This window comes from Nicotiana tomentosiformis, chromosome 3 (assembly GCF_000390325.3).
Source record: "Nicotiana tomentosiformis chromosome 3, ASM39032v3, whole genome shotgun sequence".
NCBI lineage: Eukaryota > Viridiplantae > Streptophyta > Magnoliopsida > Solanales > Solanaceae > Nicotiana > Nicotiana tomentosiformis.
In genome coordinates, this window is record NC_090814.1 from 132,843,875 (window position 1) to 132,915,166 (window position 71,292).

The 71,292-nt window shown below is 38.0% G+C and overlaps 4 protein-coding genes across 9 annotated transcripts; 3 read left to right on the forward strand and 1 right to left on the reverse strand.

Moving 5' to 3' along the window:
* Positions 1–964: 964 nt before the first annotated feature.
* On the forward strand, positions 965–1,594 carry LOC138908526 (uncharacterized). The gene is made up of 2 exons (XM_070199198.1): positions 965–1,050; positions 1,102–1,594. Exons 1-2 carry the CDS (start codon positions 965–967, stop codon positions 1,592–1,594), a joined length of 579 nt encoding a protein of 192 aa, XP_070055299.1.
* Positions 1,595–26,680: 25,086 nt separating this feature from the next.
* On the forward strand, positions 26,681–36,610 carry LOC104104854 (protein TOPLESS-like). 2 transcript variants are annotated; one of them, XM_009613041.4, is made up of 26 exons: positions 26,681–26,833; positions 27,485–27,622; positions 27,735–27,914; positions 28,001–28,114; positions 28,223–28,381; positions 28,695–28,872; positions 28,952–29,075; positions 29,762–29,871; positions 29,965–30,130; positions 30,238–30,347; positions 30,439–30,508; positions 30,606–30,679; positions 30,765–30,860; positions 30,958–31,053; positions 31,181–31,308; positions 31,473–31,707; positions 31,789–31,947; positions 32,043–32,120; positions 32,354–32,500; positions 33,475–33,585; positions 33,663–33,842; positions 33,923–34,051; positions 34,166–34,261; positions 34,916–35,098; positions 35,179–35,345; positions 35,945–36,610. In XM_009613041.4, the coding sequence occupies exons 2-26, from the start codon at positions 27,543–27,545 to the stop codon at positions 36,156–36,158; spliced, it is 3,384 nt and encodes a 1,127-aa protein (XP_009611336.1). In that variant the 5' UTR covers positions 26,681–26,833; positions 27,485–27,542; the 3' UTR covers positions 36,159–36,610. The 2 variants fall into 2 exon arrangements, with proteins under 2 accessions (XP_009611336.1, XP_009611337.1); XM_009613042.4 differs by lacking the exon at positions 26,681–26,833 and adding an exon at positions 27,072–27,214.
* Positions 36,611–37,309: 699 nt separating this feature from the next.
* Positions 37,310–50,271, reverse strand: LOC104104855 (uncharacterized). Of its 4 annotated transcripts, none has more exons than XM_009613044.4 (17): positions 50,105–50,218; positions 48,917–48,989; positions 47,920–48,250; positions 47,733–47,823; positions 47,403–47,610; positions 46,711–46,857; positions 45,912–45,986; positions 44,738–44,809; positions 43,773–43,844; positions 43,468–43,539; positions 43,249–43,320; positions 42,730–42,801; positions 42,299–42,370; positions 41,273–41,416; positions 38,870–38,941; positions 38,261–38,407; positions 37,310–37,908 (listed from the first exon to the last, which is right to left on the reverse strand). In XM_009613044.4, exons 3-17 carry the CDS (start codon positions 48,189–48,191, stop codon positions 37,724–37,726), a joined length of 1,773 nt encoding a protein of 590 aa, XP_009611339.1. In that variant the 5' UTR covers positions 48,192–48,250; positions 48,917–48,989; positions 50,105–50,218; the 3' UTR covers positions 37,310–37,723. The 4 variants fall into 4 exon arrangements, with proteins under 4 accessions (XP_009611339.1, XP_018629195.1, XP_009611340.1 ...); XM_018773679.3 differs by having other exon boundaries at positions 47,733–47,861; positions 47,950–48,250; positions 50,105–50,214; XM_009613045.4 differs by lacking the exon at positions 48,917–48,989 and having other exon boundaries at positions 47,733–47,861; positions 47,950–48,250; positions 50,105–50,271.
* An 11,922-nt stretch (positions 50,272–62,193) lies between these two features.
* On the forward strand, positions 62,194–67,502 carry LOC104104859 (uncharacterized). Of its 2 annotated transcripts, XM_070197647.1 has the most exons (11): positions 62,194–62,635; positions 62,826–62,891; positions 63,124–63,304; positions 63,521–63,717; positions 64,132–64,182; positions 64,271–64,362; positions 65,439–65,554; positions 66,555–66,649; positions 66,786–66,890; positions 67,127–67,295; positions 67,354–67,502. In XM_070197647.1, exons 1-10 carry the CDS (start codon positions 62,306–62,308, stop codon positions 67,262–67,264), a joined length of 1,371 nt encoding a protein of 456 aa, XP_070053748.1. In that variant the 5' UTR covers positions 62,194–62,305; the 3' UTR covers positions 67,265–67,295; positions 67,354–67,502. The 2 variants fall into 2 exon arrangements, with proteins under 2 accessions (XP_070053748.1, XP_070053747.1); XM_070197646.1 differs by having other exon boundaries at positions 67,127–67,502.
* The last annotated feature ends 3,790 nt before the right edge of the window (positions 67,503–71,292 follow it).

Consider the following 71,292-nt stretch of genomic DNA (forward strand, 5'->3'; position numbering starts at 1 on the left):
ATGCTAGAATTTCATCCCGAAGAATAGCCATGTGCCCAGGAGAGAAGTACTTTGAAATAAATTTCTCCGCAAGTTCATCCCAAGTATGCATGGAATGATTTGGCAAACGTTTCAACTAATCTAAAGCTTTTCTACGTAGATATAAAGGAAAAATCCTTAGCCTCAAAGCATCCTCGAAGATATTTGTTTGTTTGCTTCCCCAACACGTATCAAGGAACCCCTTCAAATTTTTATATGCATTTCGACCCCGTGCACCCTTAATGTTGCGCCCTGAATCAATCAAAAAGCTTATTGATTTGATTCATCCCATTTCATTTATTTGGGCCGGTTCGAATCCCTCTCTTTTCGTTGATGACTTGATTTTGTTTTTTTTTTAAATTTTGAAATCCCTTGTTCTTATTCTTAGTTAAATGTGTGGAATAGACCAAATCATAAGAAAATTTTAAAATTAAGCAAGGAAAACCCCTTTTTATTTTATTCTTCACGTCCAGGATTACATCCGGGATCATTTGATAGGAATCCAAAGATGAAGAGAGAAAAGAAAAAATATCACTATTGTGTAAACGAATAGTTTGAGAGTCAGCATTACACAATCTCCAAGATGATTTTTTTGAAAAATAAAAAAGAATAGATCATCCATTTTTCTACCGCGACCTTGGATTGCTGTTGCATATTCAGCTCCTGTTGCAGCTGCTACCGCAGTTTTCTTGATCTACCCACTCGGTCAAGGAAGTTTTTCTGATGGTATGCCTCTAGGAATCTCTGGTACTTTCAATTTCATGATTGTATTCCAGCGAGTTCGGGGGGGGGGGGGGCAAGTTTTAGCTTTCGAGCGAGATAACTCATCAACGATTGGTGAAGGATTGACCACTCAGCTATCCAAGTTACGTAAAAGACACATTTTGAAGCTTTTCCCTGCCACATGAGGGCACACTTTGAGTCCCAAACTTTCTGTCTAAAGCAAATGCTGGAAGTCCAAGATGGTATCGTTAGCTCATATACGCCACAAGCGGGCTTGGATGAGGAGGTTAAAAGGCGCTTCTGGGAGGGGTTGGATGAGATAGTGCTTAGTATTCTGCCTGCATAGAGGTTATTTATCAGAGTGGATTTCAATGATCATATTGGGTCGACTACTGGTGGCTATGGTGAGGTGCATGGAGGCTTCGACTTTGGGGATAGGAACGGAGGAGGTACTTCGTTGTTGGATTTTGCTAAGGTATTTGAGATGGTGATTGCGAACTCTAGCTTCTCGAAGAGGGAGGAGTATTTGGTCACTTTCCAAAGTGCGGTGGCGAAGACTCAGATTGATTATCTTCTTCTCAGGAGGTATGATAGAGGGTTGTGCAAGGATTGCAAGGTTATCCCGGGTGAGTCACTCGCGACGCAACATAGGCTCTTGGTGATGGACGTTAGTATCATGATTAAGAGTAATAAGAGGTCTGTACGAGGACGACCGAGGATTAGGTGGGGAGCCTTGACTATAGATAAAGCTCAGGAGTTGGAGGGGAGGTTATCGGTTATTGGAGCCTGGAGGAGTGGCGGGGACGCAAGAGCTATGTGGACGATGACGGCGAGGCAGCGAGAGAGGTGTTAGGGGTCTTGAAGGGTTTCTTTGGCGGGCATAAAGGTGACTGGTAGTGGAATGAAGTGGTTCAAGAAAAAGTGTAAGCGAAAAAGGCGGTGTACCTAAAGTTAGTAGTAGCACATGCGAGGAGGAAATGGGAGCGAACATGGAGAGGTATAATGTAGCTAGGAAGGAGGCAAAGCTGGCAGTCACAGAGGCTAAGACTGCAGCGTTTGGTCATCTATACGAGGAACTGGGGAACAAAGGCAGAGAAAAGAAGTTATTCCGGCTGGCCAAGGCTAGAGAGAGGATGACTCAAGATCTGGACCAAGTGAGGCGCATCAAAGACGAGGATGGTAGAGTTTTGATGGAAGAGGCTCAGATTAAGCGGATATGGCAGACATACTTTCATAAACTTCTGAATGAATAGGGGGACCAGGATATTACGCTAGGTGAATTGGGGCATTCTGAGGGTCACCGAGACTTTGGGTACTGTAGGCACATTAAGGTTGAGGAGGTAGTGGGGGCTATGCGTAAGATGAGTAAGGGAAGAGCTACCGTGCCAGACAAAATTCCGGTAGAATTCTGGAAGTATATGGGTAGAGCAAGCTTGGAGTGGCTGACGGGGCTATTTAGTATTATTTTTAGGACGAAGAAGATGCCGGATGAGTGAAGGTGGAGTACGGTGGTACCATTGTACAAGAACAAATGTGATATCCAGAGTTGCAACAACTAGGGGTATCAAGTTACTAAGCCATACTATGAAAATGTGGGAGAGGGTGGTGGAAGTGATGGTGAGGAAAACGGTGTCTATATCCGACAACCAATTCGGGTTCATGCCGGTTCGTTCGACTACGGAAGCGATCCACCTTATTAGGAGGTTTGTTGAACAGTATAGGGACAAAAAGAAGGATCTGCACATGGTATTTATTGACCTAGAGAAAGCATATGACAAGGTCCCTAATGAGGTTCTTCGGATATGCCTGGAGGCAAAAGGTGTGTCGGTTGCCTACGTTAGGAGCTAAGACTCGGGTTAGGAATGTGGGAGGCGACTCGAAGCACTTCCCGGTTATTATGGGTTTACACCAAGGATCTATGCTCAGCCGGTTCTTATTTGCTCTGGTAATGGACGCACTGACACGACAAATCCAAGGGGAGGTGCCATGGTGTATATTGTTTGTTGATGATATAGTTATGATTGATGAGATGCGACGCGGCATTCACGGGAGGCTGGAGGTTTGGAGACAGGCCCTTGAGCCTAAGGGTTTCAAGTTGAGCAGGACTAAGACAGAATACCTGGAGTGCAAATTCGGTATTGAGTCGAGAGAAGCAGGCTTGGACGTTGATGTCGCCCAAACTCACACCACAAATATAGGTAGTGAGGCGGTCGAAGCAATAATAAAACCCAACGCAAGTCGGGGTCGAATCCGCATGGAGATAGAAATGGGATTAGGTATATATTTAGTGTAATTGTACAATATGCCTTAGATTACACTTCCACATTCTTGTTTGTTGTTTCTACTTCTACTTTAAACTATTGATTGCAATTATAAAACTAGAAGACACTATTTTTTTATTTTAGTTGTTTTCCAAATGATAAAAGATCTAGGATCGTGACTTCCACCTAGGTGGTTACCTAATGGGTTGAATACTCTAGGACAAGCCTGTTTGGTCGGGGTTGTGATATAGCAATCACACGCAATCACCCACTCTATATCTCTCAGTAGTTTGAGTGGTTTTGCCGAATTTGGCTTTCTTAAGCCCCAAGTGGGTATTGCACAAAACAAGTGATAAATGCTCAAGTCGGGTCTTACTATCTCTAGATTCAATCCTTTAATTGGGGCTATCAATTTCTTGAGTTCACCCCAATTTTTTGTTAGCTAAGTTTTTCTAGACCTAGTCTCTCTTTCTCAAGTAGAGACCAAGTCAATTTGGCATGAATCAATGTTTGCAACCATTAATTCTTAAATTCAAGCAAGAACTAGGATAAATATCACTAACCCAATCACAAACAAGTCCTAAAACAAACACCCATAAAGTACCCACACTAGGGTTGGACCACAACCCTAGCTAGAAATTTAGCTACTCATGAAAAATGAAGAAATACAAGAAGAAATTAAGATAGAATGCATAATAATTGATTGGGGGAAAAAATCTAATGTTTAGAAGCTAATCTAGTACAATATTACTCAGAGCAGTAAAGAAAAATGGCTCAGGTGCTCTCCCAAAATAAAACTTACCCTAAAAATGACAAAACGTTCTATTTATACTAAGCTGACAATATCTGACAAAAATGCTCCTGCGGAGGTTGTGCGGCCGCATAATTATGTGTGCGTTCCGCACAACAAGACTTGGCTTGACAGGTTCCAGTTCTGCGGCTGCAGAATTCTGGATTACGGCTGCACTCCTTCAACTACTGTGAACCGCACATTTGTGAGTGCGGCCACACTCTTGATTCTGACACTCCTTGATCTTAGGCTCTGCATGTGTGAGACTTCTGCGGATAACATAAAAATGAGTGCGACCGCGCTCTTAATTATGCGGCCGCATAAAAATGGTGCGGTCTGTATTTCTTTTTTAACTTGAAATCCCATCTCTCTGATCTTTGTCTTCTGCGAACCACACAATATTGAGTGCAGCCACACATAACATTCTGCGGGCGTACAATTATGGTGCGGTCCGCACTCCTTCAACTTGCCCAAAACCAACTCTCTGAATCTCCTCTTATGGAGCCGCACAATATTTGTGCAGTCCGCATACTATGAAGAAGAATTGACATGGCTCTTTCCTTGTTTTGCAGTCGTACACAGTATTGTGCGGTCCGCACTATGGGCCTTTTGCCTTGTTTTGGTTCTTATCCACTTTTGATTCCTTTATAAGTTGATTTTGACTCATTTGGCTCGTTTCCCAATGTTCCTGTACAAAAGCACATTTCATTAGTTTTCGGGATTACCTTTAAGCATTTTTGAGCTAAAATGCAAGTAAAAGAGAGCAAATAAGCGGTCAAAATCCCTACTTATCAACTCCCCCAAACTTAAGCTTTTGCTTGTCCTCAAGCAATTAAGGCAATTCTCACCTCTACTAAAAAAAGGGATATTTCAGCTGGCTTAAGACGAATCAATCACACATCAATTGGGACCAACAATTACCCATAACACATATGAATTATCAACAACACAATGATTTGACTTTTTGAGTACCATAGTTCTAATGCGACACTAGAGTATCAAGAGTTGACTCGATTCATCAAGGAAGCTCGCTCTTTCACGTATGTCATTTTGGATCCCAAACTCCTCCTCCTCCACTCTCTATTAGCAAATCTCACTTCAGGGATTGTAAAAAATGCGTTCATGTCTCTCAAAAGAATGTCACAAGTCCGGCTCTAAGTACCATAAGCTTGTCCCTCACGTAAATCACCACTAATGTAAGCTCACTCAACCTGAAATCATGAAAGGCTTTTGTGGGATGTAATGAAGGCTTTTGGACCAAGGTAGGACTTGTTTGAATATAATGGTTTCATCTTTCCTCAAGCACTCCATTTTCTCTTTTCGGCTCATACTTTTTCGACTCTTTGAGTCATTTTATTTTTCCTCGAGGGAACTAGAGAGACGTAACGTCACTCTTTCTTGATCATGACATTCATTTTTCTCCTTTTCTGTTTACTCCATGCCTTTCATCCTTGCTTTTCTTTGAATCCCTTCAACTATTTACTCTATTCACTTTCTTTTTGGCATTTTTTTTTATTCTTTCTTTCTTTTCTTTGCCTTCCCTTTTCTTCCTTTCTTTCTCTTCTTTATACCTTTTTTTTATCACTTTCAAACTCCTCGTCTCTCCCCCAAACTTATGTTTTTGCCAATTGTTTCTCAAGAATGCTAAGGAAAGATTGGGTGCCAAGAGAGGGTCATTACAAAACGGATAAAGGCATGTAACATGGTTATTGAAAGAAAGAAGGCTTAGGCTCAAATAGGTTGACCAGGGATATCACATCAGTAGGCTATGGAAGATTTCAAACTTCAAATCCGATCAAGGAGAGCCTACAATCATTTCTCAAGCCAAGCTACACTTAGAATTTCGCCTAGAAAAATATTCGGGGCAAGTTCTAGACTATTAGCACGGGTACTTGGACCTGCAATTCAATACCTCCCCTTTCATGCTGCTGGATTGATAAAGAGACCGAAGTCGAGGGCCCACAATAACCCTAGTTAAGATTGAGAATCACAAATGGCTCGACTGAACCACTTGATGACTGTTTAAGTCAACACAATTGTCAAAAGATCAAAATTAGAGCTATTTTACGCCAGCAACTTTATTTTTAACCATAAAGTTGGAGGTAAATATGTTGGTACCAAGTGAAGCATGCTTGAGACCCTTTTATTCATTACTACTATATTTACCTAAACATAAAAGAAAACGGACTCAATCCCTTAAGAAGGTTGTCATGCCATCCATCGTTGGGAAGAGCCACCCGGTTCACACAAAATCCACCTTTGGAAAGAACCGTGGCATTAAGAAAACCAAAGGCTTATTGTTCACTCAAACGTAAAACGTTATACTAAAATAAAAAAAAATTACTAAAATAAATAAGAAGTTATACTACTAAGAAAAATAAACTAAAGAAGCTAAACTACGGAAAGTAAGGCAAACGAATATACAAATCGAGGGGAAAATGAATATAAACATCAAGGGAAAGGGGAGAATATATACATAACAAAAGAGAAAATAAAGATAAAATAAAAATAGTATAAGAGTTATTACAGACCAAATGTCAATGTCAAATTAATCATAATAGACCACTCCCCCCTACCCCCCGAATAAAAATGAGAATTGTCCCCAATGCTTATCAAAAATAAGAACAAGAAGGGGTAGAGAGTTAAGAGAACTCCTTATGTGGTCTAAGTTTGCATGGCATCCTCAGCACCCTCGGTCTCCTCTAGATGTATCTCATTATCACCTGGCTGAGGGACAACAGGGTTGCTGAGCATCTGGATCATCTCCTCATAGGTGTGGGCAGTCGCAACCGACTCCTCAGACTGGCCGACTGCTATATGTGATGCCTCTGGTACTGCTGGTGCTGAAGGTGCTCCCTCTATAAGTAGGTCCAGTGGTAGATCTCCGGCTGATGCAAGCTTGGTAACTGATGTTGTCAACTTATCCACCGACTTCTTCGAAGATCGAGACTTCCGCATTTTCTTTACCTGCTTGCCCAAATCCTCAATGAAATCCCCATGTGCCACCAGAGTCTCCATAATGGTCTTCTGGTTTTCCAGAATCTTCTTCAATGTCTCCTCCACTGACGGAGGTACCTGTGGTGCAGCCTGGGCAGAAAACTATGCTGCAACAGCACTGGATATGTCAGACAGCTTTGAAGTAGCTGCCTGCATCCAGTTGTTGAGACTCGCCAATCTATGGGAGACTCGCAGCGCAGTCAGTAGATAAGTAGATGAAGCTGGCACTGATAATGTAGCTGATGGTCTAGAAGAAGAAGATGGTGGCATGTCTGCTGTCTCAGTGGAAGGTCCGGCTGCTGTGGAAGGCATAGCATCTGCGGAAAGCTCAGCAGCTGAATCAGTAACTACTACCGTTGGCTCCTCAGACTGGCTAGCGGAGGTAGTTGCCTTACCCTTGAACTTCGGGTTGTCAGAATCCTTTAGGTGGTACCATGAGAAAGGCTTCTTGGCCTTTACTTTAGTATCATACTGCCTCAGCTCCACCTTTTGATCATTGAAGTACTCTGTGAGGAAGTTCGGGTAGGGGTAGGATCACTCATCCTTCTTGACAGCCAAAGTGATGTTGGTTGACATTATAGCACCCACATTGATCGGGTACCCAGCCATAATTGAAGCCACCATGACTGCTCGGGGGGGTGGGGGGTGGGAGGTTGTTCTCATTCAAGCACAGGTCAATGCGGCTGCACACGAAAGTATGCCACCCTTTAGCTTCAAAGTTTAGGGTGGCCCGGACTATGGGAACCCCTGCTGTGAGCCACGAAGGTGTTGATCCTCGAATAGCCAAAATCTCAGCTAGCCACGGTGCATCACCCATAGCCAGCTTTTCCACGTATTGGGCCGCCTCCACTTCTTCAAATCCCTCTTAAGAGTTCAAAGCACAGCTGTCGAATCGGATTTTCAGATTCCGCACTTTTGTCACCTTGGTACCCTTCTTAATGTGAGCCACATTGGCATAAAATCCTTTAACCAAGTGCTCATTTGCATCGAGGGCGCTTTGGGTGAACCATTTCCATCTTTTTCTCTCCTGGAACTGTCTGAGGACATTTGGGTTGTGCTTGTCCAAATCCTTCATCAGGAATTATTGCTCAAGAGTGAGCGATCTATGGGGCCACTACTCTCTAAATCTATTGAAGGCAGTCAAGCTGACAAATCTGTCTTCCCACATCTCCCTTTTCTTTGTCCTATCAAGACCACCCACTTGAGTGTCTCCCCTTCTACCGTCATCCGATACGTCATCATCATCATCAACATTGATTGGTGCAGCCGGGGCATGTGAGGAAGAGGGCTTAGAATCATGGATACCCTCTTCCGAACCATTAGAAGAACTAGCAATGTAAGATGATTCATCAACTAAGTGGAATCTACCCGGGACTAGTTGAGGTTGGGTGTTAGGTGGGGCTTGGTCAGAGTTTCCCTCAGAAACTTCCCTAGACGGGAGATACTCACTGGTGTCTAATGATTGAGGGGCTCTGTTGGCCGTAGCCTTCTTGCTTAACACTCTCTGGATGACTAGTGTTAGGTTACTCTTGCTTCATCCTCGGCATCGGCCTCAGGAGGGTTCTGCCCTCCCTTTTGATGTATCTCCTCCACCACGTGTTCTAACCATCGTTTGCAATTCATAACAATAAGAATCAGTTAGAGTTCAACTACATAGGACACAGATATATGCATGATTTGCAGGTCAGTTGTGAAAAAAAACAAGAAGAGGTAGTGCGAACCGCACAAAAGTGAGTGTGGCCGCATATTGCTAAGTGCGGACCGCACAATTTTGAGTGCGGCCGCACAATTTTGAGTGCGGCCGCACAATCAAAAGTGCAGACCGCACAATTTTGAGTGCGGCCGCACAATCAAAAGTGCAGACCGCACAATTTTGAGTGCGGCCGCATAACCCCAGGTTCAAACTACTGGGTCTCTGATCATTTTACGGTGCAGACCGCACAATTTTGATTGTGGACCGCACAATTTCACTGCGGACCGCATATTTTTGAGTGCGGTACGCATATTCAAACATACAAATGCCTTAACTTAGAGACTGCGGGCCGTACGAAAGAGTGTGCGGCTGCATAATTTGGATTAACACGGCACTACTTTACGATTCATACAAGTTTTGCAAGAATTAGACACGGCCCTAACAACTAAGCATGATTAGCTATTTACCCAAGCCTCAATTAACAATTATGAAGCTACCCACATGATTTTGAGAAAAGATGACTAAATATTGACATTTTTAGTCATGAAATTAACCCTACACAAAAGAACAAAACTAAAAGAAGATGAAAAATCTAAAGATGAAATGAACATACCAGTGATGGAGGATGCAGGTGAGAATCTAAGAGATGAAATGCTTGACGTTTGAGAATTAGTGGGGGGATGCACTGTGTTTGTTTAGGGCTTGAAGGTTCAGAGAATGTAAAGTGTAAAAAATTGAGAAAATCCCTATTTATACTTTGACCCATCGAGACTAGACCTACCTGAGTGTGGCCGCACAATTTTGAGATCGGTCCGCATTCATTACATGTTCCTTTGAAGACATTCTGCGGACCACACAAAAGTGAGTGTGGCCGCAGAATTTTTGTGGACCGCACAATTTTGTGTGCGGCCGCACTTTGTTAAGGATTTTTGACAGGCCAAACTTCAGAGAGCATGCAATTTTGATCTTCCAGTTGTGTGACCTCACACAGAATTGTGCGGCCGCAGAGTGATTGTGCGGTCCGCATAATTTTGGTGCGGTCCGCACTTTTGTGACACTTAGCCAATTTTATTCTTGCACAGTCCCTGCAATGCACACCCATTCCTGCATACACTTCAAAACTAGTTAGCACACAACAAAGCTAAATAACAAAGAAGAAAAAAAGAAAAAGAAAAAGACACATGGGTTGCCTCCCAAGAAGCGCCTGATTTAACGTCGTAGCACGACACAGATTATCAATCATTTGAAATGAAGTAACGCCACAATGTGGCCATCATCAACCTTGCCAAGATAATGTTTAACGCGGTGCCCATTGATTCTAAATACCTCGTCATTCTTATTTTTCAAATCTTGAGCACCAAAAGGAGGTTACATTCACCACTTCAAAGGGACCACTCTATTTTGACTTCAACTTGCCCGGAAACATCCGTAACCGGGAATTGAATAATAGCACAAATTACCCTCTTTAAATTCCTTGTTGTGGATGTACTTGTCATGGAGGTACTTCATCTTCTCCTTGTAAAGGGACGAGCTTGTGTAGGCATGATACCGGAATTCATCAAGCTCATTCAATTGTGAGACCCTTAGATTTTCCGCGACATCCCATTCAAGGTTCAACTTCTTCAAATCCCACATGGCCTTATGCTTAAGTTCTACCGGAAGATGGCATGCCTTCCCGAACACTAACCGGTATGGAAATATCCCGATCGGTATTTTGTAGGTCCGTTCTATAAGCCCAAAGAGCATCATCAAGTTTTCTTGACCAAATCATCCGGTTGGCATTGACTATCTTTGACAAAATACTCTTTATCTCCCGGTTGGAAACTTCAACTTGTCCGCTTGCTTGAGGATGGTAGGGGGTTGATACTTTGTGAGTGACACCATACTTTGTGAGTAAGGTATCAAAAGCCTTGTTGTAAAAATGCGAACCCCCATCACTAATAATGGCTCTTGGGGTACCAAACCTTGTGAAGATGTTCCTTTTCAAGAATGACACCACACTCCTTGATCTATTGTTGGGCAAATCAACGGACTCAACCCATTTAGATACATAATCCACTACAACTAGAATGTAGGTGTTCCCACAAGAGCTAACAAATGGACCCATAAAATAATTACCCCACACATCGAAAATATCTATCTCCAAAATGGTGGTGAGAGGCATTTCATTCCTCTTTGAGATCTCACTGGCCCTTTGGCATTCATCACACCGCTTGACAAGCTCACTAGCATTCTTGTAGAGAGTAGGCCAATATAATCCACAACTCAAAACCTTTGCCGCCGTTCTTGCTCCACCATGGTGACCACCATACGGTGAAGAGTGGAAAGCCTCAAGTATACCCATTTGTTCTTCCTCCGGCACACATCGTCGGATCATACCATCAGTACATATTCGGAAAAGATATGGCTCATCCCAATAATAGTCAAGGCAATCCCGTTTGAGCTTCTTCCTTTGGTTTGAAGAGAACTCATTTGGTAAAATTCCACTCACAAAATAATTGGCAAAGTCGGCGAACCATGACATCCCGGTCATAGAAATGGCTAGGAGTTGCTCGTCGGGAAATGAATCATTTATCTCAAGGCCATCATGTGGCCTCCCCTCCTCCTCCAATAGGGACAAGTGGTCCACCACTTGATTTTCACTACACTTGCGGTCTTGAATCTCTAGATCAAACTCTTGCAATATAAGCACCCACCACATCAACCTTGCCTTAGAATCCTTCTTGCTGATCAAATACCGAAGCGCCACATGGTCGGTGTGAACAATCACCTTTTTACCCATCAAGTACGGGCGGAACTTCTCCATAGCAAAGACAATAGCAAGGAGCTCTTTTTCTGTCACTGTGTAGTTGACTTGGGCATCATTCATGGTCTTGCTTGCATAATAGATCGGATGAAAGATTTTGTTGATACATTGCCCCAACACTGCTCCAACCGCCACATCACTTGCGTCGCATATGAGCTCAAATGTCAAGCTCCAATCCGGTGCGGTAATAATAGGAGTATTAGTCAACTTTAACTTAAGCAACTCGAATGCCTTCATGCAATCTTCATTGAAATAGAACTTGGCATCCTTCTCCAAAAGTTTACACAAAGGGTTAACCACCTTAGAAAAATCCTTGATGAATCGGCGATAGAACCCCGCATGACCCAAAAATCTCCCCACTCCCTTAACGGATGTAGGGGAAGGGAACTTGGAGATCACTTCAACTTTGGCCTTATCAACCTCAATACCATATTTTGAAATCTTGTGACTGAGGATAATTCTTTCGTCGACCATGAAGTGACATTTCTCATAATTCAAAACCAAGTTAGTTTCCTTACATATTGCCAATACCTTGTCCACGTTGTTCAAGCAATCATCAAAAGAAGTCCCAACGACGGAGAAATAGTCCATGAAGACCTCAAGAATATCTTCCACCATATCGATGAAAATAGCCACCATACACCGTTGAAAAGTCGCCGGTGCATTACATAACCCAAATGGCATCCTCGAGAATGCAAAGGTACCATATGGACAAGTGAAAGTGGTCTTCTCTTGGTCTTCAGGAGCAATAAGAATCTGATTATAGCTGGAGTATCCATCCAGGAAGCAATAAAAAGCACGTCCGGCCAACCTATCCAACATTTGATCAAGAAATAGAAGAGGAAAATGATCTTTGCGAGTGACTTTGTTTCATCTCCACTTGTTCCATTTCTCGTAGTCACGGCCATAGCATGTCCCGTATTATTCCCCCACTGGGTTCACCACCATATCACTTGGAAGTGCCCCCTTAGGACGAATGTTCAATGCTTGTGAGATTTGGCCAAGTTGAACCTCCAAATTACGGATTGGAGTATTGTGGGAGGCTAATTGAGCATCGGAGTCGTCATTTTTCTCCATCATTTGTTTGAACATACTTTCAATCCGTCTCATCTCATTGTTATAAGAGCTCGGGCCTTGAGAAGGATATGGGTGGATTGCTTGATTGTTGGAACATCGGGGGCCTTTGAAAACCCGACCCCCGGTTGTTGTTGTTCCACCCTCCTTGATTACCTCCCCAATTACTTTGAATGTTGCTACCCCAATTGCCTTGGTTTCCTTGATTATTCCAATTGTTTTGATTGTTTTTGCCACCACTCCAATTGCCTTGGTGGCCTTGGTTGTTCCAATTTCCTTGATTTCCTTGTGATCTCCATTGTTGTTGATTTTAAGCATTGTTTCTTTGACCTTGATAATTGTTGACGTATTGCATTTCTTCTTCTAGATCATTATACGAATCACCTTGGTCATACCCACTATCATCTTGCATGAATTGTTCCGAACAACTTTGCCCTTGTTGACCTTTTTGTCGCCTCTTGTTCATCATCATATTTACACTTCCATCGCACTCACTTGTTTCGGCCCTTGAATTTGTTGCAGCTGAGCTTTGGCCAATTGGTTCATTGTGGTTATTAACTCTGTAATAGCTTGCCCATGATCATGAAGTTCTTTGTGTAGGTGAATGACATTGGGGTCACCTTGCTGAACATTGGCCCTACTTTTCCATGACGATGAGGTATCCGCCATCTCATCCAAAATTTCACAAATTTCGGCATAAGGTGTGTTCATGAAGTTCCCGCCGGCGAGTTGATTTACCACACATTGATTTATTGTGTTGATCCTCCTGTGGAAGGTTTATTGGATCATGGACTCGGTCATATCATTATTTGGGCACTCTTTAACCATGATACGATATCATTCCCAAATCTTATGCAATGGCTCATTGGGCTCTTGCTTGAACGCTAGAATTTCATCCCGTAGTGCAGCCATGTGCCCCGGAGAGAAGCATTTGACAATGAATTTTTCATCCAACTCATCACATGTATGGATGGAATGATTGGGAAATCTCTCTAGACAGTCCAATGTTGTTCCCCGTAAAGAGAAAGGAAATAGCCTCAACCTCAGCGCGTCCTCAGAAACATTGGTTTGCTTGCTCCCCCAACAAGTATCGACAAACCCCTTGAGATGCTTGTAAGAATTTTGATTTGGAGCCCCAGTGAAAAATTCTCATTGCTCAAGTAGTGTAAGCATCACGTTGGTGATTTGGAAGTTGCCCGCCCTAATGTGGGGAGGGACTATAGCACTTGCATAACCCTCGTTCGGCAACACCCGATGCATTGCCGCTCTTGGTGGAGGCGGGGGAGGGACAGGAACATTATTATTAGGTGGTCGACCTCGCCTATTTTCTTGAGGTTCGGGAAGAACCTCATCTCCTTGACCATCATCCACATCCTTCACCAATGGCAAATTACCAATGGGCTCGTTGTTGAGAGCCATTATCGTACCTATAAGCAATTCAAAAACAAAATTAGTGACTCGGAAGGAAAAGAATACAAATCACACAAAAACCTAGATATATAGCTAAATCTGTTTAACTCCCCGGCAACGGCGCCAAAAATTGATGTCGTCCAAACTCACACCACAAATATAGGTAGTGAGGTGGTCAAAGCAATAATAAAACTCAACGCAAGTCGGGGTCGAATCCTCAGGGAGTTAGAATTGGGATTAGGTATATATTTAGTGTAATTGTACAATATGCCTTAGATTACACTTCCACATTCTTGTTTGTTATTTCTACTTCTACTTTAAACTATTGATTGTAATTATAAAACTAGAAGACAATATTTTTTGTGTTGGTTGTTTTTTAAATGATAAAATATCTAGGATCGTGACTTCCACCTAGGTGGTTACCTAATGGGTTGAATACTCTAGGACAAGCCTGATTAGTCGGGGTTGTGATATAGCAATCGCACGCAATCACCCACTCTATACCTCTCGGTAGTTTGAGTGATTTTGCTCAATTTGGCTTTCTCAAGCCCAAGTGGGTATTGCACAAAATAAGTGATAAATGCTCAAGTCAGGTTTTACTATCTCTAGATTCAACCCTTTAATTGGGGCTATCAATTTCTTGAGTTCACCCCAATTTCTTGTTAGCCAAGTTTTCCTAAACTTAGTCTCTCTTTCTCAAGTAGATATTAAGTCAATTAGGCATGAATGAATATTTGCAACCATTAATTCTTAAATTCAAGCAAGAACTAGGCTAAATATCACTAACTCAATCACAAACAAGTCCTAAATCAAACACCCATAAAGTACCCACACTAGGGTTGGGCCACAACCCTAGCTAGAAATTTAGCTACTCATGAAAAATGAAGAAATACAAGAAGAAATTAAGATAGAATGCATAATAATTGATTAGGGAAAGAAAATCTAATGTTTAGAAGCTAATCTAATACAAAATTACTCAAAGCAGTAAAGAAAATGGCTCAGGTGCTCTCCCAAAACAAAACTTACCCTAAAAATGACAAAAAGTTCTATTTATACAAAGCTGAAAATATCTGACAAAAATGCCCCTGCGGAGGTTGTGCAGCCGCATAATTATGTGTGTGGTCCGCACAACGAGACTTGGCTTGACAGGTTCTAGTTCTGTGGCCGCACTCCTTCAACTACTGCGGACAGCACATTTGTGAGTGCGGCCGCACAATTATAGTGCGGTCCGCACTTCTTGATCTTAGGCTCTAACTGTGTGAGACTTCTGCGAACCACATAAAAATATGTGCGGCCACGCTTTTAATTATGCGGCCGCATAAAAATGGTGCGGTCCTCATTTCTTTTTGAACTTGAAATTCCATCTCTCTGATCTTTGTCTTCTGCGGACCGCATAATATTGAGTGCGGCCGCACAATTATGGTGCGGTCCGCACTCCTTCAGCTTTCCCAAAACCAGCTCTCTGAATATCTTCTTTTGCGGCTGCACAATATTTGTGCGGTGCGCATACTCAAAGGTAAGTTTTATAGAGCGGTGGTTAGACCGGTCATGTTGTATGGGACAGAGTGTTGGCCAGTTAATAACTTACCTATCTAGAAGATGAAAGTAGCAGAGATGAGGATGTTGAGGTGGATGTGCGAGCACACCAGGATGGATAAGATTAGGAATGAAGATATTCGGGAGAAGATGGGTGTGGCCCCTATGGATGACAATATGTGGGAAGTGAGGCTTAGATGGTTCAGGCAAGTGCGTAGGAGAAGCCCAAATGCCCCGGTCAGGAGGTGTGAGCGGTTGGTCTTGGCGGGTTCGAGAAGAGGGAGAGGGTGGCCTAAGAAGTATTAGGGAGAAGTGATCAGGCGGGACATGGCGTGGCTTCAGATTTTCGAGGAGATGACCCTTGATAGGAAGGTGTGGAGGTCGAGCATTAGGGTGTTAGGATAGGAGTTAGCTGATAAAGTTCATCCGTGGGGGAGGCTGGTCTGATAAGGTTGGGTCCTAGGCTGCTACCGATTATTGTTGTGTCTACACTATTCTTTTGTTTTTAATAGTATCGGGCTTTATTCATTGGTTTTTGTTATTATTTCTCATATGTTTTCTTGTTCTTATGCTGTTGTTATTGCTCATATGGTTCTGTTGATGGTAGTAACATTCTGTCTCTCTCTTGTCTCTCTTGTCTCTTTTCATTTTCTTGAGCCGAGGGTCTTTCGGAAATAACCTCTCTACCCTCCGGGATAAGGGTAAGATTTGCGTACACTCTACCCTCCCCAGACCCCACTTGTGGGAACTCACTGGGTTGTTGTTGTTGTTGTTGCACCGGTGAAGAACCCCCGTTGCTCGAGCAAAGTGAGCATTATGTTGGTTATTTGAAAGTTGTCAGCCCTAATATGGGGTGGGACTATAGCACTTGCATACCCTTTATTCTGCAATACCCGTTGTGGAGCCGCTCGTGGAGGAGGTGGGGGTGGAACAGAAACATTATCGTGAGGCGGTTGGCCTCATCTAGTGGCTTGAGGTTAAGAGGGACCTCATCCATTGCATCATTATCAATGTCCACATCCCCCACGGCTATGTTTCCGAGCTCATTGTTTGCCATGATTGCACCTACAATACTTACACGTTAGTAACAAGGAAGGAAAAGAAGATATTCCAAAAATATTCCTAAATATATAGCTAACACCGACTTTTAACTCCCCGCAACGGTGCCAAAAATTGATCTCGTCCAATTTCACTCCTCTATTTTAGGATATGAAAACGGTTGATGCAATAATAATACCCAACAGAGTCGGGGTCGAATTTCACTGAGAGTTATGCGAATGGGTGCTAGTAGTATATATCTTAGTGCGTGAAATTGTATATCTTGATTTGCACTTCCGGAATATTGGGTTTTGTTTGCAAATCCAACTTAAACTACTATTGCGATTTTAAGAACGAAACTAGTAAATTATTTTTGGTTATTTTTCAAATGATAAAAGGCCTAGGGCTATGACCTTCATCTAGGTGTTCGCTTAATGGGTTGTAAGTCTTAAAGCTTGTTTTATTGGATGGAGTGTATTATAGCTATCAACACTCAAGTACCCACTCAAGTACCCACTCAATACCTCTCGATCAAAGAGTGATTTTGCCCAATTTGGCTTTCTCAAATCCAAATGGGTATTAAATAAAGAAGTTGATAATAAGCTCAAGTCGGGTTTTACTATCTCTAGGTTCAACCCTTTAATTAGGCTTATCAATCTCTCGATTGACCCAATTTCTTGGTAGCCAAGTTTTCCTAGACTAAGTCTCTCTTTCTCAAGTAGAGACCAAGTCAAATAGGCATGAAATAATATTTGCAACCATTAAGTCTTCAAATAAAAGCAAGAACAAGGCTAGATAATCAACACCCAACCATAAACAAGCAATAAATCAAACACTCATTAAGTTTACACACTAGGGTTGGATCACAACCCTAGTGAAAATCTAGCTACTCATGCTTAAATTAGAAGAAAAAAGAAGAAAAAGCGATAATTAAACCCATAATAATAATAATAATTAAGATGATAAAAGTAATATTAAAAAATCTCAAAATAACAAAAACTACTAAAAGAAGCAAAGTAAAACGTCTAGAGTGGCTGCTGATGTCAAAAATTAACCTAAAAAGTGAATCTCTTCTATTTATACAGTGCTGGAATTTTCAGACAAAAATGCCTTTGCGGAGGTTAAGCTTCATGTTATGCTTCCTTAGGATGTCAAAAGTTTCTTGCAAATGCTTAAGATGATCACCTGCGTTCAAAGACTTAACAAGCATATCGTCTATATAAACTTCCATGGTTTTCCCTATTTGTTTTTCAAACATCTTGTTTTACGAGTCGTTGATAAATGGCTACGGTGTTCTTTAGCCCAAAGGGCATCGCATTATAGCAATATGTGCTGAAATTCGTTATGAACGAAGTCTTTTCCTGATCCTCTGGGTTCATCTTAATTTGGTTGTACCCGGAATAAGCATCGAATAAATTCATTAACTCGTGCTCGGCCGTCATATCAATCATTTGATCGATGTTTGGCAGTGGGAACGAGTCTTTTGGGCACGCCTTATTCAAGTCTTTATAATCTACACGCATACGAAATTTATTTTTCTTCTTATAAACTACTATTACAATAGCTAGTCAGTCTGGATACTTTACCTCTCGGATCGAACCGATATCAAGTAGGCGAGTTACCTCTTCTTTGACAAATTTATTCCTCGCCTCCGCAATAGGGCGTTTCTTTTGTCTTACCTGCGGGATGTTGGGATCCAAGCTTAGCTTGTTTACGGCCACTTCCGTTGAGATACCAGTCATATCCGCATGCGACCACACAAAATAATTGGCGTTATATTTAAGAAATTCAATCAAGCTAGACCTGAGCTCGGGGTGTAGTCTTGTCCCTAAGTGGAATTTCCTTTCTAAGAACTTTTCAAACAATGCAACTTGCTCGAGCTCCTCCGCTGTGGATTTTGTTGCATCCGTTTCTTCTGGTACCTGGAAATATCTCGACACCTGATAAGATTTTGACGCTTCTTCCCCCTAGCTAACTTCACTCGATTAGGGAGCAGGCGTAGGTTCTTGTAATTGCTATGTCGCATGCTCCTTCCCTTTACTACTGGACACCGAAATCGCATTTATCTCCCTTGCCGCTGGTTGGTCGCCTCTTATCTGTTTGATTCCTTGAATTTCAGCAACTGATGGTATGTTGATGGTACGGCTCTCATCTCGTATAACCACGGACTTCCCAAAATAATATTATAACCAATGTCACCGTCCACCACTTCGAAAAGAGTCGTCTTCATCACCCCTTCGGCGCTAGTGGGCAGCAAGATCTCTCCCCGGGTTGTCACGCTTGTGAGGTTAAATCCGGCGAGGAGTTTTGTGGCCGGAATGATGCTTCTGTTGAGTTTGTCTTGCTCCAATACCCTCCATTGTATGATATTGGCCGAACTTTCTGGATCTACCAGAACACATTTGAGTTTAAAATCTAACACATTTAAAGAAATTACCAAAGCGTCATTGTGCGGTAGCAACAGTCCATCTGCATCATCCTTTGTGAAAATAATGTCGTCTTCATCGACTTCCTGGAGTCTCTTGATATGTGTTATTGATACCTTCATCTTTTTTGCTGCCGATTAGGTGACCCCGTTGATCTCGTTCCCCCCGAAGATCATGTTGATCGTCTGGCGCTGGGGATCTTTTCCTGCTTTCAAGGGCTCGGCATTATCACGGTTGCGACCATAATTATTCTTGGACCGGTCACTTAAGAATTCCCTAAGATGGCCATTTTTCAATAGTGTCGCCACTTTTTCATGCAAATGTCGGCAGTCCCCAGTCCGGTGGCCATTCGTCCCGTGGTACTCGCACCACAAATTGGGATCCCTCTGGCTGGGATCGGACCTCATCGGTTTTGGGAACCATGCTTCTTTACTGTTTCTCTTAGCTAATACCAACTCCACTACACTGACGTTGAAATTGTATTCTGATAGCTTGGGGTAGGAAGGATCCCGTGTACCTGACGCTTCTTTGTCCTGTAAGGATCTGTTGCTCCGACCGCGATCAGTTCTTCTGTCAGTAATGAACCTGTCTGCCGACTAGAAACCTCTGCCGCGTCCTTCGTTCCATTTGTAGGGCAAAAGCCACCCCCTCGAATACCGTCTATCTTTGTCGAAATCGTCTTTTGATTTTTCCTTATTCTTCTCCCGTCCTTTTGTCGATGATGGGAAGCCAATCTTATCGTTTTAAATCCTTATCTTAGACTCGTACCGGTTGTGGACATCTGCCCAAGTTGTCGCTTGGAACTCAAGCAAGCTTTCCTTCAATTCTAGGAAGCGTCAGAACTTCTCAGATTCAAACCCTTGGTGTTTCAGCCGCCCATTCATCCAGAACAGCCGGGAGCAACATCCTCTCCTTTTGGAACCAGGTGACGAATCCATGCAGTAACTCGGACTCTCCTTGTGCAATTCTACATACGTCAGCCTTTCGGGCCTGCACCTTCCTGGCCCCGACATGGGCCTTAATAATAGAGTCCGCGAGCATCGCAAAGGAATCTATGGAATGCCCGGGTAAAAGCGAATACCACGTCAAGGCTCCCATCGTGAGAGTCTCTCCAAATTTCTTTAGCAAAATAGATTCAATCTCATGGGGAGCTAGATCGTTCCCCTTCACCGCTATCATATAGGTGGTAATATGCTCTTGAGGGTCTGAAGTTCTATCATACTTCGGCACGGCGGGCATTTTAAACCGCTTCGGGATTAATTCTGGTATCGCGCTAGGTTTATATGGCAACTGAGTATACTTCTTTAAGTCCAGCCCTTTCAACACCGGTGATGCACTCGGGATCTAGTCAATGCAGACGTTCACTTCCCTTATAAACCGTAAGAGTTCGTTCTTGAAGGGATCGTTCTTGTTGTGGGGGCCGGATCCGCTCCCCCAGCCCTATCGGAGCCAACCACGACCCTCGGAGTGTTGTTGTCTACCCTCTGCATTGTTTGATTCACGGGAGCACCGGGAGGAATTAGACCTCGTCCATTCGCGTTATTGGAAGCCCTCGAAAACGCCTGCTTCAATTCCGCCATAACCTTATCCTGCCGAGTGAGATGGACTAGAATGACTGTTTGTTGCTCTTGCAGGACCCTTACCGCTTCAACAACATGCTCCTCTTCAGCATCATCGGGAGTCACCTCCCGAACATATCGCGGGTACCTCCTGTCGTGGACCGGCGTAGCGTCATTTCCCTCAGTGCGGGTGCCGCTGACTGAATCCTCGTGGTGAAGCTGGTCTCCTTAGGCCTCAAGATTGTGTATGTTGTTAACACCATTATCTGCCATTTTTTGTTATTTTTTGCTAAGACAAATAATCAAAGCACGTTAGTAAAAGAGGCATAGATCAACTTAATTACATGGTTGTCTAGGCCCTACGGTGGGCGCCAAATATTTGCCCGTAAAATGGTGCAGTTAAATTTATACGTGGTTTCTAGACAAGTGAATTAATTCGATCCCGAAATAATAAAGTAATTGAAAAATATGCAATACTTAGCCTTGAAATGGAGATAAAATAGCAGAAACGGTAATTCCGAGAGCAGGACTTCTGGGCACAATAACAATAAAATCCAGAAGTAAGAAGATAAAATTATATAAAACTTTGAATTGATTATAGCATAAGGTTGCCAGAAAATTCGTGTCATTTACAATGATAATAGAGCTCACTATTTATAGTTGCACATAGAGAACAAGGTCCTAGGATCATGCCCTTCTTTAATGTCAATTATGAGGGTCATTGAAGAATGTGTAACGGTGAGCATAAATGACAAGTTCTTTGTAACGGGCAGTGTGCTAAATCCTGTGGAATATTCTCCATTAAATGCTATTGGGCAGCAGGTATTTATTGCATCTTTATGAGCGTCATTCTTTCAGGTGACAAATGGAATAATTGTCTTCGGATTTAACTATCCTCCGTCTTCGGCTCCACGTGTCACTCTCTTATGCAGCCACTTATCATGGTATATTTTACCCTATACAGTGGTATCACACCTCTTGGGGTGCGACCCTTCCCGAATCCTGCGTAAACGCGGGATGCTTTGTGCATCGGGCTGCCTTTTATAATTGTGATATCCGATCAATATGAAAGCACATTTGATATTTCAATGTATATTGCTTCCCCCATCAGGTATAGGTAATTTTGCTAAGCTTAAATATATATATAGAGAGAGAAATAAATCACTTAATATTTTGTCTATGTTGAAATTTGAACTATAATATGTAAGGTTTACATCTATTTTATAGAATGCTAACCATCGTTGGATAGTTAGTTGGATGTTTGATGCTGCTTATTTTCTATGAGATATGTGAATATGTTTCATATTCAATTTTAATATCAAATCAGATACAACGGTTTACTTAGAAAGATAAATATTTGCATGAATATAATAACGTATCGAATCTGAATTTGCTGCCCTCAGAATTGTAGGTTTGCGCAGTAAGAATTACAAATTACAAATTAAAAAGAAGATCTTTTATATGTTCCGCCGACAAAGATTATTCAACATGTTTATCATTTATTGATTTGATCCAAAGTCGAATATGACTATAAGAATATGTGTTTTATGGTTTTGGTCGTTATAAGAGGAAGGCATTTAGTGTTTACAAAAAAAAAAAGAAAAAAAAAAAAGAAGGTAAACGACAAAGGGAATTCTTAATCAGGTCAAGTAACCACACCTAGATATTATAATGTGTATGGACTATGCTACACATTTCAGTGACTTACTGCTACTGATACTGTTGGTTCTTTCCTTATTTTCTATTAATCTCGTAATATTAAGAAATTAAAAGAAAAAAGTGGGTGTAAAGGTTAAAACCGCATGTGTCAATCGCAACATTATTCTGACCCACCATTTCCTTTGTCGGCAATATACAGTCGAAGAAATATGACGAGAGCAAGCTCTTCTTTTTTTTCCACGGCGATGTTTTTATAAAATAAAAATAAAGAAAATACCAGCTGAGTTTGAATTATGTTAGTCCGTAGCTTTAACGAGGTGTTAGATCAATTTGTCATTACAGTTAATGTATTTTATTCATCTGTATTAGTACTACATCTATTAAATGAAAAAAAAAAGTTTCACTAAGTTACTACTCCATGTCAATTTGAATGAGGAAATTAATTGAACTTAAAAGCTGTTCAAACGTACGTTAAACGACTTTTATATGAAATGTTGACCTTTTCTTTTGAATAGTTTAGCAAACAAAAATTGTAAAAAGAAAAAAAGTTTTATTAACGAGTAAATTTCATGCGTGGTCATTCAACTTTGTGTTTGTTACCCAAAAATCACTTTTCTTTCTTTTGTTACGTAAGTCATTCAACTTTGTATTTATTATCCAAAAGTCATTTTTCTTTCTTTTGTTATACAAAAATCATTTTACTATGCTCTAGTTATCACAATAATCACTTTGACCATATTTTACAAATCTTTCACATGAAAAGTCTATTATGCCCTTGACATTATAAATCCTCTCATTTATGTATTACCTTCTATATTATATGTTAATTTTTACCCACTGATTTTTCTTATAATTAAAATAACTTAATATAATTTTATTTATTATTTTATAATATATTCATAAATTTAATTTTTTTAATATTAATTTTCAAGATATATAAGTAGCATTATTAAATTTGTCAGTAACAAATCTCAACTCCACAATCTTAATCATGCTTAATAAAATATGTTTAATAAAAATTAAAAAATCAAAGTTCAATGATTTATTAGCCAAACCATACCCAATATTAAAGACAAATATCTTTGAAACTTCTTTTAAAATTTCTATTGACTATAAAAGAACTATGATTTGTTAAACAAATATGTTTCTATTATTTTAAATAAATATTAAAAATAAATATTTTTTAATCATTTTTATACTTAAAATATGTTCATGTTTGAATATGATTAAATAAATTAAGTGCCATAACAAATTAGATGTATGGATATATTATAAAAATAATAAATAAATTAATTTAAAGTATTTTTAATTATAAGTAAAATACCTAGGTAAAAATATATTATATAGTATATAATATAGAAGGTATTACATAAATGAGAGAATTTATATTGTCAAGGACATAATAGACTTTTTAAGTAAAAATATTATAAAATCTTGCCAAGTTAACTTTTTTGATAGATAGAGCAGAGTAAAATAATTTTTGTATAACAAAAGAAAGAAAAATGACTTTTGAGTAATAAATGCAAAGTTGAATGATTTTTACGTAACAAAAAGAAGAAAAGTGACTTATGTTTAATGAACACAAAGTTGAATGACCACCCATGAAATTTACTCCTTCATTAACTGATGATTCAGTGAATCCGGTTATTGTCAATATCATGTTTGGACTGATTCACCAAAACAACAACAACGACCCAGTGAAATCTCACGAGTGGGGTCTGGGGAGGGTAGTGTGTACGTAGACCTTACCCCTACCGCGAGGGGTGGAGAGGCTGTTTCCGTAAGACCCTCGGCTCAGGAAGACGAAAACAAGACGAAAAGAGACAATATATCAGTATCATTAATAGAAACCATAGAAAAAAATAACAGCATCACCAGAACCAAAAAATAGATGAAAATCAAAACAATAACCAGTAAATAAAGCCCGACACTAAGAGGAACGAAAGAGTAGTATGAACTCAACATAAACCACTAACAGTCTAAGACTAAGTCCTAACAGACAAGCCTCGCTCTGGTGCGCCGCAGAAATATGCACAACTACCTCCTAACCTAGAATCATAATGCTCGACCTTCACAATTTCCTGTCTAGGGTCATGTCCTCGGTAATTTGAAGTCACGACATGTCCTGCCTGATCGCCTCTCCCCAATACTTCTTAGGTCGCCCTCTACCTCTCCTCGTACCCACCAAAGCCAGCCGCTCATACCTTCTCACCGATGCATCTGGCTCCTCCTATGAACGTGCACGAACCGGTTCACTAATTTCTTAAAAATTGAAACAATATTAGTTTTTTGGTTTGAAAATAAAATATAACTTTTATGCATTTGTTTGGAAGAATTGAAAACAAATTGGCATTTCAATTCAAATGCCACCTAAGTGTCGATGCCAGTGAATTTATTCGTAATGCTGTCATTTCAAGTTAAGGTAGTGTAATCTTAGTCAATCCTTGGTGTTACGGCTGACTTACTCTCTAATTTTATTACTCCCTTTATCCCAATTTGTTTGACTCAACACGAAATTTTTTAAAAAATAATATTTTTAAAATTAATATATATATATATATATATATATATATATATATATATATATATTTGTGTGAGTGTGTGTTTTCTTATTAAATATAAAATAAGAAATTTAAAATTAAATTATTTTTAAATAAGAAAATATGATATTCATTTTGAAACAAACTAAAATGGTGACAAGGGAAGTATGTTAGTTTTATTTTACCTTTTACAGGATTTTGAATATTAACAAGAATACTGAATAGCTCAAATTTAAAAAATAAGACACATAAATTAAAATGAAACAAGCATATAACATGATTGATAAGCTCAGTATTTGGACAGTTAAAGACCAAATATAGTGAACGTAGTAGGTAATGTGTTATAAAGTAAATAAATGTCATGTCAAATGTTGACCCCACAAACTATTATAAATATATTATACTCTATAAGAGTTACATGAGACTTACCTTTTATTGTATAAATATATTTTATAAAACAAAAAGTATGTAGGCAGATGTATTTCCTATATTATATTACATAGTACTACTCATTATTGAATCGATTAAGCTGAGCAATACTACTATTGTTATCCGAATAAAGAAACCACATAATTTAAAAAAACTCAACCTTTCTATATTGTCATATAAATAAGCTGATAGGAGAAATGTTATTGTGGTAGTTGACATGCAGATGCACTGTGAGGCGCGTGGGCGAACGGCCATTCAATGATTCTTTAATGCTGTTGGATAATATGCATTTATTTATCGGCATCTAGTTGATTTTACCGTTTATGGAACTCATCAACCCATTAGATTCCTACTCGCGCGAATAAATTAGAAAACCGTACACACTCTTCTTTAGTCTTTTTCTCTGACCCACCCAATAAAAAACCCTTTAGGTTTGAGATTTTCAAGCCATTAATTCTTCCAAAATATCACTAATTTATCGCGAATAAATTGGCTGTCCTTTTCACTCATTTTGAACCCTTCTCGAGATACTAAAATGAGTAGGATGGCAATTCTGTAAATCTTGGCTCAACTTGGACCTCAAAAATTAAGAGCCACATCCGAGAAATTTCGTCGTTTCCTAGAAGAGGATCTGAAACTGTGTAAAGTTTCGCCAATTCAACAGTTCTCACAACCACCTACCTTTGCTGTATGCTTTCCTTCATTTCTGGCCGTTTGATTTCCTAAAACTAATTAGGGAAATTAACTGGGTAAAATCAAGGTGTTCAAACAAGTGCGACGTGGCAACCATATTTTAAACTAGAGCATCATTATACCAAGTCAATATTCGAGGACCCAAAAACAATTAATATTCGTGCCAATTAATCAATCAAGTGTCGCTGTGGGATAAATAAAATTTCATAATTATAGGTCTAGGACAACTTTTCCTTTATTTAAGCGGTATTTTCTCCGATCCGCTTTAATTAATTTTTTAACATTTTTTTTGTGATTCATAATATTTGATTTTTTCGAATATCAAAAAAGAGTTAACTTTTTTTTTCTTCCAAAGTTACCATTGAAGTAAAGAGCCTACGAGTATTTGTTATATTTTCAATGAACAAATTAAAATTAATCTGACTAATTATATTATTAATTAATGCTGAAATATAATTTCTTAATTAATTCTCTTGACACGTTTTTTAAGAAAAATTAATTATAATATAATTTTGATTACTTTACCCTTATTCATATCTTAATATTTAATCTTTTTTTATTGATATTTGAACAAAGTTATCCATAATTGAGGTGTTTATAGTATTCAAAGATAATTATTATTATTAAGGGTTAAAAAGGAAAAAAGATAATCAATTTTATCTTAAAATTTTAAAGTGACAAATAATTTGAGATAATTATTTTTAGTAACCATTACTGATAATATGAGACGGGGGAATTAGTTAAAATGAAAAAATGGTATTCGAGCTGAAGTGGAGACAGCTGGCAGCGGTTTATCCAAGCCGATTAACTCGAACAAAATGTAGCCGGCTTTGTCGGTCCCACTGACACTGTACTTATTGAATCGTACTCCTGCTATCTCTATGATAAGCAGTTTTACTTATCCGATAACTTATATTACTTATCGTCAACTATGTGTTCCTATAGAAACCACAATTTCCTGCAAGTAATGTGGCCAAAGGATATATTTTCATTTTCTCGCGAAATATAGAGTAGAGATTAAAAGGGGTAGTAGGAAACACACACACACACATTAATAGAGTTCTATATTTAGAGAGAGAGAGAGAGAGAAGGATATATACCATTTCAGCCTCTCCTCGAGCTCGTCGTTTGTTGGGTTTTCTTCTTCCTTTTCTCTTCCATGGATCTATTTGTTCTTTAAGGTAAACCCCCTTTACTCTTCTTCTCTGTAACCCACTGTACATCCTTTTTTATTTTATTTTAAATATATGTCTCTAGATTTTTATGGAATATTTACTTTTTCCCAGTCTTTGCTTTTCGTTTAATTTCTCCACTTTCTCTCTCTGTATATTGACTTGCTTTTGGTTTTCATTTGCGTCCCCCCCCCCCCCCCCCCAAACTTTGCATCTTCGATTTCACTCGATTTAAAGCTGCTTTTTGTGTGTGTGAAAAAAAAATCTTCTTTTTTTGGGGTTATTCTACTTTCTACATCAGCTGCGTCGGTGAATGCTAAATGGAGTTGTGTTCTCGTTAGATTGAAGAAGATCAGTTCAATGATCGGATTCTGGTTTGAGTTTTTTTAGGTTTAAATTCGTTGGATCTCTTTTCATTTTTTCCTTTTTTACTTTTAATATTTTGGGGATTAGTTTAATTTTTGAACAGTTACTTTATTTTATTGAGTTTCGGGGCTTGTGTCCGGCAATTATTAAATGCTTAGATATTTTAATGATTTAATATAAAGTTAGTATGAGCTGGACAACATTTTTAATCATATGGGTTAGTTATTTGTTTATTCTTATTATTAATATCTCTGGAGTTTTTAGTTAAGAAATTCATTTTATGGAATTTTGCAGATCTGCAAACATAAGGATTTTCATACTTTCCTCTGGGCTTGAAGACAAAGTAGTTGCAATGTCATCTCTCAGCAGAGAACTTGTGTTCTTGATTTTACAGTTTCTAGATGAGGAAAAGTTCAAAGAATCTGTCCACAAGTATGTACCTTTTTTCAATTTCTAATGCTTCCATTTTAACGATTTACCCACTGATGAGCAGTTAATTTTCCACATTCGCATTGCTAAAAGGCCCTTTTTTTTGTTGCTATAGACTTGAACAAGAATCTGGCTTTTTCTTTAACATGAAGTACTTTGAAGATGAAGTGCATAATGGTAACTGGGATGAAGTTGAAAAGTATCTCTCTGGTTTTACCAAAGTGGACGATAACCGTTATTCCATGAAAATTTTCTTTGAAATAAGGAAGCAAAAGTATCTTGAGGCATTGGACAAGTAAGATTTTATCTTTTTTGAGGAATAATTTTGCTTTCCCCAGATTTTACTTATTGATGAAATTGGGTAATTTGAGTTTGTAATAGGCGTGACCGGTCCAAGGGTGTTGAAATTCTTGTAAAAGATCTTAAAGTTTTTGCATCGTTCAATGAGGAGCTTTTTAAGGAGATCACTCAGCTGTTAACACTAGAGAATTTCAGGTATTGCCTTCATATAATTTGTCAATGAATATAAAACCCTTTTCTTTGGATAGGTATGAAGATATGACCCTTTTAGACGTGTAATTAAGTGGCTTGATCAATTTGTAGGGAGAATGAACAGCTGTCCAAGTATGGAGATACTAAATCTGCACGAGCTATCATGTTGGTTGAGCTCAAGAAGCTTATTGAAGCAAATCCATTGTTTCGTGACAAATTGCAGTTTCCAAACCTCAAAAATTCAAGATTACGAACTTTGATTAACCAAAGGTGACGTCCATGTGAAACTTCAGCATTTGTTTTGAAAGATATAGTGGCCTAAATGCACTACCAGAGCATACTCTTCCAAGCCTAACTTAGCTATCTTGTATTTACTTGTGCACATCACAACTTGAGCTAAAGGTCCTTTTGGACCTAAGAAGTGCTATGCAATGTAAGCAACTCATGATATTGGTCCAAATAATTAGCTTAAAATTATGAAAGTATTAGTCACCATCAATGTAACCTGCCCTGTGATTATTCAAGTAAACTAGCAATACTAGGTTTTTATAAATTGGGAACTGACGACGAATGCATGCTGCAGCCTAAATTGGCAGCACCAACTTTGTAAAAATCCTAGACCAAATCCAGATATTAAAACTCTTTTTGTGGATCATTCTTGTGGACAACCAAATGGTGCTCGTGCTCCGTCACCTGCAAACAATCCGTTGCTTGGATCAGTGCCAAAACCTGGCAGCTTTCCTCCTCTTGGTGCACATGGGGTTGGTGTTTTCTAGAGCTTACTTGCTAATTATGTTGAACCTATAAGATTTTTGCTTATCTATTACAAACTTTATTCAGCCTTTCCAACCTGGGCCACCACCTGTGGCAGCTCCACTTGCTGGTTGGATGTCCAACACACCGACTGTAGCTCATCCAGCAGTTTCTGGTGGACCTATGGGTCTTGGTTCTTCATCTATTCCAGGTATCACTTAATGGTTACTTAGATGGGGTGAATGACTCTTTTGTTTTCCCTTAATAAGCAACTGAATATGGAGATATGCCGGTACTTGGTGCTATCTTTTTTATTGAGCATTTTGATTGTTACAAATCATTCTTCACTTGGTTGATGGCATTCACAAGTATGTTCAGATATGCAATTGGGAATAAAGAAAGGCTTAAAATGCTCAGCCATCAGTTATCACCTAAGTTACCGTACCCGTGTCGGATCCTTTAAAAATGCACTAAATTTGGAGGATCCGACACGCACCCAACAACATTATTGAAGAGTCCGAGTAACATAGATCATGATGATAGTGCTTTTACATTAGTACAGTCTGGTCGCAAGTTGGCATGAGGAATTGATTGACCTCTTTTTGCTGCATACAGACATAGTTGTGATTTTTTTTTTCCAGTTCTGGTCAATTTTGAAAAATTGTTTCTGAGCATTTTTCTTGAATAAATCATATGAACTCGTATTGAGATCTAGGAATCAGAAAATCAAAGTGAATGAAATTGGTCTAATTGGATTAACAAATTTGTTTGACCCCCACCCCCATCCCAAAAAAAAAAAAACAAAGAGTTTGGTCTTCACATGAAACTGCTCCATTAGATTTTCTATAGGTTATTCTTGTTCTTTTAACTTGTGAGTTTTTTTATTACCTGTTGTAGCTTCCCTTAAACATCCCAGGACTCCACCAACAAATCCTTCCATTGATTATCCATCTGGGGAATCTGATCATGTTGCCAAAAGAACTAGGTCACTTGGAATATCTGATGAGGTAGTAGACTCTCCAGATTTTTCAATCATTCAGTCAGCAATATTCAGATTTTCTACTGTTGTTTTACTTTTTTTTTAATTGTTCATAATACAGGTTAATCTTCCTGTCAATGTGCTGCCTATATCATTTCCAGGGCAAGGTCATAATCAAGCGCTTAGTGTACCTGATGACCTGCCCAAGACTGTTGCACGAACTTTAAACCAGGGATCATCTCCCATGAGCATGGATTTTCATCCTTCTCAGCAGACGTTGCTTCTAGGTCTGCATCATCTGAATGCTCTTCTTTATTAACATACTGGTGTCTACCTACTTTTTGGCTCTTTTTGGCTGTTTGCATTAATCATATCTATCCGTGTGACAAACTAGTCGGCACGAATGTTGGAGATATTGCATTGTGGGAAGTTGGTTCTAGGGAGAGACTGGTGTTGAGAAACTTCAAAGTCTGGGACTTGGGTGCATGTTCAATGCCGTTACAGGTTTGATCTTTTTTCCATAAATAGAACTGATCATCCTAAGTTAAGTGAGATTCATCTAATCTGATCAAAATAATTTACCAACTGAACTCAGACTGCTTTGGTAAAAGATCCTGGTGTCTCAGTTAACCGTGTTATATGGAGCCCCGATGGTTCATTATTTGGTAAGCTTTCATGAAATGCACATTTCCAATCTTACTGTATTTCGCTGTCAAAAGAAGTTGAATGATCTTTTAGAATGACCATCCTTCTATTGAGCAGGGGTTGCATACTCTAGGCACATTGTTCAAATATATTCTTATCATGGGAATGATGATATTCGTCAGCATTTGGAGGTAAACTGTGGTGGCATTCCATGACTCTTGCCCTGGTGATAAATGTTGAATAAGTTTGCAGGTTAGACTGATAATGCTTTTGCAGATTGATGCTCATGTTGGAGGCGTAAATGATCTTGCATTCTCTCACCCTAATAAGCAGCTTTGTGTTATAACATGTGGAGACGACAAAACTATAAAGGTTGGCTAGGCATAAATATATGTATTTGTTGCCTCTGAACAACATTTTTTGGTAGTTGAATAATAGCTAGTTCTTTCCAACACTTCCTAATTTCTAGGTTTGGGATGCCACATCTGGTGCAAAACAATACACATTTGAGGGTCATGAGGCTCCTGTGTACTCTGTGTGCCCTCACCATAAAGAGAACATTCAGGTATGGATACCATCTTGATGTCTTTTTTTTTTTGTTGATCAGGACGTCATGATGTCTCTTAAACACTACAAAAGGTTTAGCTGTCTGCACATTTGTACTTGTGTTGATGACCTCTGTTCTTCTTCAGTTTATTTTCTCAACAGCATTAGATGGAAAGATAAAAGCATGGCTATATGATAATTTGGGATCTCGAGTAGATTATGATGCTCCTGGTCGTTGGTGCACAACAATGGCATACAGTGCCGACGGAACTAGGTTGATTTTGTTGATGCATTGCATTATTGCTACTTTACATAGTTTACTGAAGTCACTTGGGGACAATAGCTTTTTCTCCGATCTCACATTTTCTCTCTTCTTGTCTGCCTCTTCTTTTTCTCTTTTCCCTTTTGGATGGGGGTGGGTGGGTGGAAAAATTGCAGACTATTTTCATGTGGAACCAGCAAAGATGGGGAGTCACACATTGTTGAGTGGAACGAAAGTGAAGGGGCTGTTAAGAGAACATATCTAGGTTTTCGGAAAAGATCGTTGGGTGTTGTACAATTTGATACCACTAAAAATAGATTTTTGGCAGCTGGTGATGATTTCTCGATCAAATTCTGGGATATGGACCATGTTCAACTCCTGACCAGTATTGATGCTGATGGAGGTCTTCCAGTAAGTTAAATTTGAGATTGTCTGAGAAAATTGTTGTATTCTACTATGGTCTAACTGCTTTTTCTTTTATATTAATTAAAGGCAAGCCCTCGAATTCGATTTAACAAGGACGGTTCTCTATTGGCTGTTTCTGCTAATGAAAATGGTATAAAGATTTTGGCAAATAGTGATGGTATTCGTTTAGTTCGTGCTTTTGAGAACCTAGCTTATGATGCTTCCAGGGCATCTGAAAGTGCAAAGGTACTTCTAACCCCATTTATATAAATATTCAGGTTCCCTCCTTTTTATTTTAACACAAAGATGACCAGGATATGCTTTGCTTTAATGTCATGCAGCCCACAGTAAATCAAATATCAGCAAGCAGTTCTGGATTTGCAGACAGGGTGGCCTCTGGTGTTGGCATCTCTGGAATGGTTTGTAAATATTACTCTCAAATGTAAAATATGCAAAGAAGTTTTTGTTTATTGACATAGTTCGTAGGCCCATGGAAAAACTATATATATGCATATCCACAGTCCACACTCACTTTTCCCCTAGTTACTCGTTCTGTTGTTCAAAGGTGGAGGACACACCAGAAGTCTTACCTGGTTTTCATGTCAATATCATCTGCTAATATATACTTCTTTACATCGTATTGACTTTTAAGAATGGAGATGCAAGAAATACAGTGGATGTAAAACCCCGGATTGTTGAAGAGCCTAATGATAAATCTAAGATATGGAAGCTCACTGAAATTACTGAACCATCACAGTGCCGGTCCTTGAAGCTTCCTGAGAACCTCAGAGTGACTAAGGTATAAACTCCATATCTCTTGATTCATGAGATATCTAATTGGATTGTTTTTCTTATCTTATTTTTTGGACTCTGGAAACTTATCCATTTTTTTATTTCTTGAGGAAATTTTTTTCCATTGAACATACAGATAACAGATAATTCATGTATAAAATTTGATGCACATTCAGTAAGGGCTTGTCCCTTCAAGTATAAAAGTTGCCTTTGTGCATCAATTGACATTATCAAGGTGTGATAGAACAACATGCCATCAGCAAATGAAATTATTAGGTTAATGAGGAAATGAACCATAGGACAACATGCCAGGGGAATATATTGATTTTGTGCCCTCTCTTTTCCCTTTCTTGGTCACTGAATGTGATTCTATTCAAGTGCAATGGAAGTCCATCAAGGTCATCAATCACAATGTCATGGAGGTCTAAAGCCTTCTGAACAAAATCTAGCACCTAGACATTCTGTGTTTTAGTCTCTTTTCTTTTCCTAATAGATTGTTCAAGTTCATATCTCCAGATATTCAAGTATCATTTTCTGCACCTCCATACGGCCTTCATCTTCATTCCTTCAGATTGTCCAGAGTAGAGAAAAATCTTTATCTTTTCAAGTAGATAAAAAGGCCTCTAAAGTTTATGCCTGCAATGATTTGGCAACTGTACTACTGTCCAACTTAGGACTAGCAACAATAACTAAACTTCTGCTTAGTATTTCATGTTTACCTCTATTGTTCTACTGAATTGTGCACCCCCCACCCCCACCCCCACCCCACCCACCCACTCAATCCGGTAGCATGCCATTGTGTCTCCATGATTATGCAACCTGGATGTAAGACATTGTATCAGTTAACAGAAAATTTCGCATAGAACTCACTGGAAACAATACTGACCTGGAGAGTTATCAATATTTCTTGCCTGGTTTGTTTCAACTGTATTAGTTTTGATTTCAGAGTTTCCTGATCTGATTTAATGCTGATTACTACAGATATCAAGGTTAATATATACAAACTCTGGTAATGCTATCTTAGCATTAGCATCAAATGCTATTCACCTGCTTTGGAAGTGGCAAAGAAATGAACGCAATTCCAGTGGAAAGGTAAATGCACACCAAAATTATTGCTTTCCTCCATTTGGTAAAGAAGTGATTCTGAGGAGTGAGGTAATCTTGTTTAGGCAACAGCCAGTGTATCACCTCAATTGTGGCAACCTTCAAGTGGCATCCTAATGACAAATGATGTGACCGAACTAAACCATGAGGAAGCTGTTTCCTGCTTTGCTTTGTCCAAGAATGACTCTTATGTGATGTCAGCATCTGGAGGAAAGATCTCCTTGTTCAATATGATGACATTCAAGGTATAGGAAGATTGTCTTGTTTTATTTCTACATTTACCCAGAGATCAGGTGCTGAATTTTGAATTTTCTTCTGGATGCAGACAATGACGACTTTCATGCCCCCACCTCCAGCAGCAACTTTTCTAGCATTCCATCCTCAAGATAATAACATTATCGCTATTGGCATGGATGATTCTACCATCCAGATATATAATGTTCGAGTGGATGAGGTATGATAGAGATAAATAAGAAGGTTTTGCTGTTATTGGCAGTCATCAGAATTTCATGTTTTTGGGCCAGTTACCATATATCGTTATTCACTAGATGTCAATATCTTGATGAAGGTTAAAAGCAAGCTTAAAGGCCACTCTAAAAGGATAACTGGCCTCGCCTTCTCTCATTCGCTTAATGTGCTGGTTTCTTCAGGAGCTGATTCTCAGGTTAATGGCTTGATACTCTTGGCTATCATGTACTATTTGACTTACTTCTCAGTGATTTGTTAGACTATTCTCAAGATTAATGTGGAGAATACATGTATATGATAGATTGCATTTTCTCTACTAACAGTGTTGCATAAAATGCATAACACCATCCGATTCAATACTAAGCAAATCAACTAGGCATGGGAATTAGAAGTAATCTCACTGCATTTCATATTAGAAGATGATAAATATTTTAGTTGTATTTAGAAGCTTGATGGAGAATAAGATCATTTCATGCTCTTTATAAGAGCTGAGTGAGTTCTGATTTTTTGAAGATCCTCAAAATCATACATGAAATTATTGTTTTAGAAGTGCTTCAAGCATTTTGGGAGACACCAAAATCTATAATATATAGCCTAAGATGAGCTGAGGAGTATATTGCAGGTTATCTCCTTTTGCGTAAGCTCCCCTCTGCAGTCATGTTTAGTTATCTGACATTTTTAACGTCTTCCGTTGATGACAAATGCCAAGGCAATATCCTTTTCAAATATCATTCGTTTAGTCTATCAAAGTTATCATTCTGCATTTCTGGCACTCTTTAAAGGAACATTTTATATGTTTCTCTGTACTCTTATCCATTTGTATTCATCAACTTCATCTGCTTCTGTACAGCTGTGTGTATGGAGCACCGATGGGTGGGAAAAGCAGAGAGCTAGATCCTTGCAGCTGCTGGGGAGATCAACATCTCAGTCAGATACCAGAGTGCAGTTTCATCAGGACCAAACTCATTTCCTGGTTGTGCATGAGGCGCAGATTGCTATATATGAAACAACAAAATTGGAATGTGTAAAGCAGGTAAGTCCTCTTTGTGACTGCAGTTGGTTATTCAAACGCCGCTTGATCTCAACATTAATACATAATATCTTCTTCTACAGTGGGTTCCACGTGAAAGTGCTGCCCCTATTTCTCATGCGACATTCTCGTGTGATAGCCAGCTGATATATGCCAGTTTCTTGGATGCAACTGTTTGCGTATTCACTTTTACGCCCCTCCATATGCGATGCCGTATTATTCCTTCAGCTTATCTATCACCAAGTATTAGGTATTTTTTCCTGCGCTGCTAACTTATTTACTGCTCTAATTCTAAGATATTCTGCCTCCACTATTGAAGACAAAATAAACATCTTTTCTTTTAAAAGTTAGACCTTCATGAGATAGAATAGTGAACTCAGTATCAAAGCAATATCCAGGCTTGAAGTCTGAACTTCAACTTGTCACCCAAAAAAAACCACTGGTTTGGCCATTGGTACAAAGATATTAACCAATGCATAGGCTATGTTGAAACGTAAATTTAATGCATTCAAGAGGATTACAAAGTTCACCATTCTAGACCATATTCTTTCTTCAAAATATTGACCACGTGCAATAGATATCCCAAAAGAATTCATTTTGCAATTATGTATTTGTAATATCATTTATTATCAATTTATCATTTATAGCATCACAGGAATATCCCTCCAAATACTATGTTTCAGGTGTTTAATTTTTGTTACTTCTTTGCATCCCGAGTCCTCACAATAAGTAATTTTCTCTGTCTGATATCCTCGGGAAGTAATGTGAGGATACATGGTCAATTGGCCGAACAAATTTCGTCTCTGATATTTGAAGTAATTTTTCAAAAACCTTGTATATTTTGTGCAGCAATTCGAATGTCCACCCAGTTGTAGTTGCAGCGCATCCACAAGATCCAAACCAGTTCGCATTAGGCTTGTCAGATGGTAGTGTTCATGTTTTCGAACCACTTGAATCTGAAGGCAAATGGGGGGTCCCTCCGCCACTTGAAAATGGATCAGCAAATGGTATGCCAACCGCTCCATCTGTCGGAGCTTCAGGCTCCGAACAAGCACCAAGATAACAAAGAGGCCACTGAGTACAAGGTCTTGTGTGTTGTTTTGCTGGATATTTCCCAAATTTCAGTTCAGACTAACGGGTAAATGTTCGTTTTAGTAGACTAACCAGAGTCCTCCAAGTTAAAACACAAACTGTAATGTATCGCCCAATGCTTGTGTTCTTTGCAATTGAAAGGGAAAGAAAATCGACTGGGGCTAGGAGTCTTAGCACTAGTTGCAGCTTAAGGTTCTTGGTTTTTTGTACCAATGTTGTGACTTTCATTTGTGGTACTGTATTACAGATTTTCTTGGTACAGGACATAACTTAGCCCAGTAGTCTCCAATGTGTAAATGTACAACTCATGCGGTAAGATGTAATGTAAAATGAATGCATTACTCTTCTAATATCTTTAGTTTAGTGAGGAAACTTATCCTACCAGCTTTGTAATTTGAGTTACGCTTCAATTGGTTCTTCGTATATCTACTTCAGCTCAACTTTTTGCACCATTTTTGGAACATAAGTGTAATCTTTCTGTTACATGCTGAAATTTCAGAGACACGATGTAACTCTTGACGAAGAAATCTTGTGAAAAAGATAATGATCAGAATCCAATTCTGAGCTTGCAACTAATTTCGGATTCTTTCAGTTCATAACGTTGACAGAACCCAACTATTACGTACCCTTTTTTTTTGTGCCATGCCGTTGATTTCTACATTATTTTAGCTTCCTTCAGACTGAATTTTCATAGTAGACAAATGGTTGCCATGGAAAATACACTAACCATTAAATGTGATTAAAAGTGAAAACACGTTATTCATATAAGTAATCCTAATAGTTGGTGTCAAAGGTTAACCGTCTTTACGGGTTAGTACTGCACTTTTCAGAAACCTAAAGTTTTTACACTTAAATCTATTCCTGCATTCGTCCAAAAAATACTTAATCCTACTACAAACTTTTATATTGACAGGAGGAAGATCAAGCAGAAATGACACCAGTTAGCCACTCTAAAGAGCTGCTATTTAAGAATTACTCAGGCTACTATTTTAATCTAAAATTTTAGGATAAAGTAAATACTGAACTGAGAATCACACAACATAATGTCCACAGAATATTCATCCAGACAAAGGTCCTTGGGTAAGAGTCCACTGGGAATAGAAATGGTACAATAGCCAAGCATTTCACGGCATCCACAACTTGCCAAGGAGAATAATCATTCATTTCCGTATCTGAGCCTTAAGTCAGAAACCATACTAAAGCCAGATAGGCCAGAACCAACAAAAGGACCCCAATTCAGAAGCGCATTACTGTTTCTTAACAGTTTGACAACGAATATGTACAAAACCTATTTACCTCCATCCAGTGCCAAGGAAGCTTATGTACATTTTCCTTCATACTGAAGCGCACAATATGAAAGAAAACTTCATGCTGTGGCACTATGAAAAGATCAAGACACACTGAAGAATGAGATCTAACCAAATCTTCAGCAGACAGATTATTTACAGTTCAACAAATAACACATTTTATTGCTGATCTATGTACAACACTTCTCCAGCACTGACCAGGTGATCGCAGAAAGTATCCTTGCACCATCTATTCCGGCCTGTAGTTCACCAGATTTGGGAGCTCAGTCGACTGCAGTTTCTTGATGTCATTTGCAGTCACCTTGCAGGATTCCAAGGTAAGTGATTTCAAGTTCTTGAGTTGCTTCAGATGTTGCAACCCTGCACTTGTTATGCGGGAATTTGAAACATTCAGAGACACCAGCTGCGTCAACCCTGCATTCCAGTGCAGACGAAAGTAAATTCGCAAGAAATTCAGAAATTCAAACAAATTTAAAGACTATTTGGTAGGGGGAAAATGCATAGTTTGTTCTAATTCTCGAAGAAAAATCACAAAATTGGTGTATCAATTGCTAAAGCTCCTTGAGAAGAACAAAGGGAGGAATTAAGGAGAGTACTCGCAGCCAAATGACTAATTCAGCTACTTTGCCCAAAAGCATACGATAAAAAAGCCTTGAGATGGCGGAAGATAAACGTAATATACCTTTGTTCAGACTAGTAAAATCAAAGAGGAAAAAAAAGAAGCCATGACACGGGAAAAAAAAAACACAAAAGAATGCAACAATACCAGAAATCGCTTCCAAGCTCTTATCCGTGAGGTGACTGTTTTGAGAAAGATTTAGCAATGTCAAGGACGTCAGGTCCTTGATGTTCTTTACACCAACATCGGTTAAACCTCCACCACAGATTTCCAGAGAACGCAGATTCTTAAAATCTATCATCAGACATGATTGACCAGTATAATCATTAGTTCAGAAGTATGATGTGATAATCTACACACATTCTAATTACTCTAAGGCGTAAACATATGAACTGGGATTTTATGATTCTTAAAGGGCAAAAAGAAGAACAGGGGCATGACCAATCTGAAAATCTAGTAACACAACTGCAGTAGCACTGGCATATCAGGATTAATGTTTGTTTCACATGAATAAGTCACCCTTGGCCACAAGCAACAGGAACGAACTGATTGACATATCTTCTTTTGTTTGTTTGACAAGTACACTATATTACATAATCATATTACCATCAACAGGACTATAGTTAAAGCCCCGACCCTGAAGAGGAATAAACAGAATAGAGGGACAACGGGAGGGGACCAAATGCTTCATTACACAGATTGAGACGAAAGGGAGAGAACCAGATGTTGCATAAAAGAGACACAGATCAGACATACGTCGAAGATAGCTTGTTCCAGAATCAGTGATCCTAGCTCCAAAGAGGTCCAAGTGAGTCAGCCCAGTCAAGCCTGCATTTGTACCATATCGGGCAAATTAATTATACTACTCTAAAACAGAAATCATTATAATATCTAAATTATACATCTCTAAAACAGAAATCATTATAATATCTAAATTATACATTTCTAAAACAGAAATCATAATCCAGTTACATGTAACACAAGGCCTCACATAGTAAGCTAACTCGAGTTGTAAAATATGCAAGCATTAGCTTGACATTATTATAATGCTAGAGACAACCTCTCTAAAACAGAAATCATTATAATATCTAAATTATACATTTCTAAAACAGAAATCATAATCCAGTTACATGTAACACAAGGCCTCACATAGTAAGCTAACTCGAGTTGTAAAATATGCAAGCATTAGCTTGACATTATTATAATGCTAGAGACAACCTATTTCAACAATAAAAAATAAAAATAAAAAAACAAAGTAAAGACATTCCCAGGCTTTCAAATTCAACTAGTAAAAATTAATAGCAAAAAGAGACGAAAGATCTACACATCGGAAACACCGGGCACCACACCAATATCCAAGGAGAGGGATTCTAGTCAAGTGATGTCAAGGAGGACATTTACAAGGAGTCGAGCAAAGAATTCCATAACTTGCATTTGATGTTGACGAAGACGGACGTCTTTGAAGAGATCAAGGAAGGAACTTACGAGGATTACAACCTCCTTACAATAAAGTTCGAAAATATGGAGATGATACAACACTTTATCCAGAGATGGGAGATCAGAAAATATGGAGATGATACAACAATTTATCCGGAGATGGGAGATGACATGGACCACCAAAAGATGAGTTTAGAGACTCTTGAATGCCCAAGACTTTGCAACCTACTCAAAGGAGACGCAAGCTCAATGACTTGGAAGATGTAGAATGCGGACTGACTTGGCCCTAATCACTTGACTAGCTGACAGGGCGGTATTACCTATGTTTTGGACTTCCTCATGTGTTTTGAGAGAGATGTTTATAGGTCTTAAACCTTATCTGTATTAGGAGGTGATTAGTTAATTCATAATGATTTTTGTATATTTTCTTAGGATCTTTGATCTCAATTTTAACGCTATCTTCTACATCTCTACTCTATTTCCTTTTCCTTTTTGATTTTCATTTTCTTGTAATTTGGCGTCTTGTGTGACAAGATCGTGCCACCAAAACTTACAGGTAGGTTCTACAAAGTGGTGGGTAGACAGACTATGTTGTGTGGGGCAGAGTGTTGGCCAGTCAAGAACTCTCATATCCAGAAAATGAAAGTAGCATAAATGAGGATGTTGAAATGGATTTGCGGGCATACTAGGTTGGATAAGATAAGAAATGAAATATCTATGTTAAAGTGGGCATGACTCCCATAGAGGACAAGATGCAGGAAGCGAAGCAAAGATTTGGGCATGTGAAGAGGAGAAGCTTAGATGCCCCTGTAAGGAGGTGTGAGCGGTGGCTCTGGTTGGTATGAGAAGAGGTAGAAGAGGTAGAGAGCGGTCAAAGAAGCATTGGGGAGAGGTGATCAGGAAGGACATGGCTTTAGCTTACCGAGGACATGGCCTTGATATGAGGGTGTGAAAATCAAGAATTATGGTAAGAGATTAGTAGAAAGTCGAGCATTTTTTTGTGCCAAATAAGCATTGCTTGCTTCCGCCAATTTTTTTGGTCCTTAGATTGTTGTTACTTTCTTTCTGGCTTTTGTGGTTGATACTGCTTGTTTCTTTTATTTCATTTTTTTGAGCCGAGGGTCTACCTGAAACATCTCTACCTCCTAAGGGTAGGGGTAAGGTCTGCATACACACTACTCTCCCCAGATCCCACTTGTGTGACTCCACTGGGTTTGTTGTTGTAATTTGGGTGTTGTCATTTGGTATCAGCATTTTATTTGAGAATGCATTTGGTATCAGCATTTTGGCTTTAGTTAGTATAAACAAATCAAAGTTCCTTAGTTCTACGCTCCACAATTGAAAGAGTTTATAAAAAAAAAAACAGAAATTTCTCCTGGTTGTGGGACCATTTACCTGATGGCCAAATTTTCTGAAAATTTTAGAAGGTTTGAGAGGTTATGGGAGCTTGTGTGTTGTTGGGCACCATTAGATAATGATCAAAATTGACTAGGGTGTTGAGATCCTTGTTTCATCTGGAAAAGTTAAGAGAATTTTTGCCATTCTTCCCAAATCTCGTAACTGTTGTGTGCATTCTGCACTGTTTTGAATTTTGAGTGCAGAAATTTGTCTTTCCAAAAAAAAAAAATCTTCAACTTGCCGATTTTGAGACATTTGATTCACAGAGGAAAATAAATTGAGACGACAGTGTTACCAAAGATACTGTTATGGGAAAATTCTTACTTGTAAGTGCTGCAAGCCCAGTATCAGTTATTTGGCGTGCGTCCAGATTGAGTGACCTCAAAGAGGACAGACCACAAAGCTTCCTTAGACCACTGTCAGTGACAACAGTGAAGGACAGATTTAAGATGTCTAGATTCCTCAATCCTACAGAGAAATGAACAAACAAATTGCATTAGCACAAAATGCAAAGTAGAGTCCACTTATCCAATTACGGTATGGGTTTTGCCAAAAGTTACTCTCTAAAGATAGTAGTTCAATGCTTTCCCTTGAGCTAGCATCTATTCACACTGCCATGGCAATAACATTCAAGAAATGGATTTAGATGGGCTAAAAGGAAATGAACCAATTCATAGATCCTCGGTTATAACATTCAAATTTCAATAGCCATAGTCACTACTCTCAATCAGATTCATGCAACTTTACTGCAGCTTCGAGACCAAAAAACTATATCTGGAACATTCAGTTTTTATTTCCAAAATTGTTATCCAGACTTGGTTTCCAAGGAGTTTTGTTGAATTATTGCAGACAGCATTTAAGCATAGTACTATTCTTGTATTTTCCTATTCTTAGATCTTTATTATTATTCGTTTTCTCGTTCGCTTCCGTTATTTTATTACCTTGTTGTTGCTATGGTTTGTTGCTTCCTTTACACTGTTCCTTGAGCCGAGGGTCTATTGGAAACCACCTCTCTACCATCCCAAGGTGGTCTACGCAGACACTACCCTTCTCAGACCCCACTGATATTACACTGGGTTTGTTGTTGTATTTAAGCATAGGGCAAGACCAAAGTTGATGCAGCCAATAAATTATTTACCAACTCTTAGGTTTACCTATACTACATTTAATTTGCTATGTTTCACCCAAAAAAGCAACCTAGAAAACAAAGCAGAGCACAATCATCTCGTCACAAGTGGGAATGAAACCCAGTCCAGCCATACTCTCGAATTTCTAAATGCTTCAGCCGAATAAAGAAGAAACAGAATACAGTTGAAATTTTCTACTCCATGCACAATGCAAAAGAGAAACCTGAGAGATGACGGATCCCATTGTTTCCAACTTCAGTGTCAGATAACTCCAAACTCTTCAGGCGATGAAGACCTGAACAGAGAATACCAAAGAAGAGGGAGATTAGCAAATAAAACATAGGCAAGTCCCTCAGAATAAAGTGAGGAAGAATTTTAAGAATGAATCTTAACCAAAGAAATGGTCAAGACATCTATTATAAAAAGGCATAAAATTGTTTTTGGATAAGGATCACAGGCATAAAATTGTCCGGAAGAGAGGGATTAAGAGTACTCTCCCGGGCAAGAAATCACAGTTAACCTTCAATTTTTTCTTTTTAGTTGAGAACAATTAAAGCAAAAGACTTTCTCAAAATTAATTTGTGGAATATGCTTATAAGTTGAATGATAGGGGAATGAAGCACACTTGATTGATGTTGATAGTGAAACACTGACCTGAGAAATTAATCAGCCCTTCATCCTTAATCCTACATGAATCCAGGTTTAAGCTCTCCAAGTTTGTGAAACCTGCTCAAAGCAAGACAAAAGCTTGCGTAAATTTACAAGATCAGAACTACATGCTTTTGTCTCCTTTTTGGGAGAGGTAAAATCCAACTACAGCCCCATGCTAGGCAACTCAAGTCCATAAGATAGTATCTTTAACCGGCCTAATAAGGGAACTGAACTAGCAATCCCCTTCCTCTTCTTTTCCCCTTCATTTTTTTGGTCATGGAAGGGGAAGGGGGGGATGGGGACCGCGATTGATCCTATTCCCATCTCCTCCATGTTAACCCCGGGCAGACTTAAGGCATACAAAGTCCCTACACAATAATTTGGTAAACCATCCTATCCCATCTGTGACCAACCACCATTTATTCCAACAAGTAACAGTAGGCCTCCCTAAAGCTACAGCAGAAACAGAACGAGCAGTCAATATCCCAACCACATGAAAGACGCATATGAAAACAATATCACCTTTCAGGTGCACAAGAATGGCATCTGTGATCTCGTTGAATCCCAAATTCAGCACTTTCAAACTCTGCAAACCTACAGAAAAATGAAAAATGATGTAGACGAGTTAACTTCGATTTTCGAATATTATGATCACAATGCATCAATGGCTCATGCATCTGAAATGATATGCCAAGTCAGATAATAAGAGCCGATAAATTAATAATAAAAATATAAACTCACTCGAAAACTTCTCACACCCATCATCAGTCAAACAACATCTGCTCAGGTTTAAATATAGCAGAGCATGAAGAGCTGCAAAAACAGTAAAAAGATGCATCAAAAACTGAAATTAAAAAATGGGAAGGTGGCAAAGGAAACAAGCATTTTCTGAAGTAGAGGATTTCTCAGATTAGGTAAAACCCCATCACTGGATTTTAACATCGATAGGACTAGCAAACAGGTTTTAGTCATTGCAATTGCCAAGTAGTTAACTGACAGCCCGGAATGCTATATTCGCGTACAATCTAATTTCGTACAGACAATACCTGAAAGAGACTCCAGGCACGCCGCAGTGACAGGACAACCCTCCATATTCAACAGAGTAAGCTTTTCTAGAGCTGACCAAGAACAAAAGAAACAACAAAGCTTCATTACGAGAGCCTATAAACAATTGCATTAAATAAGAAAGGCCGAAGAAATTTTTCAAGTGCAGAATACCACACATGTATCACAAGACGTGCTCTGGCTGGCTCCATTCAAATTTGTTATCTAGCAAACGAAACCCTTAAAATGACTGGAAAAATAAACATCAACTATTGTCTGTTCATAGTGCTACAAAATTAGAGTACTGGTAATGCCCTGTGGGTTCAAAGAGACTTCGGGGTGACGGGGCTGGTTAAATATTGAACTCCTCATCTATAAATGAAATGAGGCAGTCTCAATTTACCCAGTTACTGCACCTTTCTCGGCCTTTTGGCTAAGATCAAGTGTGTGTGATACCCTTTTCAATCCCTTGATTACAACTCTTCTATGTAGAGGATCCTGATTCAATCCTAGATGTTTTGAGTTCCTTGTAAGAAGAACAAGAACTATATTTTTGCTTTTCCATATTGTAATTGCCTATTTTGGCTTCCAGCACAAAGTTTGTGCTGATGATTTTTTGAATATACTGGACACTTTACCTTCTCACAAAAAAAAAAAAAAAAAAAAAAAAGATCTTCTAAGGATCAGTTGCGAAGGGGGATTCCAACCATCTCATAAATAGGCATTACCTTCGATTAAAGCACTTAATGAGGTCTAAACATTAGCCAGTTCAATAGCCAAGACCCAACTCCGAAATCTCACTTAGAAATAGCTTAAATCCCAAACCTAATGGGGGTAATAATCAGGTGGCCTTGCAGGTCCAGAACTGCTAGTTGAGAGAAAAGGACATCCCTTTGTCATATCCATCTAGTAAAGGTGTGGCATATTAGGTGACAACTAACAGTACTCAACATGGGAGAATATGTACCTTTCAGAAAATTAGCACCATAATCTGTGACCTTACTGGATGAAATTTGCAACACTTTCAGATTTGTTAGGCCTGAAATACAAACATAAAACAACTTTATCACAAACAAAATATGAACACAGAACATTTCAGCACAAGTAGTAAAAAGATCGCATACTATCCTCTATATCTCGTTGAAATTCAGCTTTCTGTGCATGATGTGTCGCATTAAGTAATTTTGTGAAAATTAAAGAGCAAAATTCAGCATGCGCACAATTTTGTACCAGACTATTCCACAGGGTATTGTTACCTCACACCAGCATAGGTACCGCATAGGTACCGGGCAACTGCCACCAAGGCTTAGGTATATGGGAAGAAATCACCTTAATATTTTTTGCTTCTGTTGGAATTGAACCCTGATCCCCAAGGTTTGAACTCACTTCACTGACCACCCTACGGGGTGCAATATTGTCAACACACTATTTCTTGTGTTATTGCAAAGATATCTACCAAAAGAATAGGACAGGGAACATCTCAGAGGGAAGCAAATAATTTGTGATCGTTCTGTTGCTTATATCTCACTTAAATTAATGGCACGCGCCCTCAACATACTGTGTTATATCCAAAAGGTCTGTGGCTGGTCGAAAGAAATGAATACTTCATTAAACAAATCATAACAGTTGAGGAGAAATATCTGAATAACTATTCTACTATCACTAGTATGAATAATAAAGAAAGAATATTATTAGCAATTAGCATTTCAAAACCAGATCTACAGCAGGGAAACTAAGAGACTTATAGGAGAAAACAATACAAACATTCCCATACAATTCATATTTCAATTTTCCTAAATCCTTGCTGTTCCTGTCTATCCATAAGAGACTTGCATAGCTATAGACCTGTCTTGACAGACGCATATGCACGGATAAAAGGTGTCCTTAATATCAATGACCTTCAACATAAGCAACTGATTGTGATTTACAATGGAAAGAGGCTCATGCCTTCCAGTTCGATAACTAAAGCCTCTAAATTGAAATAATCATCAATCTTTCAGTAATAGCAGGCCACATCTTAAGGTTTCATTTCTCCATTCCTCTTTTTCAATTCTTTCCCCAAGTTAATTGCTTTCTTATTTATGTTTTTTTCCGATATACAGATACGATGCGATCTGAATAGTAGAACAAGGCAGACATACCCCCAAGAGGCATCATATCCGAATCCGTGATGCAGTTGCAGCAATTGATATTAAGAGATTCAAGCTTGGTTAGACCTGCCACGAATAAAAATCCTTGGATCAAGTTCAGTACATTTATGCACAGAAGACAATGGGGGCATAAAATCATGGTTTTGCCAAAATTAACTATACTAACTGTATATAGAGTATTCGGTGCAATTTGGAAAACCATATGGTTTTGCTAAAATTAACTATCTCGGGTAGGCTCTCTATAGGTTATACTAGAGGAAACCAGAAACATCAGAACAGGCTTAAAAGTACAATCCCGGGAGCAGATTCTTGCGAGTTCCATAAGAAAACATGTAGAAAGCTAACATCATCAATTTCATATTACCACCATCATGTCAGTTATTCTGCAGCTCACCACAATCTTATTGTCATATCAATCACATCATATATAAAGAACAAAGTTTTTTTTCAAATCAGTAATGATATTTTATTATTCGATAAATGGGAGACTCCAATACACAAGATATATACACAACTGGTTACAGATTCTTCTCTAAAAATCCTATCTGATCCACCTATACACAGGAATTGACTTGTGTTAAAAGAAAATAAAGCTTGGAACGGTCATACGGGAGTTTAGCTACTCATAGACTTGAACGCAAGAATTTCGACAGCCAAATTAAGACAACAAACTTTTCATGGAGAGTATAACTGCAACAGAATTTTTGGCTTTTCAAGCTTGAAACTGTAAAGGGTGCTGTACGAACTATAGACAGTTAAGCACCATTAGGGTCTAGGGAGAAGAACAAACCTTTAAGATGAACCATACCGCCGTGAATTTTTGGGCACCTCTCCAAATCTAACTTCACCAAGTTAATTAACCCAGCCAACGCACTCATCCCTTGAGCAGTAAGTATATTGTTTCTCCTAAAACTCAGAGTAGTCAAGTTTGATAGACCTGAAATCATTGTGTAGTTAGCAGCTATACCACAAATACAAAATGGAAGGGAATATTGGAATTTGGGGGGTTGAAGTTGGATTATAGTATCTCAAAAAAATTGCTTAGATATTATTATATATGTAAAGAAGCAGTAGATAATAAAAAACAAATGAATAAAGGAAACTTCTATCTACAGAACAATTCCAAAGAAAACACAACTTTAAAATCAAACCTAGATAAAACCCCATACATTGTTTTGAGAGAAATTTTTTCAATGTATCATGCAGCTTAAAAAGTAGCCAGTATTACTATGGAAAAATACAAGGTAAAAGACAAACTTCCCCTGCAAAGTTTATCCTTCAAAACTAGATTCACTAGGAAATATTATAGCGCAGTTCATCCAGCAGTTCAAGGACTACGCCTTCTTTAACTTTTTGCCATTTAAATTTGTTCTCTTCCTTTTCTATCCCCATCACTGCTTAAGGAGTTGTGCTATGAATGTTTAGATGACTTAGATACATTCCTCCAGTAAGACAGCACATCAGAGGGAAAAAAATATTTACCACTTATATTTTCCACTCCACGGTCCGTAATCCGGTCACAATAATTAAGATTTAGTGCTTGCAGATTTTTGCAATCTTTGAGATTAGTCAGTCCAGAATCTGTGACATCAGATCCAGACACATCTAGGGAAAGTAGAGATGGACCCTGTGAAGAGATGACATCCATCCAGTGGTCATTTAGACCAGGATATTCTCCCATATTAAGATCCTGTAATGCCAAAATCACTTCATCAAGAGTTTGGCTGACCTCAAAATCACATAAATGAATCAGCTGCTACAATACCCCTTATCTACTTGTTCTACTTTATTAACGAATAGGCATGAAGATACCTGAAGAGCACAATCTCTAAAAGCTTCAAGAGAGACATCGGTAAGACGCTGTGCGCCAACCAATTCATCAAAGATCTGCTGACTAATGTCCCTAGGCAATACAGAGAAGGTATTGTATTTATCAATGTCCTGCAGCAAAAGTGCAGGAGAAATCAGTTTGCAAAATAGAGGTCAGTCATGTATTCACCTGATAAAGCATTCTAAAGGGAGGACATACTTCACAGATTCTACGAATACACAATTCCATGAGAGATGGGTATTTTCCATTTCCCTGTTTAACATCTGCTCCTCTAGAAAATGAAGTTCCCAACCATTTTGAACTTGCACTTTTGGAATATCGTCCAGAAACTCCTCTATGTATACTTTCATCATTGACTTGCTGGTCACGCTTCCTAGAACATGCTCCTCCCATCTGATACAGTGTTCAACTTTCTTTATGTCAGCAAAACTGCAAATCATAGCTCAAGTGGCTAGCCATGGGGTCCTCTAAATTCTGGGGTGCCCTTTACCACTACACCCTGCGAGTCAACAAAACCATGAAAGCCTTAGACTGATCTCCAGAGACCTTTCTAATAATGCAAGTGAATTAATCACTTAAAAGGTCATTAGCATATATACGAACACATCAAAGGCATAGGCTTAAACCTAGAAATGATGGGAGACGTGAATGTGAATCAATAAGGCAATAAGCAGTCATATAATCCGCTGCAGGATGATGACAAAATCGTGCGCATCCTAAGGGAAAAGAATGTCCAAACACACATGGTGAAATACTTGACATCTTTAGAGCATCCAGACATAAAGAAAAAAATGGCTACACCTGCATATTACTATTTGCATATATAGATACAGGCACCAACATATGATGAAACTGTACAATTTTGAAGGATACCGGGGAACATGTCTAAACAAGAACAAACAGTGAAAGACATATTGAAGTGACTGCACGATGCAGACTATTTGCCAAAACATAGGGACTTATTCTTCCTGTTTTATCTTTTACTGATATGATGCAGCGGAATTTTATTTCCCACACTAGAAGTACCTAAAACAGACAAATAGCTTTCAAGGACCTCGCGAAATATGATCCTTGTTCAGTAATAGTGTACATGATGGCACAACAATGGATGAGGATCCCAAGAGCTACAATCATAGAAAATGCCAAAGAAGAAAGGAAACCATACTAGAGCTGCACTCTCACAGAACACAAGGAAGAACCTCAAGACATTAAGAGAGTACTCAGACCAATGCGTGTAACTGCAAAACAACCATATATGTTAAGCCCAAAGTTTGTATACCATATAAAAGCAAGTAGTTGCTTATTTGGAAACTCGTGAAGCAGGAAGCTTCTTCTAAAAAGGAAAAGGGTGGCCATATCCAACACCTCAAAAAAAACGTATCCGCACTACTTCGTCTCTCTCTGACAAAACCTCCAATACACACTAAAAAGAAGAATATGGTACAACCACAATATTCATTAAAAAGAATGTTTACTGTTCATGAAATAATTTTAACTTTTATGAAACGTCAGTTCAAATAGTTATATATGAAAGTATAGGGCAAAGCGAAGTATCATACCAGTTTCACAAAGCCGCTAATAATTAAAAAATATAAGCAAGTCGCAAACTTTTTCAATCACCCAATAACATGAAAGATTTTTTAGTGTGGATTGAACTCCCTTTTAATGTGGGAATACACTGAGTATGCTGTTATTGTAGATTGAACTCTTTTTTAAAACCTGTTCAGAAAATTCTCAAAATATTGAAGGCAACAACACTTCTCAGTATGGATTGAACTCTTTCTTTCCCCTTTTTTCTTCCTTACCTTCTAATTTAGATTTCTGAAGAGGGACGATACCTCGCAGTCTGATGATTAGTTCAGAAGGAAACATCTCCCAAAAAATGATTAGCAAAAAAAAAAAAAAAAAAAAAAGGAAAACATACTTCGGGGACTAAAATCCAGTTAACTAATAAAGGAACATCATACAGATAAAAATAGTAGAAAAAATTATTGTATATTCACCTAAAAATACATACTAAGCGCATGTCAGGGACGCAAAGAACACGGAATTCCATCAAAACTAACAGAAAAAATCGTGAAAACAAATAAAAATTTAAAGAAATCACATTAAAACTAACCGAAATACCACAATATTAGAGCAAAACTCACACAACGATTATATTCCGTCACTTAAGACTCGCCACTATTCCAACTCCCGAAGCGGAAAAATATTTATATTTATATTAACAACATATGATAGAAATAATAGGAAAAAAAAAACAATCAACAGCAGATGATCAACTCTACACCAGATAATGAATTATATTTCTTGAAATAATAAATTTAATTAAAAAAAAAAGTAAAAACTGAACCTTGAAGTCTCGATCATCTTAGTGATCAGTCTTCGTCGTCTAAAAGGGAGAAGATGAGAGAGTAGGAAGTAGTGGAAAGTGGCAGAAGAACAAGTACTAGAACTAGAAAAAGTAGAGAAGCGTACAACCGAACCAGAGTCCGAACCAACGGATTGGAAACACGTGTGAGGAAACTAGGTTTGGTTCAGTGCTTTGGAGGGATGAGATAAGAGAGGGCGCGGGCTTTCTTTTTCAGCTAGCTTTATCCGTTTTGGGGGTTGAGTTTGATTGGGTCCCTCATATTGGAAGATAGTGTACGCAATGTGTTCAAATTACTACCAAGCGCACAAGGTTTCTTAAATGCCTTTCTTAATCTGCGGGGTCCTAAGGCCGGACTTGCTATTAAATCTTCTCTAATTTAAGCATAATCATGTTTATGAGCAATCAATCTGCTTAGAATTTGAAAAAATAATCTGCTAAGAATCATCCACCAAGTTAAATATGAGTTTAATTTATATACTCGAATATATTAATTTAAATAATGGAGGTGGAGCTTGGTGGTCCCGTTGTAAAAGAACAAGGGTGATATCCAAAATTGTAACAACTACGAGGGTATCAAGCTATTGAGTCACACTATGAAAGTGTGAGAGAGGATGATGGAGAGAAGGGTGGAGAGTAGTGTGTCTATTTCGGAGAATCAGTTCGGTTTCATGTCGGGATGTTCGATCACAGAAGCCATTCATCTTATGAGGAGGTTGATGTAGCAGTATCGGGAGAGGAAGAGAGACTTGCATATGGTGTTCATTGATTTAGAAAAAGCTTACGATAAAATCCCAAGGAGGTTATATGGAGATGTCTGGAGGTTAGTGACGCTCCGGTAGCGTATATTAGGGTGATTGCGGATATGTACGATGGAGCGAAGACTCGGGTGAGGATTGTGGGAGGAGACTCGGACTATTTTCATGTGATGATGGGGTTACATCAGGGTTCAGCTCTTGGCTCATTTTTATTTGCCCTGGCGATGGACGTGCTGACGCGCCACATTCAAGGAGATGTGCCATGGTGTATGTTATTTGCAGATGATATAGTGTTAATCGATGAGACGCGTTGCGGGGTTAACGATCGGCTGGAGCTGTGGAGGCAGACCCTGGAGTCTAAAGGTTTCAAGTTGAGTATGACAAAAACTGAATACTTGGAGTGCAAGTTCAGTGGAGGTGAAACTTGATACACAGTCATCTTCAAGAGAGCTAGTTTCAAATAACTTGGGTGTATTATTCATGGGAACGGGGAGATTGACGAGGATGTTATGCATCGTGTTGGAGCGGGGGTGGATGAAATAGAGGCTTGCATCTGGTATTTTGTGTAATAGAAATGTGCCACCAAGACTTAGGGGCAAATACTACAAAGTGGTAGTTAGGCCGACCATATTGTATGGAGCCGAGTGTTGGCCAGACAAGAAATCTCATGCCCAGAAGATGAAAGTAGCAGAGATGAGGATATTGAGATGGATGTGTGGGCATACAAGAAAAGACCATATTAGGAATCATGAAGTTATTACGGACAAGGTGGGTGTGGCCCCTATGGAATACAAGTTGCGGGAATCGAGACTGAGATGGTTCGAGCATGTGAAGAGGAGAGACACCGATACCCCGGTAAGGAGATGCAAGAGGTTGACCATGACGGGTCAGAGAGGTAGAGGGAGGCCTATAAAGTATTGGGGATAGATGATTAGGCAGGACATGACACTATTTTAGCTTACCGAGCACATGACCCTCGATAGAAAGGTGTGGAGGTCGAGGATTAGGGTTGTGAGTTGACAGGTAGTCGAGAGTCTCTTATAGTCGTGCTAGTAGTATTAGTACTAGTTTTGTATTCTCCTATTTCGAGTTCCTTGTTGTTAGACGATGTGGCATTATTGTCGGTAGTTTTCGCACTTCTCTTATAGCTTCGTATTCCTAGTTTCTTTGCTATTACATGTTGTGCTATTTGTTTGTGTTATTTTATTTCCTTGCCATTGTTACTATTTGTTATATTGTGTCCTTTTCACTGTTCTTGAGTCGATGGTTTATCGGGAACAGGGTAAGGTTTGCGTACACATTACCCTTCTCAGACCCTATGTGTGGGATTGCACTGATTTTATTGTTGTTGAATGTATTAATCCATCTTATTTTCAAATTTTTAAACTTCACATATTATAAAGAGTTACATATAAATAATTTTGGCTAATTTGATTGTATAACAAAAATTACACCAGAAATATATATAAAGTAAATTCTTTATTAGTTTGAAGTGTTACCCGATCTTAACCCCAATAGTTGGCTTAGTAATTAATAAACTTCCTAAGCAGCGTTTGGAGATAAATTTGGTTGATATTTAAAAGGAGAATTTTTTAAATTGTGTTAAAAGCTGAAGTTGTATTTAGACATGTGTTTTATTTTTATTTTTTTAAATGAAGTTTTGTGTATGGAAGAAAAAATTTCACCAAAAAGCTCTAAACCACTTTTTGAAAACTTAAAAAAAGAAATTTAAAAAAAAATCAAAAACCGATCAAATTCCATAATTTTTTTTTAAAATAGCAAAAAATCTATAGCCAAACGGAAGTAGTCATGTCATGCGTTTAATCCTAACTACGACCGTCCTTGAATGACTTTGGCATTTGCCTTACCATTATCAGAAAAGTTTCAATTAATTTTTTAATTTTATTTTATGTAAAAATTATTTTTCAACCAAACACTAAGTAAGAAATTTTTTAAAAACTAAATAACTTTACATTCTTAGTGGGAGTTTGGACATAAGAATTATAAAATTTCAAAATAGGGGGAAAAATATTTTCAAGTGAAAATGGTATTTGAAATTTAGAGTTGTGTTTGGACATGAATATAATTTTGGGTTGTTTTTGAAGTTTTGTGAGTGATTTGAGTGAAAATTTTGAAAAATAACTTTTTGGAGTTTTTCAAATTTTCAAAAATTTCCAAAATGCATCTTTAAGTGAAAATTGGAAATTTTATGAAAAAAACGCTAATTTCGAAAAAAAGTAATTTTTTTTTTTTGGAAAAAAAGGAAAAAATATTCTTATGTCCAAACGGCCTCTTAATATCTCGTTGAAACAATTTTGCAAAAAAATATATTAAAGCGAGTTTTAAAATTTTTTGAAACAAAAGTCACCATGTTGATGATTGGTTGACATCTACAAAATTGAAATTAGCCGTTGCACTAAGAGCCCGTTTAGACATAAGAAATTTTTTTCTTTTTTCCAAAAAAATTACTTTTTTCTAAAATTAGCGTTTGTTCATAAAATTTTCAATTTTCACTTGAAGATGCATTTTGAAAATTTTCGAAAATTTGAAAAGCTCTAAAAAGCTATTTTTCAAAATTTTCACTCAAATCACTCACAAAATTTCAAAAACAACCCAAAATTATATTCATGTCCAAACACAACTCTAAATTTCAAATACCATTTTTACTTGAAAAATATTTTTCCCCTATTTTGGAATTTTACAATTCTTATATCCAAACGCCCACTAAGGGCCCATTTGGACATACAATTTGTTTGAAGATTTTTCCAAAAAAAATTCGCTTTTTTCCGAAATAAGCGTTTGTTCATAAAATTTCCAATTTTCACTTGAAGATGCATTTTGAAATTTTTTGAAAATTTGAAAAACTGCAAAAAGTTGTTTTTCAAAATTTTCACTCAAATCACTCACAAAACTTCAAAAACAACTCAAACTGAAATTTATGTCCAAACACAACTCTAAATTTCAAATATAATTTTCACTTGAAAAACAATTTCACCATTTTTTCGAATTTTACAATTCTTATGTCCAAACGCCTACTAAATATCGTTCCATATTAGATGTGCACAATTAGGGGTAAATTTCATATAACTATGAGTTTTTTTCACCAAAGTTATAGAACTTTATTTTCTTATACAAAAACCATATAACTATGACTTTTTTCACCGTAGTCATATAACTTTGTTTTCTCACACAAAAATCATAGTAGTCGAAAAAAAAAATTTCGGTAGTATTTTCTTATTTTACGTTTTTTTATTTTTTATTTTCAGTCTAATAAATAATTACCCGATTAAAATAGAAGAAATATGAGTATATTTTTAGCCGCTCCTAAAAATAATAGCCAATAAAATATGAGTATATATATATATATATGTGTGTGCGCGCGCGCGCGCGCGTGTGTATTATACACATATAACATACACAATCTATATATATTTTGGCTAGCAAATGCAATTAGTTTTGATCGGCCGGTTAATTTTATATTTTTTTCTTAAAATAGGAATGACCCAACCCAGTCTGACCCAATACCCATATATAATATTTAAAATTATACTAAAAGTGAATTCTTCCCCCGTAAAAAAATTAGTTCGAAATGCATGAGATTCTGACAAAAAATAAAGAAATAAAAGGTATAATTAGAGAGCACTTGAAATAAAAATACTATCAATTTGAATAAAATCTTGAAAAAAAATAAAAGATAGAAGTATCATGTTTTGAAGAATTTACTATTCACTTTTATAATTATTTTAATTTATATATATGAGTACTTGACAGAGAAAAATATATAACCTTGACTGGGGAATGAAGTTTTTTGGTATGATATATAACCTTAACGTTCTTTTTTTTTTTTTACTTTTTCTAAAAAAAGCTCTTATAAATTATTCAAAATCATATTGAATAGTTTATCATTGTAAGCAAGGTAATATGCATTCTATGCTTTTATCTCCTCGCATGTCTTCTTTCTGATAAGGTAAATATTATAAATGCGAAACATTAACATCAACAATAATAAACTCGGTGAAAATCCACCAGTGGAGTCAGGGAGGGTAATGTGTACGAATATCTACCCCTATATTATAACGTAAAAAAGTTATTTCCGACATGCTCTCGGCTCAAGAATAGTGAAAAGGAAGCAATAAACAAACAATAGCAACAACAAGGTAATAGGACAACAGAAGCAAATGACATAACGTGTACCAACAAAGATCTAGGAATATGAAAATATAAGAATAGTTCCAATACTATCGGTAGGAATGACATATCGTATAATAACAAGGAATTGGTAGTAAAAAAATACAAGACTAGTACTAATACTACATGTAAAACTAGGAGAAACTCTCGACTACCTGTCAACCCACAACCCTAATTCTTGACCACTATACCTTCCTATCGAGGGTCATGTCCTCGGTAAGCTGAAGTTATGTCATGTCCTACCTAATCACCTCTCTTTATGACTTCTTAGGCCTCCATCTACCCCTCCTCTAATCCTGTGATGACCCGATAGGCCATTTTTAATTTTAACCTTCATTGATGTATTCCGAGACCTCGAATAACTCTATTCAGCCTTCCTCGATTCGCATGCGCAATCCGTATCTTTTTCTGAAAAAAAATTTTATGTGAAAAAACAAAGAAAATGTGAAATTTTGCCTTTAAAACTCATTTGAGTTGACTTCGATTAATATTTTGAGCAAACGAATCCGGATCAATATTTTGACATATTCGGTGGGCCCGTATCATGATTTAAAACTTGGGCATATGCCCGGAATCAATTTTGTAAGTCCCTAGTTTGAACTATCGCCATTTGACGAAAACTAGAAATTTAAAGGTTTAAGGAATTCCTAAATTTGACCATAATTAGATTTTTATTGATATCGGGTCCTGATTTGGATTCCGAAAGTTCGATCGGCTTTGTAATAATATTTATGACTTATGTACAAAATTTGAAGTTATTCCGAGGTGTGTAGGCACGTTTTCCGTTAGTTTTTTTTTAAAAAAAAAAAACAAACAAAAGGTTTGATTTTATAAAGCTTGAATTTCTAAAGTTTGACCGAAGATGTGACTTTTGAGCAAACGACTCCGAAATAGAGTTTTGATAATTTCAATAGCTCTGTATGGTAATTTTGGACTTATGAGCGTGTTCGAAATTTTTTTTGGAAGTTCGTAGTGAAATTTTGCTTGAAATGGCGAAAGTTGAATTTTTGGGAAGTTTTACCGGGGAGTTGACTTTTTGATATCGGAGTTGAAATCCAGTTCTGAAAATTTTTATAGATCCGTTATATCATTTATGACTTGTGCGCAAAATTTGAGGTCAATCGAAATTGATTTGTTAGGTTTCGGCATCGAATGTAGAAGTTGAAAATTCTTAAGTTCATTAAGCTTGAATTGGGGGTATGATTCGTGCTTTTAGCATTGATTTATGTGATTTGAGGTTTCAATTAAGTTCGTATGATATTTTAGGACTTATTGGTGCATTGATTTGAGGTCCCGAGGGCCTCGGGTGAGTTTCAGAGTGGTTTCGGATCATTTTTAACAATTGGTTTTTTTTACAGCAACGTGCGGAATTTCTGATGCGCATAGCTGACTTTGAAAGCTTATATATTGAAATCTATAAGGAATCTGGAAATTTCAAAACATGAAAGTTGTAGGCCTTTGATTCTAGTTTCCAGAATGATAAACCATTAATTATTCAGATATTTGTACTAAAAGTTATAATTAATTGACTGAAGCTGGTATTGCAGATTTTGGCTTACAGCAGTGTGCATCGCCAGAAATTTCTGTTGCATAGGGCTAACTTTGGGAGTTTATATCTCGCAATCTATAAGGAGTTGGGAGATAAGCAAAACATAAAAGTTGTAGTCCTTTGTATCTAGTTTTCAGAAATGTAAATCGTTTGGCTGTTGGAGTTGAGTATAAGGAGTTATGGTTGATATACTACAGGCTCTCGTGGAAGAGTTTTGAAAGAGTTTGATGTTTTCAGCATAAGCATGTAATGATTCAAAGGTCCATTTTTAGTTCTAGAGATCGAAATTCGATTTCGAGACTTTCGAATTTTTGATAATGAATTATAGGAGTGATCTGGAAAGTTTGGTCTAATTTCATCGAGTAGCGATCGGGGTTTTAGCGCGAAACATGAGTTAATTATTTAACGAGCAAAATTGGTATCGCATTGAGCAAATGAGCTCTGAATTAAGTTTCGATTGAACAACTAGGTTCGTATTATTATTTGTGACTCGTAGGAATAAGAATCGTCGAATTCTGAGTTCGTATGATGGACTTAGAGTCTTTTTAGTGAAAAGAATAACTGCTGGTGCAAGCAAGTTCTGGTGTGGACTTTTAGTGACAAAAAATGGACTTTTAGTGACGGAAAATAGATTTTTAGTGACGGATGGCCAGAAACTTAAGGACAAAAAATGATCATTTCCTTCGTTTCGTTTTGGATTTTTGAAGCACGGTTCTTGGGCGATTTTGAGGATTTCTTCACGACTTCGACTTGGGTAAGAGTCCTATATCCAAAAGTGATTATATTTCATAAATCCATGGTTATATTCATCATTTATTTCGGATTTAAATGGAAGAAATCAAGATTTTTGCAAAACTTTTCAACAACGAATATTTTAGATTTGGAGGTCGAGTTGTTATCGGAATTTGATAAAATTGATATGGGTGAACTCGTAATTGAATGGGTTATCGGATTTTGTGAGTTTCATCGGATTCCGAGACGTGGACTTCACAGGCAATTTTTGAGTTAATTTTCGAATTTTGTTGGACAATTAGTATTTTCATATGGAATTAATTCCTATAATTAGTATTTACTGAACTGAATTAATTTGGATAGATTTGAGCTGTCCGGATGTCAATTCAAGCAAGAAGGTAATTTTGGAATATCAACCTAACTTCAAAAAGATAAGTATCTTGCCTAACTTTGAGTGGGGGAATTACCCCTTAGGCATTGAGTCTTATGTGAAAATTGTGTGATTGAAAGCCGTGTACGCAAGGTGACGAGTACGTACTTGGTTTATATGTGCAAATTATATCGGTTAAAATTCGTACACACTATTATGTATTAAGTTGAAAAATTGTTGGAACTTAGTCAATCCTTGAATTATCATGCCTTGTTCCTAGTTTGTCGAAACTGTATTTTATATGATAATTTGGTGTTATTGTCACTTGAATTTTTATGTGAATTCCGTGTGCTTGTTGATTTGATATTTTTTATTGGAATTAAATTCATTATGGAATCCTTATCTGGAAATAATTATTAAATAAATTTAAATTGAGGCATTAATTTATATTTATTAAAATCTGGATTAAAGAAGGCGTTGTCCTATGCTAAGTTACTTTTCCATCTATGTTGTTGTTTTGAGATTTTATATACGTTGTGTGGAGCCCTGGGTTATTTTTGAGAAAGTTATTGATTTTACTATATCATTGGAATCGGTTATGGTCATTGAAAAAATTGTGATATGAATTGATTGTGTTGTGTTGTCGTGATAATATTTCGTGTAAATTGTTGTGTGATTTGAGTTATTATTATGAGGATATAAGGGTGATATTTCACTGTAGATATTATGTGGGTATAAGGGTGGCATTTCACCTTGGTTATGTATGTTGGGATATTGTCTGGGCGGAACGATAAGGGTGACTATTGATATTGTTAGGGCGGGGGGATAAAGGGGGCTATTATAGGAGTGATAAGGGTGGCTATATGAGAGATAAGGGTGGCTATTGTCAGGGATGATATGTGATGATGTAGAGTTATTGCATTGGTAAATTTTATGTAATGTTGTAATTTTTCTTATGTTTATTTTTATATCTTGTACAATTTGTCTTGTTGTTTCGGTAAACTTGATAATAGTACGATTTATGTTGAAATTGGAAGCATGTGGCTATTGCCAGGCAGATTATGAAATGAAATATGGGCACGAGGTGCCGTGGGTAAATAATGATGATATTGACACACGATTTGTCCGTGAAGTTGTGATATGAAATGTGGGCACGAGGTGCCGTGAGTAAATGATGATGATATTGGCACGCGAGTTGTCCGTACAATTGTGATAGAGAAAATGACACGAGGTGCCGTAGAAATATGAAAATGGGTTGAGACTCGCATTTTATAATTGTGAAATGGGGTGTCACATGGTGACTTTTATTCGAAAGATATTTATTTGAAAGAATTATATTTGAAAGAATTATATTTGAAAGATATTTATTTGAAGGGAGTGTATTCGAAATATATTTATTGAAAAGTATTATATCCTGAAGATTATTATTTGAAAAGCACATAGGCGAAAGATTTATATTTGAAGAATTTGATTAATTGGTTATACTTGTATTCATTATTTGTTGAGCAATATTTATGGTGTTCTTGTTGCCCTGCTGTGTATATCACTGATTGATTATTGTTGCCATCATTGCTATTTATTTTTTATTATTTTTGTATACTACATTGCATAGGTTATTAGACCAGTGAGTGTCTTGACTGTAGCTCGTCACTACTCCACTGAGGTTAGTCTTGATACTTACTGGGTACCGACTGTGGTGTACTCATACTATACTTCTGCACATTTTTGTGCAGAGCCGGGTATTGGAGATATCAGACTCGGACAATGTTAGAGTGTGATCGCAATGATTCAAGGTCGAGCTGCTTGGTCGTCGCAGTCCCTTTGAGTTTTTTCATTTTATTGTACTGTTAATTATTAATCAAACAATATTGAATATTCGATCCTTGAGATCATTTCATGTATTCAGTTAGAGTTCGTGACTCAGTATTATCAGTCTTGGGAGGTTGTTTGTAATTATTTCCGTTGTTGGTTTTGATTATCTATTTAAAAAAAAAAATTAAATTGGCTTGAATTGTAATTATAATGGGCTTACTTAGTCTTAGAGACTAAGTGCTATCACGACGCATGTGGTGGGATTTTGGGTCGTGACAAACCCGCCATGGTCAACCTCTCACACCTCCTAAACGGGATATTGGTGTCTCTTCTTTTCACATGCCCAAACCATCTCAGCCTCAATTCCCGCAACTTGTCTTTCGCAGGAGACACGCCCACCTTGTCCCTAGTAAATGTATTCCTAGTATTATCTTTCCTGGTATGCCAATACATCTATCTCAACATCCTCATTTCTGTTACTTTCTTCATTTGGACACGCGATTTCTTGACTGACCAGCACCCAACGCCATTCCATGCAATATAGTCGGTCTAACTACAACTCTCTAGAACTAGCTTTTAAGTCTTGGTGGCACATTCCTATCACACAAAATACCATATGCGAGCCTTCATTTCATCTACCCCGCTCCGATATGATACATAACATCCTCGTCAATCTCGCTGTTATCTTATATTACAGACCCAAGATATTTAAAACTATCTCTCTTGGGGATGACTTGTGCATCAAGCTTTACGTCCGCTTCTGCTGCCTGCGTCCAACACTGGACATGCAACCCAAGTATGCTGTTTTTGTCATACTCAACTTGAAATATTTAGAATCCAGAGTTTGTCTCCACTCTCCAGCCTAGCGTTAACCCCGCAACGCGTTTCGTCAATCACCACTATGTCATCTATAAATAACATACACCGTGGTACCTTCCCTTGAATATGTCGCGCCAGCACATCCATAGCCCGGGAAAATGAAAATGGGATAAGAGTTGATCTCTAATGCAACCCTATCGCCACTGGAAAATAATCCGAGTCTCCTCTCACAATTCTCACCCGAGTCTTAGCTCCATGTACATGTCCTTAATCACCATAATATTCACTGCCGCAACACTACTAACCTCCAAACATTTTCATAGAACCTCTATTGGGATTTTGTCGTAGGTTTTTTATAGGTTAATGAACACCATATGCAAGTCCTTTCTCTTCTTCCTATACTGTTCCATCAACCTCCTCACAATATGAATGACTTATGTAGTCGACCGGTCCGACATGAATCCGAACTGATTCTCCGAAATAAATACACCAGAATACTAAAATATAATTTGAAATGCACAAAAAATTTCATTGAAGAACATTTTTGAAAACTTTGAATATTTATCCAGGCGACCACTGAAAAAATGCTATGAAATTCAGGTACCAAAATGGAAACGTGAAATGTCTAAGTTTGCCAATAAACGTGGTGAATATTGCACGTTATGTTGTTAAGTGACCAAGTTCGTCTCTCATTCCATTTTGTTATTTCTGGAATGACCACACAATCTTAACATGAGGAAATAGTTTTCAAGCTCAAATAAAATGCATGATTATTATTAAAAATAATTTATCATCGCCCATTCTTCTTCTTGCAGAGGAGATGACAACGAAGCACTCACAATTACGAATGATTTTATTGGTAATCATTCATGTTAGGATCGGAAATCCGAATAGTGTGGAATTTTGTCAAACAACGGTATAATGATAATAACAAAGACAATGAAAATTGATAACAACGACAATTAAAGTAGATAAAGAAGACACAAATTTAACGTGGTTCGGTCAAAGTAACCTACGTCCACAAGCGAAAAGGAGCAATTTACTATAATAATAAGAGTACAAAAGAGAGTACAAAATTAGAGCAAACACTCTAATTAATCCCAAATACCCTAAGAGAATAACCTCACAAGATCACTCCAAAGAAAGGGTTGACACAAGTGCTTCCCAACACTAACTCTCATACAAAACACTCTTAATAAAAGAAGAAAGGAAGAAACAAGAATTGAAGACAAGTCTTGTTGGTGTGTCTAAAATGAACTAATGACCTTCCCTTTTATAGGCAAAAAAGTCTTGACCTCTCAGGTGTAAAAGAAGAGATACAACTTGTGCAAATGATATCCAACACACAATGCAATATTTTTGGGTGTCAAACAATATTGCCAACAAAGTCTATACTTTGCAAAGATACTTATGCTTATGTGAGATGGACTCCATTTGACAAAATAATGGCCATATTACAATTCAAATAAAGGTTCAATACACAAAAAATACCATTTTAATTTTTATCACTTAAAATTTATTTAAGTAAATATTTGTTGCACAAATTAGATATTCTAATTTTTGTCACTTAAAAATATCCAATTAAACCCAATAAATCAAAAAATAAAATAGGCTGAAATTTATATATTTTGCACCAAAAAGTGATGTGGCGCATGCCGCGTCAAATGTTATTATAACGCTATTTTATACCACGATATTGCAACCCCTTTGGGTTCTATTTTATTTGTTTTTGGTATAATTATTATTTTTTGTAGTGGTTCACTTTTTTTCTTTTTTAATTAGTGATTTTTTTTTTTGTTCTAGTGGTTCGGCCGGCCAAAACCACAATTGGATAGTAGTAAATTGTATAGTATCAGATAAACCCATTCTCTGTTGCCTGCTAATATCTTGCTAGGCTAAAACCCCTAATCCATAGCCATAAGACCAAGCACTGCGCACCCTCCTCTTCGACAGCCATGGCTTCCTTGTCCATAGACATAGCCACGACCTTTATGGGACTGGCCAAGCGTCAAACGCCACCGCTTTATGGTCTTCGCACTGCAGTGTTCCCAAATTTGTGGAAAACCAGCTCATCTCAGAGAGCCAGTTTATTGTCCACTTCATCTTCAAGAATTCTTTCTGCAATCAATAATCCTACGAAACGAAACAGATTATCTCGCAGATTTACTGTATCTGCCACTTCTACTTCCACCCCACAAAGCGAGGACTCTGATATTTTGACCAAGATACCTCCTGATAATCGAATTCCGGCTACCATTATCACTGGTTTCTTAGGTTCTGGAAAAGTATGTTTTTTACTTCTTGATATGCTCAGTTTACCTCGCACTGCTTTAATTTCACTGTCAATTAACTACATAGTTAAATTATTTAACATTTGTATTGTTATATCTTTTACTTTATTGTTTGTACTCAAGTAGATGGAGTTTAACTCTCTTTTTGTTGTTGCAATTATTTGATGGGAAAATGATGTGGCAGACTACCTTATTAAATCACATATTGACTGCGGATCATGGGAAGCGCATTGCTGTTATCGAAAATGAGGTATGTGAATAGATCGGATAATCTTAATATTACGGAGCTTATTTAATTCTTATATGTTGAATAAGATTTTAGGCTTAGTGTATGTTGGTATCTAGTCAATGCCTAACATATTATTATTTCTTCCCCTCCCCTGGTAGTTTCTGAAATTATATTGTCATTTTAAGCTTCTCATGTTTCAGCTAGGTAGTGATTGTCTGAAATCTGAATTGTTATATCTATTATTCCTATGCAGTATGGTGAAGTGGATATTGATGGGTCTTTGGTTGCTGCAAAAGCTGCTGGGGCGGAGGAGATTATGATGCTTAACAATGGGTGTCTCTGTTGCACTGTGAGGGGTGATCTAGTTAGAATGATTGCGGAGTTGGTCAGTAGAAAGAAAGGGAAATTTGACCATATTGTCATCGAGACTACAGGTAAGAAACTGATGAGACACATTGTTCTGCACTGAAATTGTTAGAATACATGCTTTTGGGTGGGGGATCCACAAGTTCTCAGCTGACTAATTTAGGAACTTGGCTATTTGTTGATTTGTATCTTCTTGCGTTCTTACACATCTAAGCCAAACGTTTTCTCATTTCTCATACATTTGAATTGATACCAACATTAGCTCTCTTGTGTTGATTTGGCAGGCTTGGCAAATCCTGCACCAATTATTCAAACTTTCTATGCGGAGGATCAGGTTTTCAATGATGTTAAGTTGGATGGTGTGGTTACATTGGTTGACTCTAAACATGCTGGTTTTCACTTGGACGAGATTAAGCCAAAAGGTGTGGTCAATGAAGCGGTCGAGCAAATTGCTTATGCTGACCGTATTATTGTAAACAAGGTATGCGTCGATCTCTTTAATGGCTGATTCATCTCAATTACCAATCGTGCGGTCAGGTACTATTCTTGGTAATAGCAATCAAGGCTCTGGAGTTGCCAGGAAGCAAAAACAATCCTAGATCTGGTGACATTTTATTATATTCAGTATCACAAAAAAGTAATCATTGCTTACCAGACAAAAGTCATTGGGGATATATCATTTACTGCTACTTCCTGTCAAATTTATTTGTTTTATCAGTACAATCACCAAATTTTGCTTCCATGTGGATGTGATATTGGTGAGATGTTTCTATTTGCAAGTGGAGGTCATCTGAGATGTAGTTGAATTTGTTGTATGGAACATTAGATTAAGCTTGGACATCTAGTATGAATCATCGCACTGCGTTCTGACAAATGTGTTTCATATCCTTGCCAGACTGATCTTGTTGGTGAGTTTGAAGTTTCTTCCTTGATTCAGCGAATAAAGGTTGGTATTGTGGCTGTTTTGTCATTTGACATTATTTTTAGCTGTCAATCTTAGAGTTACTCACTAAACTCTCATGGTGCATAAACAGAGCATAAACGGTATGGCTAATTTGAAGAGGACACAATTTGGAAAAGTCGATTTGGATTATGTTCTGGGGATTGGAGGCTTTGATTTGGAAAGGTATCACTTCTTCCCCTTCATGATTGTGTATTCTTTTTCTGTAAATCTGCAGAGCTTATTCAGTCTTCTTCTTCTTCTTGCTTGCTTTTTGGATACCATACCTGTGAAGTGTATTGTCATATTTCAACTTCCTAAATAATTATGTTGGCTCCCATAAATCATTCTATCTTATTGAAAAGGCATTAATATTCTTGCTTTTCGCAGTTGATCATTAGTTAGTATCAATGTGCTGGGAGCTTGTTTGAATTTTATATAGTAAGAAGATGGTTTCTGAGGACATTCTTAAGTGTGCATGTCTATTATTGTGTCTTGCATTTTATGCAGAAATGCATATACTGTATACTAATGTAAATAACTGGTCAAGTCTTACTCCAGATAATTTTGTTAAACTGATACTCATGTTTTTCAAGGTAAAAAAAGGCATTCAAAATTTGGATTTGCTTGTTAGGTTCACAGTATTCTTCCAAACATTATGTTGAAGTATGTCAGATGCAGACTCGTACCAAAAGCAGATCAGGGTTCTGTTGTTGGTACTCTTAGAGGGGCAGGACCCGGGGAATCAGTAAAACCTGCACCGATTAATCCCTAAGGGGCCAGCATGGAGTCAGGCCAACAGAGAAAATGTCCCTGGGAGAAGGGAGGGAAAAGTTTTAAACAGAGATATTGGGGGGGGGGGGGGGTTAAAGGAAAAGTTATAAGTTGCACGTGGGTGTTTTCTTCTTGTACTGAATTGTGGGAAATAGGATTTGAACATGATCCTTTTTGGTGAATAAAGCATTTAAAAGAGCAACATCAGTTATCTAGGTTTTTATTTCATATTTTTCAGACATTTTTTTCTTCCAGCGACGTTTTAGTCAAGGTTTTGATGAATTCCTTCAGCTAATGATAATTTATTTAACTCTTCTTATGGTTCTTTTAACTATGGAAAATTGTGTGCTGAAAGCACTATGATTCTTCAGATTTGAACTTTTTAATCATTTTTATAGATTTCCATTGTTCCTCAGATCCATTTGGATTTGTCTGAGTTCCTATGTTACAGGACTATTGCTTACGCTATTTTTGTTAAATTCATGTAGAATTGAGAGTTCGGTTGGCGCTGAAGGTTCCAAGGAAGACCATAGCAGCCACACCCATGATCATGATCATCATGATCACCACCACCACCATGACCATGAACATGATCACAAGCATGGTAAGTGTTCTTTGATGTCAGAACTTCTATACTAGCCCTTCTAGCAGCTAATGTCAACAAAATGCTGCACGAACTCAGTTAGTTCGATTTCCAAAGAACTATTTCCCCTTATTTTGGGGACACTACTTGAGCAGTCTGTGTTTGATACTTTCACGGTTTCTCTCTAGTCATAGTTCTATGAGTATCCTGTTCTCGTTATTGGAGCTATTAACTTATTACATATAGCACTTCTTACCAAGCACGAGCCTAGTTCAGGAAATTCAAACTCGGTTAAACTATTTATTGGAGCCCGGCCTAGCTCGATCGACCATCCAGAAGTCAAGAGTCAAGTTTGACTTTGGCTTGAATAATTTTTTACAAGATTGAGCTTGAGTTCATTTTGAAATTATTTGACTTTGAGCTTGTTCATGACCCCGTTTATGATCCATATATTTATTTTAAAAGAATACTGAATACAAGAGAATATTGAAATAACCATTTTCCTATTGAATACCTTACGGTTGGGGGATTAGAGACACTGACGGGAGCATAAGTACTTTTTGTATTTAAAGAGGAATAAAATTGGAAAAAAGGGTCGGGGGGGGGGGTTTTGTGGGGGGGGGGGGGGGGGCACTATTCGTGAACACTAAACAAGCCAAGTCGAGCTGTAGGGTGAGCTTGAGCTCGGTGATTTAATAAATTAAATAGTCTGAGTTGTGGTTTCTTGGCGAACCTGTTGGTTCCTTTATAGCTTTAGGCCCTTTCTTTATCTTTTCCAATTCTTTCTTTTGGCATTTATCTTGTTTCTATTAACCAATCTATTTTATGTTAGTTTTTTCCAGTTTCCTTTTTGTTCGCCACACTCCTCGTGAAAATTTCAATTTTTTTCATGTTTCCTTTTGGCTCTACTTGTGATGTACTAGTGTATATTTTGTAAGCTTATTTCTCAAAAAGCAGTTCTATTTGTGCATATAGTTGAATCTTGAATGTTTGCCTCAAGAGTGTTGTTGCTTTTCTGCAGAACATCATGATCATCACCATTCTCACGATCACACTCATGACCCTGGTGTCTCTTCTGTCAGCATAGTTTGTGAAGGAAGCTTGGATCTTGAGAAGGTTGGTACCACGGTCTTTCATTTGGCCATATTTTATATAAATACTTCATTCACTAAGATATTGTGTGTAAGTTGTAAATCTAGATAAGTATGCTAGTTGCATTAATAAGCTAAAGAGTTGTTATTCTGTAATTCAGGCTAATATGTGGCTGGGAACGTTGCTGATAGAACGAAGCGATGACATCTATCGGATGAAAGGTCTTTTATCCGTTCAGGGAATGGATGAGAGATTTGTGTTTCAGGTTATTAAATTCTTTGCCTACTGCTACTTATCTTACTGATGAGTTATAATGTGATTACTACTACTACTACATAATCCCTTTATGGAATGGCTGAAACATTTCTTGTAATGTGGATGCTATAATTAAGATCAGTGCTTTACTGGTGTGAATCACAGCCTCATTGAATTTTGACTGAGTAAATTCTGTGGCACTGATATTTGACAATATGCTGATGTGTCTACTTGGTGGTGTAACAGGGAGTCCATGACATATTCCAAGGTTCTCCAGATCGGCCATGGCGGTCAGATGAACCAAGAACAAACAAGATAGTATTCATAGGGAAGAACTTAGACGCAAAGGAATTAGAGGAGGGCTTCAAAGGCTGTCTAATATAAATCTGAGATTCTGGTTACTATTTTGTGAAAGGTTGATGACCGAGAACAAACAAGATAAATCTGAGATTCTGGTTACTATTTTGTGAAAGGTTGATGACCTACTACTGTTACTTGGTCAGGGGAGAGGGAAATGTACGCATAATTGACTTGTTAGGGAACATACAGAAGACTTTTTGGTCTAAATTGGAAATCTAGTCTAGTACTATTATTCTAATATCCCATTTCATCTTTGCAGTTTTATGCTGTTTTACCCTTTTCAGCTTCCCCGTAATTAATAAAAAGAACATTATGTTGGTGGGAGATTTTTTTTTTTTTTGATTAACAAGATATATATATATATATATATATATATATATATATATATATATATATATATATATAAAACTTGCTGTTTGACTGTTTGTTACAACATCATTCAGAGAGGTCTCAGCCTCCACAAAAAGATTGTAGTCTATTGCTACATTATAAATATTACAACCCCTTGTTTTTCTTTCCAAAATAGTTCCTAGGATGTTTGCCCATATTGCTTCATTGGCAAACACCGGAGGAATTACCAAAAAAGTTTGTTCTTGCTTCATTCGTCTTGCTTGCTTCCTTGGTTAGTTTGTCGACCACCCTATTGGTTTCCCTGTAGCTATGGTTTACTGGAGGATGTCCCAGTGTTGTTAGGAGTGTCTTGCATTCACGTACAATAGTCTCATAAATCAGATTGCCTTTATTGATACTGTGTATTACCTTTGTCGAGTGTATGTCAACCTCCAAAGGCGCGAAGTTGTTTGAGATTGCCATTTTTAGTCCCTGCATTAGAGCTGTTAGTTCAGAGTGTAGAGTATTGGTATAATTTATTTTCCCCATGAATTCCATCATCCAATCCCCATTGCTGTTTCAGATTACTCCTCTTACTCCCCCTATAAGCCCATTTTGAAGGGTTGCCCCGTCTGTGTTGAGTTTATAGTGGCATCTCCTTAGAGGATGCCACTTATATAGGACATTGGTAGTGATTTCAGTGGCAGCAAACCAATTCAAGAGTTGATACTCATAAGCCACTATGTTATGTGGCAAGTATTAACAATATGAGTCATTTCCATTTTAATAAAGGAAAGACACATATGACATGAAGTCATATCCATCCTTAATAAATAGAAGTCAAATATCCATTCTTATATGCATTCAAACGTAAGTGTTTGTATGTTATAAACATAAGTTATAGGACATTGCTAGTGATTTCAGTGCTTTCCCCAGCCACACGAATGAACTCAACAGCTTTAGCTATGACATTTTTACAGGAGATAGGCTCTCTCTTTCCATTTAAGCAATTGTTGTTTCTGGTGAGCCAAATCTCCCATAGCCAGAAAGGGATCAACTCTCCCAGTTTAAAAAGTGAGTTAAATTTTTTGTTGTGGATTGTATTATTGGTGAATCCCAGTTGTTCTGCTTATTCAGGATGGTGTTGATTCTATGGTTATTATACTTCATGTGGGATAGGTTATCCCAAAATAGCTTGGCATTCTCACAACTAACTATGACATGCTCAATTGATTCACCCTCTTTGTCACAGAAGAAGTATCTGGGGTTCAGATTAATTCCCCTGTTTTGCAGGTGTTTTGTAGTGGGGAGTCTGTCATGGGTCATCAATCACAGAAAGTATTTTAACTTGTTAGACACTTTCTTTGACCAAATCCAAGTGAAATTCATCATTGGACTTTGGTGCAGATTCTCAGATTGATTAAGGATCATGGCGTAGGCAGATTTGGTGGAGAAGAGACCATTATGGGTCCTGTTCCATACCATTTTGTCTATACTAAGTGGGTTAGCATTACAAATAGTGGAGTTTATACTTGAAAGCACACTGCCAGGGAGGTTGAAGGAAAGACTGCTGGGGATGAGCTGGCTATTTAGGAGACATGTGGCCAGAGTTCTCTTCTCCTCTCCCCTGTTAAGAGGGCCACTAATTAAAGCTCTAATAGGTTCTAAGTTTTGGATCCATCTGTCATTATAGAGGTTTATTCTATCACCTACACTATCCACCTATTAGTATCTCTGCACACTTTCCACCCATTTCTGATGCTAGTCCAGGTTCTGGAGGCAATGTGCCTACTATGGTGATTGCTATTGCAGTGTTTGTGGAACAACACTCTGGCCTACATGGCCTGATGATTGTTGTACATCCTCCAAGCCAAACTAGCATAACTGGCAGTATTCCTAAGGTCAACATTATGCACACCAAGACCCCCTATTTCTCTAGACTTAGTAACGATACCCCGCTTAATCAGGTGCATTTTCTTCTTCACAGCAGTAGTTCCCCATATGAAATTCCTCTTAATCCTATCTATTTGGTTGCACACCTGGGCATGTAACATAATATACTGCATGGCATGGCTAGGAATATATCCAGTGATGACTTTGCTAATGTAGTTCTCCCAGCCATGTTCATGAATTTGGTTTTCCAACCAACTAGCTTAGTTTGCATGCGATCAATGATGAACTGGAAATCTCTATTGGTTGGCCTCTTGTGAAAAATTGGAAAGCCAAAATATTTCCCAAAGGAAGTGCTAGGCTTGATATTCAGAGTCCTTGCTAAGCTATCTATAATATCCCTATGACAGTTATTGGAGAAGACAACTTTGGACTTTATGGTATTGACCTTTTGACCAGATAGGCTACTGAAATGGTGTAGAGTACCCATGAGTGTGGCACAATTCTTGGGGTTTGCCCTAGCAAACAGAGTTAGATTATCTGCAAAGAATAAATGTGAGATTTTTGGCCCAGAGTGGCTGATTTTGATGGGGAACCAACCCTCTTATTGCACCCGAGTCTCAATGCTTCTTGATAGCCTTTTCATATACATTATGAAAATGTAAGGGGACATATGATCTCCCTGTCTGATATCCCTACTAGGCTGGAAGAAATCTGTCCTACCCCCATTTACCATGACAGAAATAGAGCTTGAAGAAATGCAGGACATGATTTAATTTGGTCATATTGTGGGGAAAGCCAAAGGACACTAAGGTGTCTCTGATGAAGGACCATTCTAGTATGTCAAATGCCTTTTCTAGGTTAATTTTGAGGATCATGTTAGCATTTTCCCCTTTCATCATAGTAAAGTGACTGATGTATTCCTGAACTATGATGGCATTATCACTGGCCCTTCTGTTGGACAAGAAACTGGTCTGACTTGGGCCAATGACAGAAGGAAGTACATGCTAGATTCTATTGACAATTATTTTGGTAATCAACTTGTACATTGTGTTGCATAGCCCAATAGGTCTACAATTCTTAAGGATTGTGGCATTGGCACACTTAGGAATCGGGCATAGGTAGGTTGTATTAACTTCAGGCTTCATTTCTAGGGTGTTAAAAGTCTGGTTACAGAACTGAGTCACTTTGCTCTCCAGGATATTCTAGTATCTTTGGTAAAAGAGGGGGTAAAGGCCATCAGGTCAAGGGGCCTTAGTAGGTTTGAAAGAGAACATGGCCACCTTTATTTCACTACTCCTTAGGGGAGCACTCAGAGTAACTTGCTCCATATTGGATAGAGTGTGTGTATCATAGACTATGCTTTTCCATGGAGTGAGGGAGAGTAGGTGTTCAGTGGTGAACAACTTGGAGTAGTAGTGATAAATGGTGTTTTGGATTTCTCGTTGCTCCTCAATCCAGTTCCCTACTTCATCCTGCAGGGCCATGATTTTGTTCCTTCTCCTCCTATTGAGGGTAGAAGTATGGAAAAATCTAGTATTAGTATCATCATCTATCAGCCAGTTGATCCTAGACTTAATTTTCCAAAAAACATCTTCACATTTGAGAATAGAGGAGTATTCCTCCAGAAGTTGGCCTATATATTCTGAAGAAAGGTGCTGAAGGGGTAGGCATTAGATTGCTGGATACCCCCAAGTCTGGCAATAATGTGCTCCTTCTTATGGAATATATTACCAAACACAGTCATGTTCCAGGTCATCACCTGGGACTGGAACTGGGCATTGCCTCTTTCAAGGCTACCACACCCTTTATAAGCCTGTTGGACAATGTTG

What these genes read in the sequence shown, in the direction of transcription:
- LOC138908526 (XM_070199198.1), top strand. Translation starts at nt 965, where the DNA reads ATGCTGGAAGTCCAAGATGGTATCGTTAGCTCATATACGCCACAAGCG. An exon ending in AAAAGGCGCTTCTGGGAGGG is followed by an intron (nt 1,051 to 1,101) that starts GTTGGATGAGAT and finishes GTTATTTATCAG; the next exon opens with AGTGGATTTCAATGATCATA.
- LOC104104854 (XM_009613041.4), top strand. Translation starts at nt 27,543, where the DNA reads ATGTCATCTCTCAGCAGAGAACTTGTGTTCTTGATTTTACAGTTTCTA. An exon ending in CGAACTTTGATTAACCAAAG is followed by an intron (nt 28,382 to 28,694) that starts GTGACGTCCATG and finishes TGCATGCTGCAG; the next exon opens with CCTAAATTGGCAGCACCAAC. An exon ending in GTGTTGGCATCTCTGGAATG is followed by an intron (nt 32,121 to 32,353) that starts GTTTGTAAATAT and finishes TTGACTTTTAAG; the next exon opens with AATGGAGATGCAAGAAATAC.
- LOC104104855 (XM_009613043.4), bottom strand. Translation starts at nt 48,191, where the DNA reads ATGATTTGCAGTTTTGCTGACATAAAGAAAGTTGAACACTGTATCAGA. An exon ending in CATTCTTGTGCACCTGAAAG is followed by an intron (nt 42,802 to 43,248) that starts GTGATATTGTTT and finishes TGCTTTGAGCAG; the next exon opens with GTTTCACAAACTTGGAGAGC. An exon ending in TGGGCTTGCAGCACTTACAA is followed by an intron (nt 38,942 to 41,272) that starts GTAAGAATTTTC and finishes GTACAAATGCAG; the next exon opens with GCTTGACTGGGCTGACTCAC.
- LOC104104859 (XM_070197646.1), top strand. Translation starts at nt 62,306, where the DNA reads ATGGCTTCCTTGTCCATAGACATAGCCACGACCTTTATGGGACTGGCC. An exon ending in TTGCTGTTATCGAAAATGAG is followed by an intron (nt 62,892 to 63,123) that starts GTATGTGAATAG and finishes ATTCCTATGCAG; the next exon opens with TATGGTGAAGTGGATATTGA. An exon ending in ATGAGAGATTTGTGTTTCAG is followed by an intron (nt 66,891 to 67,126) that starts GTTATTAAATTC and finishes GTGGTGTAACAG; the next exon opens with GGAGTCCATGACATATTCCA.